Source organism: Rhinatrema bivittatum, chromosome 1, assembly GCF_901001135.1.
Source record: "Rhinatrema bivittatum chromosome 1, aRhiBiv1.1, whole genome shotgun sequence".
In the NCBI taxonomy this organism is placed as follows: domain Eukaryota; kingdom Metazoa; phylum Chordata; class Amphibia; order Gymnophiona; family Rhinatrematidae; genus Rhinatrema; species Rhinatrema bivittatum.
Genome location: NC_042615.1, coordinates 499,992,514 through 500,053,461, shown reverse-complemented (window position 1 = coordinate 500,053,461; position 60,948 = coordinate 499,992,514). Strand labels below are relative to the sequence as shown.

Genomic DNA, 60,948 nt, shown 5'->3' with positions numbered 1-60,948 from the left:
TAAGCACCTTGCTAAGGGATTGAGTTAGAGAATGTTCTGGAAGAAAACGCCTTCCTAAATCAGTCAGGCTCCCTGTTTTTCACATTTCAAGTCACAAAATCTTTTCTCTTCTTTTTTTTTTAATTACTAATCTTCTGACAATTATTTTTCATTACAGTAACTTTGCTTTTGTAATTGTTGGGCAAAATACAAAGAGGTGGAGCCAAACTATTAGTCATTTGGTTCCAAGGACTTCCTACAATTGCCACTTTGGAAACTTTTTTTTTTTTTTTTAATTCTATGAAATGTGGCCCTCGCCCTGGCTGCCTCCATACTTCAGGAGTGGGAACTCTCACAGACAGGGAAAGTTTGAACTTGCTGCCCTACTATGGAGAAAAAAAACCCCTTTGCCTTCAACCAGTTTTATAAGAGATTCAAATGAATGAAATCACCAAAAAAAAACAAACCCCCCCCCCCCCCGCTGCCTTTAAAATATTCTTAAATTTATGCCCCATTTTTTCATTTCTTTTTCAGCCAGAGATAAAACACGTCATCCAAATTCAGTAGAGAAATAATAAACAGTTTTTGCTCATACACCATTTTAACTCCTCCCTACCGCCTCGGTTCCAGATCAGGTGATGCTGGAGATACTAGGAAATCCACAAAGTAGAGAAAAGGTTTTGGGACACCGCTGATTAACAGAGAGAGAGAGAGCGAGAGATTACAGTTCTGTATCCCAAACACTTGTTCGAATGCATTTAGCCGGCAGGAGGGAGCTGGTGCCGGGGTACCCTAAATCCAGAGACACAGAAGGTGAGCAAAGAGTGAAGTGACAGAAAATATTGTATTAAACCATAGACAGAGAAGTCAATCTTCAAAGTCTCTGTGTGCATAACCGTTTGAATTACATGCACAAAATCTGAGCTTTGAGTATTCTCACAATTTTTCTGTGCGCCCAAAATGTACCTGCTCATAAAGGGGCATCAACAGAGATGTTCTGGGGCAGTGTGTGCATTCAGCGCTGTCCGGGCAACGTTACGTGCACAAGTTTGATCAGAAAAATCACAATCCAAACTTTCCCCCGGATAAAGTTATGTGTTTGCCTTTATCCGAGTGCATTTGGTGGGAGACTTGAGTGCACGAGTCTGGCTGCGGGACTTTTCTCGGATACATTTGTCACTTGCTGCGTCAATGAAAATTGACCTCAGAGTTACTTTTTAATTTTAAAATCACATGAAAAATTGCCAGGCCAATAAAGTTATCTGAATCTGAATCTCCTGGCAATGGTCCTGATGTAATCAGGTGCACGGGGCTGGCTGTGGACAGATACATACACATTTTTCTGTGCACAGACTTTACTCCCAAATCAGCAAGGACTTCTGTGCACAAATAATGTGCGTGCAAACTTGTGTAAAATGGTGTGCACCAATTAGCACTCCTCCATTTATATCTCCTGCTAACGAAGGCATTAGCTCTTACTTATTTATGCAGAAAAGCAGGTTTCTTAAACACTGGAAATGTAACCCATGGTCAAAGCTGGAATAAAGCTACTGGGGTAAGTCTACGGGGCTGCACCTGGAGTTTGCAGGGCCTGGGAGGGAGGGCCCTGTACTTGGAAGCTATGTGCATGTAACAGTTTGTGCACAAATCAAGTTTTTGGTGCAGAATGCAGGTTTTGCACAATTTCTTTTTATTATTTCTTTGTGAATTTTTAAAGTTACATGATAGGAACTCATGCACCAGAAATCCATCACCATATGGCAAAAGAATAAACAATGCAATAATCAAAGCAAAAAAAAAAAAAAAAGTTTTTACATATGTGAATCAAAGTACACAAATAAGGGAGATCCATATATATATATATTTAGGAAAAACAATAAAAACAGACCAAGAAATTACATGATCATCATTAAACAACTGGCATACTTTGAATGAGCACAATTACACTAGATCTTATCTTAATTTCAAGGTGTCAAAGTAATCTAAGAAAAGACACAAGATGCTCAGGATCTACAAATATGAATCTCTTCCCCAAATACCCCACAATACATCTGCAAGGGCATTTAAGAAAGAAAGTTGCTCCACCATCCAGTAACTGTTGTCTCAGAGCGGTCGATCTTTTCCTGGAAACTTGTGTGGTCTTAGATCAGGAAAAATCCTGACCAGTTGATCCAAAAGGGCACATTTTTGTATTCTTAAAGAAGGTCTGAAAGATCAAATCTCTCTCTAGGTCAGAGCGAGGCAAAAGACCAGAGTAACCCTGGTTTTCACCTCATCGGCAGACCCTTCGAGAAAATCAGTTAAATCTGAGGCAATCGGGGTCGGAAGGCCAGTGCTCCCCTCACTTTCCCGTGGCAATTTCTTTTTAAACCCAAGTAACATAAAATACTTCAAAAGTTTTCCAGGAAGTATTTCTTCAGCATCTCATACGGAAACACCAACTTGGACTGAGGAAAATTAATTATACGCAAATTCTCATACCTTAGTCACATTTTCTAAAGAGTCCACCTTGCTTCTCAAAGAAGAAATGTCTTTTATCAAACTGATTTTGGCACTTTGCCATGAGGAAATCTGAATCTGTGCATCCTCCATTTCAATTTTAATTCGAACAAGGCACTTTCAAGTGCTGTAAACTTATGTTCCGCATCCAGCTTATGTTGCCTTACATACTGGAGGGACAGTTCCAACTGAACCAGTTTCACTCCTGGCCATCGTACTCCACAAACCTTGGAACAAAACCATCTCAGGAGGCCATTGAGCTGACACTGATGTCACATAGCCCAGCAAGGGCGGGCTTTATAGTCTTCGGGAACTCGCGGGGACAGGAGAGCCCCCGACTTCTCCTTCAGAGGTCTCCCCTCCTCTCTTCCCACTTGCCAGCTGCCCTCTTCCTTCACATTAGGCAGACTTGCCGGCTCTTCTTCAGTCTGGACTCCTTCGGAAAACAGGTACTTCCGTCACAAGTCTTCATCATTAAGTTCCCCTCTGGCTGCCCCCAGAATGGCACGCGCTTCAGATGCCAGGCTGAAGAAGCCGGAGAAAACCTTCTGGGAGTGGTGGCTTGCATCTTAGAGCTGCCAGGATATCAAGGACTTTGACCTTTCTCCTTCACTTGACACTTTCCCCAGCTGATGTGCCAGTCTCAATAGTGGCAGGGGATGACGACAAAGCTATCGATTGTTCCTTTTCTTCACCATCCTACTCTGAAATTAGCAGAAGGCAAAGATATCCAGTGGAAACCTCCCATTTCTCATAGCTGCTGCAACCAGTTATGCCACCATCTTGGAGCCCTCTGAACACATTTTGTATGTACATAAATTGTGTTTTGTGCACATAAATCATGAATTCTATGCATAAAATGTTTTCTGTGCAGAAAACATGTTTTATATTCATAAATCATGTTTTATGCGCATTAAGCATGTCTTCTGCACATATTTTCAGGTTCGTGTGCTTGCTTAAAACTCCCAATGAATTTGCATGCTATTAGTTTACTGCATTCGGAGTTAACTGAATTTTTACCACATCAGTAAAGAAAAAATGAGCTAAAATTTCATTAACATTTTTTACTCATGTTTTATTTCATTGTGCCCAATGTTAGAGGGCTCCTTGTTTTGGGCAGGAGGCTGGGCTCGCACTTTCAGATTTAATTTCAGGCAAGTTTATTGGCGTGAAACACTTTTGGAGACTCATGCACTACGCTGCAGGATTTCTTGTGGCAGGTTGACAATTTCATGGGCAAATGAGCCAGTTAGAAAAAAATGCACACAAAATTTCCTGCGAAAACGTTTGCAAAAAAAAGATAACTGTGCCTCATTCAGGTCTCCTTATTTATTTATCTGCAAAAACTGACCTGCAAAGACAATTTTGCACACTAGCTTTTGCTGAACTCATAATATATGAGCTGCTTTGCATGCTATGGCATCACCGCAGCCCATTCATTTTGAATCTGAATGCAACGTAATGCAGTGTGTGCAAAAGTTTGCTATTTGTGAAAACAAACATGTTTTTTTTTTTGCAAACCACTTCATGCACAAAATCCCCCAACAAGCGTGTGCTATTGCAAACAAGGCACACTATGCAGTAGTTCTGCTGACAAAGCACCATTTGTGAAAAATGTTGCTCATCATTACCACATCAGCGTCTCTGTACCTGGGAGGGTTGATGCTCATTGACCTGCATTGGAGAAGTTCAGGGGGGAAGCAGTGTCAGCTGCCATATGTTGCTACTGCCAATCTTCGCTTCCAAAAAAAACAGCTGCCCCTGTGGATCTTGAAATACTGCAAAGCAAACCATGCTCTGACATCCAGACCCATGGGCAAGACTGGACTTTTTTAATCACCTTAGTGCACTTTTTTTTCCCCCCCAGGGAACCAGGATATCCACTGTAGCTTCTATTACTGGGAGTCTTGGGGGGGGGGGGGGGGGGGGGGGACTCGGAAACTGAAACTTTTTCTTTGCCATAAGGATATATTAAGAAGAATGGTTTGGCACCATCACTGGTGATGCGGAAGTTCCTTGTCATTCCTCCCAGCCCCCTTCCCTGACGACGAGCTTACGTGCCAGCAGAGTGCTTCCATGCGGGGCCCTTCCTCCCCTGCCATCAGTACAGGGCGTCCTTGGGCAGGGTGGAGGAGCCAGTGAAGCACGAGTCCTCCTGGCTGGAGCCCTTGCGGGGCTGGGTGCGGTGCAGGCGGTAGTAGCCACAGCAGAGCAGGAGGCGCAGCTCCCGGGAGACGCTGCTGCTGAATGCCGCGTAGATCCAGGGGTTGGTGCAGCTGTTCAGGCTGGCCAGCAGCAGCAGGATGACAAAGGCACTGGCTGTTTAGGGAACAGAAGAAAAGACACAACAGATTGTTAGCTGGAGACAACAGCGGGTCACTGCTTCCCTTCCCACCCTCCCCAGTTTGCGACCTGCCTCCAGTGGAAGTAAGGGCCATTTAAGACTCCGCTTGCAGAGCGTATTGAGCCACTCCAGGTTTTACGCACAGCTGAATTAGGTCTTATCAGCCGGCTTCATTCCCCTCCTGGCTTCCCTGAACAGCTTGAGCCAGTCAGTTTATTCCCGGTCCCTGTTCCCTGCACAGACTCGTCATCCTCACTTCAAACCAGAAACTGCAAGCCCCAGCATGAAGTCGGAGTAGAATCAGGACCGGATCAGCCTCTCTGCTGGGCGGAAACAACAAGCAGCCGGCTGGCAACCAGTGCACCAGGCTTGAACAGGATAGCAAAGCCCTTTGCAGGGTAAGAAAGCGGGACTGCTGGAAGGGAATTAGGCAAGTCTAGGGCCTAGAACAAACCTTTAGTCTTGTGCCTCCTGCCCCTCCCCCCCTTGATTATTAAACTGAACAATCCCAGAGCAATCCAGTAAAAAAACACAAAACTGGACATAGGGAGGAGAATTTTTCACAAGCCATTTATGTGGGTAAATGCTGATTTACCAGAGTAAAAGGGCTTTTTACAACTGCCAATCCTAAAAGCACCTAAGAGTGCACACGGGGTCAAAGGGAAGGTGAGCTTGTGTTTGACCTGTGCAAAGCCCACAGGTCAAACCCCCCCCCCCCCAGGCTCTGCACCAGAATGTAGAGTCTAGAGGTCTGGCCCTCTAACTTTGAAATGTGAATCTTTGTTTTGCACCTACACAAAACTGTTTCAGAAATCAGGTCACAGTGTCTGATGATTATGCCATCTGTGATTTCTGGAGGTAAATTGCTAAATATTTCTAAAGGAAGTAACACAACACCTTGTAAATAAGTCCATCAGCACCTAGATGCCAAATCTGCCATACCAAAATAGCACTAACCTGCAGAATTCAAACAGCAACAACCCTTGTTATGAAAAGGCAACACGGCAAACGATGCCGCACCGGGCCCCAGATCAGCATTACTGTCCTTCCCAACAGGGAAAAGAACTGGCCGAAGCGTTTAAGGCAATGAGCTGGGAAACCAGGGTTCAGATCCCACTGATATTCCTTGTGACCTTGGGAAAATCATTTTAGCTCCCATTGCCTTAGGTACCCACCTAAAAGAACAAGCTCTCTGGACTGGGTCTTACTGTATCTCAATTCTAAAACACAAAATGCTGTAAGCCACCTTGAGTATAATTTGCAAAGGTGGGCTAAGCATTCTAATATGTTATTAGCAATGTGCCTCCTGCTGGGAAAGCAGAACAAGCCGCAGTACACCTTAGCTCATTGGTCAAACTCGCAAAACGCAGAAAACCTCTCACAAAATACGGAACAGGTGTCCACAAAGTATAAGAAGAAATACAGGAACAAAAGCTGAACACTTGCCCACTCCCATCTTCACCCTCCTCCCTCTCCTGTTCCCTGCAGGACAGGAAGGGAGGGGGTGGATCAGGAAGCAGAATAGCTGTTCTGTTCCGCTCTGTCTACTCTCGCCTCCTCCCCTTCCCTACACTCCGCCTGGGAGGGGAGGGGCTGAAGCAGGAAGCGGAGGAACTGTGCTCCACTCTCTCAGATTCTGGGCTGGAAGTCTCATCCAAGGGTGCCCACTGAAAGTGAGGCCTCTGGTGCTGCCCCCACAACTGTTGGCCCTCCAGGCAATCACCCGGTTTGCCTAACCGAAGAACCTAATGGCCTTTCAAGAGAGGCTGCACCCTGAAATTGGAACACCACACAGGGTGAAACTCAGAGTGGATCTGAACTGTTTGCGACTGGGAGATTTACATTAGCTCAGTGTAACCCTCCATCCCCGGGTTGGACATCTCACTGTCTCTCATACCCCGAGGCTGGATTCTTTGTAGAGGGGGGGATAGATTTACTTTCAGGGCCCCAATGTGACAGGGGTGACTTTATTTGAGTTCCCCGGGAGAGGCACACTTTTCACAACACTGTGGCTACTGAAGGTGCTAGAAAGAATACACAGGAGACGTTGGGTTTAGTGCCCAAAATCAAAACCTTTACTGATGGGTAATCAGATGAAACAATGGCACAATTCGACTTCATTCCTTTGGTGGCCCTTCTTTTTCTCTCTCTCTGTCTGTGCAAGGGTCTGCTTATCAAGGTTAGGGGCAAGGGAAACACTCACCATACAGGGCTTGAATTAATGGATAAGGGGCTTCCTTTTGGGCGGTTGGAAAAAAACAAAAAAAACCAGATCCAGCTGGCCAAAAATCTATTAAACAGTCTCTGCAGGGGTGAAGACTCCAGCTGGGGGAATCCTCAGATGTAATTCAAATTTGGTTTTACTCACAGTTCTCCTCAGTCCCTCTCAATCTCCCGCACTCGAATCCCAAGTTGGAACGGGATTCCCTTGGAGCACGCAGCTCTCCGGGTTCCTCTGACAGGGCAGGAAGCAGGGGCAGAAAATCTCTTCCTCCCGGATCTTCTAATCAAAATATCTCTTTCCCCCAAAACTAATCTGAACACCAGAAGACGCTGCAGCAGGTCATCACCACACCTCTGCTTCCTTGGAAGGTCACAGCGGGATAGGCCTTCCCTATCCTGGGCCTCCCAGGGAGAGGCTTCCCCATGCCCTCACCCCAAGCAACACCCAGGGATCTCGCAGTCTTTCAAACAAAATTCCTCAAAACCCGACAGAACAACCCAGCCAGCCAGACGGTGGACTGAAAGGGATGCTCCCTCGACCTTGCCCAGGAACTGCAGGCATATGGTACCCGAGTCCAAGGGTAGGCCCAAAAGCCAAGAAAGGAGAAAATCTCCAGAGCTTCCTTCCAACTCAGCAACTGAACTGCACAGCCCGCAGAGCTCTGGGAGAGAGCTGCTTTCATTAACTCACCGGGGTGGGGCGGCCATTCCAACAACCTGGAAGGGAGAGGCTGCCTGCGAATGATACCTCCCCTAATTACTTTCTGAATACAGAAATACCCAGGACTTAATGGTAACGGGACCGTAGTGTAAGAAACCGGGCACATCCTTGGCAGAGGGGCTTGCTCTGTTGCTCTCACCACACATCTGTCTTTCCTACTTATTAATCACAGAAGCATCCCTTTTCTTGCCAGGCTTCAGAGAACGGCCGACCTTCTCCTAGGCCTGAATTGAGCCTAACACCCTTCATGCAGAAGCCGTGAAACAGATCTTTGAAGTAATGTTTGTTTGCTGTGGTGGAGGCAGCTACAGATAACAAGGAATTTAAATCCTTTTCTTTATTATTAATGATAATATAATTATTCCACATAACAAGTTTTATAGGCAAAGAGCAAAATTAAAAAAAAAAAAAAAGGCAAGATGGTGGCAGAAAGCATGCAGACCCATCTTTCTAAAGACTGCGACATAATCAAATATGAAGGTCTTCCACCCCCAGGCTAACGGATAAATCAAGCACGCCCCCTCCCAGAATCTTATTCCCCCTACTGCAAATACCAGGTCCAAATAATCAGAAAGTCACAAGCTTGAAAAGAAGAGAAAAAAAATGTCTGGGGACGTTCTTTATTCCCTGCAGTGTGGTACAGTGAGGTGGAAACACCTGGGGATGTCCTTATACCCTGCAGTGTGATACAGTGAGCAGGCCTGGATTGATCAATAGGCACACTAAGCCTGTGCCTTAGAGCAGCAGATATCTAAGGTGGCAGCAGGCAGACAAAAAAAAACATTTCCTCCTCCTAGCAGTATAAAAAAAAAAAAAAAAAAAAGCCTCCGCCATCTTTCAGATTTCGCCAAGGAAGAACTCAACAGATATGGCGCCAAAGAAGATCGCCAGCCAGCCACCACTTGCCCAGTGGGTCTCACCGGGCAAGCTAAGAAGAGCGCCTGCACCCTCCCGCACCCTGCTCTGATCCTGCACTGGGGCCAAACAGAGCCACCAAAGCAATAGTCGCTTCTAACTTTCCGGTCCCCTCCCCCTCATGCCGCCTGATGTGGCACGCAGTGGAGCCGGACAAAACCGCTGGCCCCACCACTGTCCACTCTCCCCGTTACCATCCATGCTGTCCTCCCACCACTGCCAGGGCCATTCTGGGGGAGAAGTAGTATGCCCTGTCCCACCACATTGGCTCCACCCTTTCCTCCCAATGTGGTCCGTCCAGATGAAATTTTACCGTTGCTGCCCCCTTCCCCTTCGAGCCAGCCTGGGCAAGGTGAAATCAATGCTTCTGCTGCTATTCCCATGGCCTGCTGGGGCCTCCAGTGTGAGAAGCAAGAATCACAGAGATAGCAAGGCCGTGGGTCAGGCTTTCTAACCGGCTCCTATTACCATGGACTCCTGTAAACCCCCCCCCCCACACACACACACACACTGCTCAAACAGCTGATCTGATTGGCCTGGAGGGAGGGGGGGCTGGCAAAAGCAGGAATGGCTAGAGGCAATTGTCTGCCAGCCTCACCTTCCTACTGACCAGGCTACAGAAAGAAGAAGGAGGCAGCAGAGGCCCTGGGAGGCTGGGGACTCAGGGATGGAGGGAGCAGAGGAGAGGGGAAGAAGGAACTCAGGGATGAGGGGTTGGTGGGAAAGAGAGAGTGGGGACTGAAGGATGAAGATAGAAGATAGGGCCATCCTTAAAAGTGAGGGGGAGGGGGAGGGGGGGGGGAAACACCACCAATTGCACCTTAGGGGTGACAAAAGCCTAAATCAATCCCCGACAATGAGACAGAAACACCTGGGGATGGTCTTTATTCCCTGAGATAGAAGGCAAATGCCTTGGGATATTCTTTATTCTCTGCAGTGTGATAGTGAGATAGAAGGGACAGAAACACCTAGGGATATTCCTTATACCCTGCAGCATGTGATACAGTGAGCTAGAAGGGATAGAAATGCCTGGGGATGTTCTTCATTCACTACAGTGATACAGTGATAGAAGGTTTAAAACGTCTGGGGATGTTCTTTATACCCTGCAGTGTGATACAGTGAGACAAAAGGGATAGAAATACCCTGGGATGTTCTTTATACCCTGCAGTGTGATACAGTGAGACAAAAGGGATAGAAATACCCTGGGATGTTCTTTATACCCTGCAGTGTGATACAGTGAGACAAAAGGGATAGAAATACCCTGGGATGTTCTTTATACCCCGCAGTGTGATACAGTGAGACAAAAGGGATAGAAATACCCTGGGATGTTCTTTATATTCTGCAGTGTGATACAGTGAGACAAAAGGGATAGAAATACCCTGGGATGTTCTTTATATTCTGCAGTGTGATACAGTGAGACAGAAGGGATAGAAATACCCTGGGATGTTCTTTATACCCCGCAGTGTAATACAGTGAGACAAAAGGGATAGAAATACCCTGGGATGTTCTTTATACTCCGCAGTGTGATACAGTGAGACAAAAGGGATAGAAATACCCTGGGATGTTCTTTATACCCTGCAGTGTGATACAGTGAGACAAAAGGGATAGAAATACCCTGGGATGTTCTTTATATCCTGCAGTGTGATACAGTGAGACAAAAAGGATAGAAATGCCTGGGGATGTTCTTCATTCACTACAGTGAGACAAAAGGGATAGAAATACCCTGGGATGTTCTTTATATCCTGCAGTGTGATACAGTGAGACAAAAGGGATAGAAATACCCTGGGATGTTCTTTATACCCCGCAGTGTGATACAGTGAGACAAAAGGGATAGAAATACCCTAGGATGTTCTTTCTACCCCGCAGTGTGATACAGTGAGACAGAAGGGATAGAAATACCCTGGGATGATCTTTATTCCCTGCAGTGTGATACAGTGAGACACCCAGGCATTTCTATCCCTTCTATCTTCTTCATTCACTACAGTGATATAGTGAGACAAAAGGGATAGAAATACCCTGGGATGTTCTTTATACCTTGCAGTGTGATACAGTGAGACAAAAGGGATAGAAATGCCTGGGGATGTTCTTCATTCACTACAGTGATACAGTGAGACAAAAGGGATAGAAATACCCTGGGATGTTCTTTATACCCTGCAGTGTGATACAGTGAGACAAAAGGGATAGAAATACCCTGGGATGTTCTTTATATCCTGCAGTGTGATACAGTGAGACAAAAAGGATAGAAATGCCTGGGGATGTTCTTTATACCCCGTAGTGTGATACAGTGAGACAGAAGGGATAGAAATACCCTGGGATGTTCTTTATACCCCACTGTGTGATACAGTGAGACAGAAGGGATAGAAATACCCTGGGATGTTCTTTATACCCTGCATTGTGATACAGTGAGACAGAAGGGATAGAAACAGCTGGGAATGTTCTTTATACCCTATGGAGTGATACAGTGAGATAGAAGCGACCGAAATGCCTGGGGATGTTCTTTATATCCTGCGGTGTGATCAGGGCCAGCGCCACCCACTGTGCAAACCATGCACTTGCACAGTGGGTGGCGGCTATGAGGGGGCAGTGGCCTTGGGACACCAGAGCATAGGTCGCAGGGCTGCCTGGCAGAATCCACCCCACTGGCAACCCAAGTAGAGAAAAGGCTCCGGGCCACCCTCGGCATAAGAGACCCTAAGGAGGCTTGCGTGCTCAGATTTAAACCTTCAAATTGGGCGGGGGAAACCCAAATCCCTGCCCGATCCGATGCAGCGACACGTGGATCCCCTCCCCTGCGAGAGTCTGCCGCAGCGGTTCAGTGCAGCCATCTTCTACTGTTGCAGCACTGTTCTCGCGGTAGAAGCTGCAAAATCTCGCTGTTCCTGTCACGAGACTGGCCCCGCAGCAGCAGGAGATAACATCAGTAAAACGCTGCTGCTGCTGCCGGCTTGCGTAGGGGATCCACGCGTTGCTACATCGGATTGGGCAGGGGTAGGGTTACCCTCGCCCAATCCAATGCCAAATCTGAGCAGGCAAGCCTCCCTTAGGCCCTTCTATGTGACGGGTGCCCGGAACCTTTTCTCTACTAAGGCTGCCGGCGGGTTGAATTCTGCCAGGCCAGCCCCCTTGGCCTCAGCCTGGGAAGAAGAAAGAGCCGCACTAACCCGAAATACGGGTTGGTGGCGCTGCCCGTCATTGACGGCGCCACCAGACCACTCTCACAGACAGCCTCATTTTCTGCCTGCTGCTCTGCATGGTATTTTGTGGAAGGTTGACTGAAACGTGGTTTGTTTAAAACGGTTAACCAGAAACATTTCCTGCTAAAAATGATAATCGTTTCCCTGCAAACATTCCTGCAGGGCAACGTGCTATGCATTTGGGTAAGGATTATCAGCTCAGGAGATGGACCCTGTAGGTTACTAAAGCATGTGGGTAATCTTGATAATTGCAGTTGGCTACTGACCCACCACACACCTTCAGGTCCAGCTGCTTTAGTGAATACCCAGTTGTAAGGGAACATCAGAGATATTAATAGCAAAACAGAAAGACAATGTTGCTAATGACAACAGTTAAACCTGACTGTAGTTAATCTAGTTCATGAAACATCCCCAGGCATTTTTATGCCTGTAAAGAATAAAAGAACATCCCCATCATATTTAGGGACCTTTTTTCAGTTTTATTTTATTTTCCCCAGGAATTTATCACTATTTATTTGTAATGACCAAAAATGGGAGAACTTCAGTGGAAAAAAAAAAAGAATCAAGTTTTTTCCCACTGATATTTCTCCCTTTTATGTTAATTAAAATACAAACTGAAAACAAAGGTCCCTAACTGTATCTCATCACACTGCAGGGAGTAAAAATGGCTACAGGCATTTCTGTCTCCTCCGTCTCACTGTATCGCACTGCAGGGAATAAAAGACACGCCCAGGGGTTTCTATCCCTTCCATCTCACTGGATCTCACTCGGGGCCGGTGCTAGCACCTCCTGTTCATTCATCTCCCTTCAGTAATCTAAGCTTTAAAATCTGATATTCCTCCCTACCCACGGCCACCCCCTCTCCTTTGGAACCCATGGCCAGTGCAAGGGTATTAGATGCTCTAGGAGAGCTTTAAAGCCCCCATCAGCCTACCCCAGCCCTCTACACACACATACACACTTAAAAATGATGCATGTATAATAGATTTTGCATTAAAAAGAACATTCAGAGCACAGACTTCTAAGGTAAAATATAACTTACAGCAACTTGCATATTATATTTACATGCACTTCTGTGGCACCAACCAGAAAACCCTGCTAAAATACCCATATGGTATTAGGTCTATTGTATCACATGTTGGATGTGGGCTTGACCCTCAGAAAGCCGTGACTGAACAATTACAATATAGTAAACCTCCTATACCAAATCAGCGCTAACTGCCAGCACTCAAACAAAACCAATCTTACTGATTAAAAAGTAATGCTGCAAATATTGCACCAGGTCCTAAAATACCAATACACCTCCTACTACAAAAACTGAACAAGCCAGGCTGCTATAGATCCCTACACAGAAACGACACGCCAGCAGAATCCCTCGCATGCAGAACCCAGACAGACCCTCACCAAATACAGAATTAAAAAAAAGAGACCAGAAAGTTATAAATAAAAATGTGCAGGGAAAAAGTGAACTGCAAACTGCAACAAGCCAGACTCTGAATACAGTGCAACAATGTAGAAACCATATTAATCACAAAAATAAATATTTCAAGACAGAATAAAAATCCAATAATTAAAAACTCATATAAACTGATTTTTTAATTTCCCAAACACCAGTAAAATATTTCAAAGCAGCAGACACTTCAAATAACACCAAATCATTAAAAATAATGATTTAAAAACAAACAAACAAACAAAAAAAAAAAACCCTTCCACTCTCCATATCTAAGAAATTTCAATTTCCCGTCCTCCTGAGATTGTTGTGGATTAGTGGGTGTGGGAGGGCACATAAACTTTCTCCTCTCTCTCATATATTTGCACACACTTACTTTCTCTCATGCTCACACACTCATACTTCCTCTCTCAGATGCACACAGTCCCTCTCTCCTAGACATGCACGTGTGCACACACACACACATACATGCTCCCTCTCACTCATATGCTCTCACAGCCACACGCTCGCTGTCGCTCACACACTCCCCCCCACACAAACTGCCTCTCTCACATGCTCCTCTATCTCCACACACACACACACTTGCCGTCTGTTATGCACACACACACACACACACATATACACACACACACTCACACACCCATGGGCCTCAACTTCTTTTAGTCCACTTCTTCCCAACTCTTCACTTTGCCCTCCGTCAGATTGGGATTGCAAGGTGGTCTCCACTCCACTTTGGCTGCTGGTGGGATGGGAGCTACCGGGCAGCCCACAGTCTCACTGCCTCAGCTCTTCCTCCCCTTTCCCTCACTATCTTGGCTCTTCCCCCACATTTCCCCCTTCTTCCCTACCTCCCTCTAAATATTCCCCTCTCTTTTCAAACAACCTCAGTTTCCCAATCCCTGTCTCTCTAGAGATTCTCCTCCTTCTTCTCACCCCTTCGTGAGTCATTATCTTAGCTTTTTCCCCCTTCTCACCCTCTCTCCTCATTATCTTAGAATTTCCCCCATTCCCTTCCTCTAGAGGTTCTTCTCACTCTCTCCCTCTTTCCTCCCCTCTTCTCACCCTTTGCTATGCTTTCTCCAATTACTTCCTTCTCCTGCCTTCTTACCCATTCACTAACCCCCCACCCCCCCCAACTATGCCAAATTAGACAACTTCCTTGACATTGTCTAATTCGGCAAAAACGAATGCACATCTCTACCATACAGTCTATTCACATCAAATATTCAGTTTTATGATCCCTACCACTCCCTCTGTGTTTATCCCAAATTTTCTTGAATTCAGATACTGTCCTTGTCTCCACCTTGGGGAAGCTGTGCCATGTGTCCATTACCCTCTTTGTAAATAAATATTTCCTCAGATAACTCCCAAGTCAACCCCCTTTCACCCTCATCCTATGACTCCTCATTCTAGAGCCTCCTTTTGTTTGAAAGAAGCCCGCCTCCTGTGCATTTATTCCATGGAAGTAATTAAATGTCTTTATTATTTCTCTCCTATCTCGCCTTTCCTCTAGGGTATACATGTTTAGATCTTTAAGTCTATCCCCGTGTGCTTTAGAATGAAGATCACTGATCACTTTAGTAGCCACCCTCTGGACCGACTCCATCCTGTTTATATCCTTTTGAAGGTGTGGTCTCCAGAATTGTACACAGTATTCCAAGTGAGGGCTCACCAGGGACCTGTACAGGGGCAATATCACCTCCCTTTTTCTGCTGACCATTCCTCTCTCTATGCATCCAAGCATCTTTCTGGCTTTTACCGTCATTTTATCCACCTGTTTGTCCATTTTAAGATCATCAGATACGATCACCCTCGGATCCCACTCTTTGTGCTTAGAAGAAATTTACCCCCATACCGCACTTCTCCCATGGGTTTTTGCCACGTAAATGATTTACTCTGCATTTTTTAGCATTAAATCATAGCTGACAGAACCTAGACCATCCATCAAGCTTTGCTGGATTCCTCATGTTTTGCACATCTTTCTGCCTGTCTATCCTGCTGCAGATTTTGGTATCATCAACAAAAAAGACAAACTTTTCCCAACAATCCTTCCACAAAGTCACTCATGAAAATGTTGAAAAGAACTGGTCCAAGGACCTATCCCTGCGGCACATTCCTACTAACGCCCCTCTCCTCAGACTGAACTCCATTTACCACTACTCTTCTCCTCCGCCCACTCAACTGTTTTTTAACCCAGTCAATCACTTAGGGCCCAATCCAAGGATGCTCAGTTTATTTCTAAGTTGCCTATGCGGAACCGTGGCAAAGGCCTTACTGAAATCCAAGTGCACTACATCTAGTGCTCTCCCCTGATCCAACTCTCTGGTCACCCAATCAGAGAAATGGATCAGATTTGTCTGACAAGCCCTACTGCTGGTAAAAATTGCCATGAAGGCTGTGGCATTTACCATATTGTCTTTGTCTAAAGCCTTTTCATGCCATAGCAGATTCTATCAGCCAGTGCATACTCTTATCTTGCCTCTCTTTTTTAATCAGATCTTGACCAGAGGGAGAGGGTGCGGAGAGAGAATGGGAGATGCAGGGGGATGACCCACAGTGGCCTCTGGAGAAGCACTAGATGGCTTGCTCATGAGGCAATCGGATATGTTCTTTCTGTTCAATGGTTTCGCACCAGTCCCAGACCCTCTCCTGATAACCTGTCGGCAAACAGCCCCCATGTCATCAGGCTCGGGCTCAGCTAGTTCCGGCTTTGTCTCCATTGCCATGTAGGGATTTGAAGTTCCTGATTTTCTTAGAGAAATTGGAACTACCAGTCCATAGATACAAAAAGGGAGGTAGGGGGGCAGAGGAGGGAGGCTAAATCCAGGGCTGGCTCAGCTTGGCCCTGATGGCTTATAGGCAGATGGCAATCCTAGTGCTTGCTCTCATGTGACATCTTTTCCTCATGCTCAGATGGTAAGCTTTTTGGGATGGAGAGTTCCTGGTCATATGGAGGTCCATATTCAGATAGTCCGGATAGCAAAGTTAACTAGATAAGTTTAGTGCTGCCAGCTAACTTTAGGACTGCTCTTAACTAACGCCGTCATCTGGCTATCTCTGAATATCGGCATTAGTCAGTTAACGTAGCTGTTATGCCCCCAGAATGCCCCTAACTTATCCGGCTAAATTCTAACCACCTAACTTATTAGCTGGCTAGAATTTAGCTGGATATGTGCACAAATATTCATTTAGCTGGCTAATTTCTGAGTTAGCAGGCTAAATTCTTTTGAATATCGACCTCATGTTGTCCACGGGTCTTCACTAGTGCAGTGCAACGGGTGCTGGTACTGCTGTAAGGATATGACAATTTACTTCACACAAAGCTAACCACTGGCAACAAACAAAGTGTGTTGTGATGTAATCAAGCACTGTCAACCCTGCCACTGGATAGATCCCTGATATCAAGTAAGAAGAGCAACAAACGAGTCATACAATTATAGAAAACAAAACAAGGACTGGAAAGGACCTCGTGAAGTCATTCAGAATCATAAAGAGGTCTACAAGGGACCCTGAGAGGCCAGCTAGTCCACTCCCCTCTATTCAGGCAGTAACCACTATACCTAAATCATGTCAGAGAAATGTTTGTCTACTCTGGTTTGAAAACCTCCAGTACTGGAGATTCTACCATCTCCCCTATATAACTTATTATTAACATTAGTGAAGAAACAGAATATCACATTTCACTGAAGTATGTATGTATGTGTGTGTGAAAAGAGTTTGACCTACTGTCTTTTGGCGGATTGGGGTCCCAAGCAAACCACAATTGGACGAAGAAGAATGGTGCCCAGCAGACCACATACACTAGGACAATGACCAAGGTCATCTTCACTGTCTTGGCCAAGGCAGTGCTGACACCCAAATGGGTCCTTTCCTTGCTGTGCATTGGCTGGGCCTTCTTGATCACATTGGCTGCAATCCTTTCTGACTTCAGGTAGATGCTGTGGTAGATCTCCTTAAAGATAAGGACCTGGCAGGTGGCAATGAAAAAAGTAGGCAGAACGAAGACCATCATGGTCACCCAGGTAACATAGGCTTTGAGGCCCCATGGTTGAATGAACTCTGCCCAACATTCATAGACATCAGATTCAATTTTCCTTTTGGAAAAAATGAAGATTTGGGGGAGGCTAAAGATCAAGGAGGTGAGCCAAGCCACAAACACTGGAATGTTCCAGCGGGTCACACCCTTCTTGTAAGTCATCATTGGCTGGCAGATGGCCTGGTGGCGATCAAAGGTCATAGCCACAATCATGTAAGATGAGGCAAACATGCCGACAATCTGTAGGTATTTCACCATCCGGCATACCAGGTCTGGCCCCATGAATCGGTCGGTGATGTCCCACACCAGCTGTGGCAGCACTTGGAAGAAGGCTACCACCAGGTCAGCAAAACAGAGGTTTGTCATGAAGGTGTGCATCAAGGTGTTGTGTTTTCGCCGCCTCAGCAGGATGAAGAGCACCAGCAGGTTGCCAACAGTTGCAAACACAAAGATGGTGGCCAAGATGGCAATCTCCACCTTGGCAAGTTGGTGATTGCGGTCATCAACCAAATGTTCACTGGCATTCCAGGAGGTGTTCTGGAGGGAGGAAAGCAGAGTGGACCTAGCAGTGGTCCTGGAATGATTGTCCATGGTCAACTGCAATAGAAGGATGTCAGAGTCAAAATTCAGATATCATTAAGGAAATCTGTGATGGGAAAAAGACTGAGCAAGGGGGCTCAACTCAGTACAAAGTTTGTTGACAGTGAGCATGGGACCCATAAGGTTATAATACTGGGGTGGGCTCAGCTTTGTGGCAGTGAATATGGGATTCATGAGTGTTTAGTCCCAGGAAGGGCTTGGCTGGGAGGCAGTGAGTATGGGATCCATGAGGTTTTAGCACTGGGCAGGGCTCAAGTTGATGGCAGTGAGTGTAGGGCCTAGGAGGGTATAGTCCTGAGGAGAAAGATCAGCTTTCCGGAAGTGAATGCAGAATCCTCATATGCAGAACAGAAAATTTGGACATGCTAAGGGTAACAATAGCTTGAATCAGGGTTACTAATAGGATGGAGGGTAAGGATGAGGAACAGTGGAAGGACAATTGATGAGATAAGGGAGGGGGCTGTGGCACAGAGCGAAAGAGAGAGACAGAGAGTGAAAGAAAATCTCAGGCAAAGGTGCAGTACGACAAGAAACACACAATAATTCCTATCCTGCAGCAGCAGCTTTTACCTTTTTGTGAAGAAAAAACTTTAAGACGATTATCCAAGGAGATTTTTTCCTTTGGATGTGTAACAAGGTGCAAAGATGTTATATGTTACAGTGGAGCAAATACATCAATGAGAATTTTCAAAGCAGTATCAGTGGGAGACCCCATGAACACTGTCCTGCGAGAGCCCAAATTTGTCAGATCTCAGAAGCTAAACAGAGGCCAGTGGGTGGCACCATTGAGCAATAGCTGAGATTTTATCCCTCTATATCCTAGGGATGAGAATGATTCCTCTGTATCAACGCCAGCATTAGCTGGGCTTGTGGATCGAACCCAGGACCTCTGCAACTCTTGCCACTGAGCCACTGGGCTGGCCCGGCTCGCATATCTAATCCTGATGTAGTGTATCTCCCCCACACAGAGCATGCATAATATTAAAGTATTGCTAAAATGTAACAAGATTCTATTAAATTGAAACAGGCATAAAGATGGCATAATAGATCACGTCTTGTCCTTTTGGCTCTGATCCAGCTGCAGGGTCTGAGTCTTGAGCTGAGGACTGTACTAGCCTGGCCTTCGTCTGCTACTGACAACCTGCATAATGCCCTACCACTTCAACTCCTTTTGGGAAAAGGATGATATAATGAGTATTCACAAAACGGGAGGGCTAAATATCCCGCTATTAAAACAAAGTCCTTGCCGAACTATCAGTGCACTGCTGCGATATCACAAAGCCCTAGCAATTGGCTAATGGCAAGAGAAAGTGCTCCTGTTATGGTAGCCACCAAGGAGAACTGCCTTATGCTCAGGATGTGGTTGCTGTGTGTGAGGTGGGAAGCAGAACGGTCCACTGCACTGGGGAACACAGGGGACAATAAACAGAGATATGCAGGGCAATTTCTGAAAGAGTTTGGCCTGGGTGACTAAATGGTTCTGTGAGTGCAGTCCCATGGTTCAAAGCTGCCCTTCTCTCAGCCATAAACAGTGCCGTGCCTTGTTTCTGAGCGTGTGTGTTTGTTGCTGCAGTGAAAAAATGGGCATTCATGGGATCAGGGTTAGGGTGGGTAAAGCAAAACCTTTGCGGGGATTTCATTTTGAAAGCAATGCATGTGCTTCTCCGCACAGACCTTGCACCTGCTGTGAATCGGGGGCAAAGTCCACAGATACATTTTGTTCCTGTGATCCTTGTTGGTCCTGTATTCTCAAAGAGAAACTCCACCGAGAGTTTCCCATTGAAAATTAGCTGGTAGCTCCTACCTGAGGACCTGCAGGCTGCCCCAGGGGTATGAAAATTGTCCCCATACGAACAGCAGAAAAGAGAGAGGCAAGCTTAGGCAATAAACAGAGATACAGGAACTGCTGAGGAGAGAGAGGGGCAGGAGAGGAAAAATAGGGACAATAAAGAGAAATTCAGGAACTGCTGAGGAGAGAGAGGGGCAGGAGAGGAAGAGTGGGGGCAATAAAGAGAAATTCAGGAACTGCTGAGGAGAGAGAAGGGCAGGAGAGGAAGAGTGGGGGCAATAAAAAGAGATACAGGAACTGCTGAGGAGAGAGAGGGGCAGGAGAGGAAGAGTGGGGGCAATAAACAGAGATACAGGAACTGCTGAGGAGGGAGAAGGGCAGGAGAGGAAGAACAGGGACAATAAACAAAAATTCAGGAACTGCTGAGGAGAGAGAAGGGCAGGAGAGGAAGAACAGGGACAATAAACAGAAATTCAGGAACTGCTGAGAAGAGTGAGAGGCAAGAGGAGAAGAGCAGGAGCAATAAACACTATAGGTAAAAATGAAAGCAGAAAAGGAAAAGGCAGGGGCACTATAGAGAATTACAGGAACTTCTGAGGAAAGATGGAGGGGCAATAAAAAGAGAGAAAAGAAGGGGCACTATACAGAGATACAGGAACTGCTGCAGAGAGCGAGCGAGAGAGAGAGAGAGAGGCAGGCAGACCAAGACCTTACCTACAAACCATCGAGGAAGTCTGAACCTGAAGTTCATCCGAATCCCAAGAGCAGAGAAGCCGGGAGGAGAGTCTGTTGATACTCACGACTGAAATACTAGGGAGACAAATCAAAAGGCACCACTTAAAAAGCCACCCAGCAGGACTAGGAGCGTGCCCCATTTAGACACGGGCTAATTAAACTCAGGGTGCAGCAACCCAGAGCAATACTATGACCGTTCGCCCCCTCCCACCACTCTTACAAACGAATGAATGTTCATCCACTCTCCAGCCACCTCCTGCCCACTTAATTCCTGATGTTCACTCTTTGAGCACCTCCTGCTGCTGGGGCTGGGTCCAACAATCTGTGCTATGATGTCCCCGTGGAAGGACAGCAAGGCCACCCTGCTACTGGCAGAGGCCTGCGCGGTTATGCAGTTCTCAGCGGCCCAGTCAGAAGCCAAGGAATTTCTTTTCCTTTCCCAAACTATATAATAATTATTACATATCATAGGCATTCATGAAATTGTTTTCTATAAATATATTCACAACGCTCGGGCATTGCGTGAGGTGACTGCATCACTCCTTTTCCTAATAAATCATTCGCCACACCTTTCCAAGCTGAAATATAGTTATGTGAGTGATTATATAGATGTACAAGTTATCGGTCTCTATGTAATAATGGCAGGGCCAGGCACCCAGTGTTCCACGTTTGGTCTGAGGCCACTCGTTAATTCCAGTTTGATGAGGATACTTGGAATGTGCATTTCTCTACGGCACATTTTATCCAAGTGCAATCATGCAGCCATCTCCAGGATAGATGCCACTGGGGCAGCTTTGGCAGTGGAGAGGAATAAGTTGTTCAGCAGCACTACAAGGAAAGCAAGGCAGAGCTGAGGAGGAGAAATGAGGCACAGGGAGATAAAGCAACTCCCCTCCCCCACCCACCCGAGATCACACAGAGTCAAAGACAGAGCAAGGGGTTAGAACTGAGGCACAGGGAAACAAAACTGCTTGCTTTGATGGGTACAGGAAGGGCAACTGTAATGTGCTTTCAGATACCAGTTTTTCTTAGGCAAATGCAATAGTTGACTTCAATATTTGCTATCTTTCATTTTTTCACAGGGTACACAGCTTCTTTATATGAATCTGTACATTGGAACTGTATGTGGTTACCTGTCCAGATAGGGGTTAGGGGGGGACGCTGAGCCAGAGTCAGGTATCGTCAGATATTAAGTTCGGGAGCTGGAGGAACTCCCAGCCATGACAGCCAGGGATCAAGTTACAAACAACCATGGGTTTACCAGGGTTGAGTTGATATCTCACACAGACCTAGGCACAGGATCCTCAGTGCTTTGTCCGTCTCTGCTGGTGAGAGAGGAGAAAGGGTCATGCCAGGTTGGGGGTGCGAAGGGGTTTGGCACTCTGCTCTCTAGATAGGTGCCTAACTGTCCATAATGGGAAATCTAGCCCTGATGCTTATATAGAAGTTTACAAGATTTTGTTTTATTCTACAGGATTTGAAAATCCTCGGGTTTATGGTGGAGACCGAGGAAAGCATCTAAATCTCCCCATCTCAGGTAAAAGACAGGGTTCTTCTGTACAGCACATTTTTTTTTTTGGTAAAGGGTCCCACTTTATAATGCGGCATTGTAAAATATCGCCATAAGCCTAGGACGGACCCTTCCTGCTCTTTCGGCTGAGTCTGACAACTTGTGGGGTGGAAGCAGGAGTCAAGCAAATCCCTGCCACCTGCCCCCACTGAGGACGCGACGAAGTAACACTCGTGGGAAAAGGAGGAGGGGTTAAAAAGTCACTGCGGTGTTTCTCCATAGCTATCACTCTCTGAAGTGTCCCACTAAAAACGTCCTTCACTTCAGTGCATCACTGTAAAGAGTCCCTCTGGTGTCCCTCTAAGGGAGAATGTTTTCAGCTAATGATGGCAGAGGAGAGGAAGTGTGTGAATGTGTGTGTGTGAGGAGAGGGGGAGCCGAGTGATTGGCAGGACAGGTGGCAGCTAGTTCTTCTACAAAAACAAAATTAAAATAAATAGAAAATATCAAATCGGGTCCTTTGTTGCTTTTGCCAGGGTCATCTAAGCAGCCTGAAGAAGAAAGGCATGCAGCGTCTGCTGACAGGACACCGTCGTGTGTACCTTGACCTCCAGCAGAGGGAACTGGGTCTCTGTGGAAACCAAAAGTGCATCCAGCAGCCGAAGTCTAGAGGGAGCTGAGGTCAGCATATTCTGCTGCGATTTGCGCCCCTAGAATAGAATACCCACCTCCCTCCCAAAATCATGTTCTCTTAATCCTAACCTCCAGCTCTGTCGCCAGGCCCGGATTTAGGAATAGGGGCAGGAAGCAACTGCCCCAGGTACCAAATTCTGATAGGCGCCGTCGGCGCAGCGTTGCTAACGCTGCCACCGTGAGGAGCTGCCGACCCTTTCGTTTTCCTTCCGGTCCGGTCTGCATTGCGGACAGAACTTCGACAAATGTGCGCTCAGTTGTGTCGAAGTTCTGTCCGCAATGCAGACCGGACCGGAAGGAAAATGAAAGGGTCGGAAGCGAGGGGAGGTGTGCCACAGGACATCAAGGGGAGAAGGGGGAGATCTCCCTCCTCCCCCGCCTCGGCAGCAGCGCGAGCAGCCTGAAAGTCACCCCCAGAGTGTTCCCCCCACCACTCCCTGCTCCTGGTTTCCTGCACCTTCTTTCAAACCTGACTCTCAAAGAGCAGGCAACTGTCCTCGTTTTGTGTTCCGGAAAGACCGAGGACGTCCAGAAAGCAATCGTGCAGGTTACAGGCCTGGAGCAGGCGCTAATAGCTGAGCGCATGTAAAAGAAGTACAGAAAAGCAGAAAGAACTGCGTTTCTGTACTTCGTTTACAAGCAGAAAAAAAACAGCTTTTCTTTTTTTTTTACTTAAAAATAAAAATACCTCGGCAGAACGCTGAGTTATGAAGACCGATGCCGAGTTTACCGGCACCGGTTTTCGTAACCGGCAGCCGCGGCAGGGTCGGGTTAGCAAGGAGGCACTAAGGTCACGCAAGCGCCTCCTTGCTAGCGCGACCCCCTAATTTGGGTATAGCATGTGCGACCCCCCCCTTGTGGGCACCACGTGCGCCTTAAGAAAGCAAGCGCGGACTTTTCAGCGCCTTCTTTCCGCGCTTTTTATTGCATTGGCCCCCAAATTAGTGAAGAGGTGGCTGCCAGTGGGTCCCGACAATCAATGCTCTATTTTACAGGCGTCAGTTTCCGAATCCGCTGACAGCCACGGGTTAGGAAAATGGACGCTGGTAAAATTGAGCGTCCGTTTTCCTAACCTGCTGACCGGCGGGCAGATTTAAAACAATATTTTTTTTTCAATTTTTGGTTCCTCCGACTTAATATTAAGTCAGAGGGTATACGGAAAAGCAGTATTTTCTGCTTTTCTGTACACTTTTCCTGGTTGCTTAGAATTTAATTTCCGAGAGTAAAATTTGCGGCTTGGCCGCACATTTTACTTTCACTATTCCGGGTGACTAACTAATGGGCTCATCAACATGCATTTGCATATGATGCGCGCTATTCGTTTTCAGGGGGTTGGCCGCGCGTTTTCGATGCGCTATTACCCCTTACAGTATAAGGGGTAATAGACGCGGGTCGGAAACGCGCAGCAAATCGTGTGGTAAATGGTGCACTCGGCCGAGCACACCATTCAGTATTGGCCTGTTTGCTTGGAGACTGCCCGTAGATTCCCAAAAGGTATTTCAACCGCTGTTTCACTGGGTGCCATGCAGTGCCAAGAAATACATCATCTTTTATTTTTTTTATTTAGGAATCTTATATGCTGCTATTTCCTGAACAAGGTCCTGGTTCATCGATAAAACATTCATAAAATACAGTCAAAAACAAAATATAAACAAAATAAATTCACAAATTACAATCAAACATGGTCACTAAAGTAAAGCAAACTTAGGGCCTGATTTACTAAGCATTTTTCCCATAGACACAGAATGGGAGAAAAGCCATAATAAATCAGTTCCTTAATAACACAAATTTTAAAAACGGCAGGAGATACCTCTAGCATAGGAAACGGAACCAGAATGGCACAGGAAATGGATGCAGGTTTTGAGGCTCTTAGTTGTTTTGGGTTTTTTTTTTGCTTTTCAGGACTGTGTGTTTCGCTGGCCTCGTAGCACTATGCACATCTGCCACTGGAATTTAGCTTGGGAAATGGGCTCTGCATTCAAATGCCTTTGTGAACCCTGGTACAACCCCTGCCGCAGTTTGCTGGTTATAAAATCGACTTGTTATATGCTGGGTTACTGCAAAGCAGAATTAGACACTGAAGCTCAGGTTGTGTTTATTTTCTGTAACTGTCTCCAGCTACGGCATTGGAGAGGACTGACTAAGGACATTAGCCATATAAAGAACACATTCTGAGCTTTGCATTCTTCGGTACACCATGTAAAAGACAGAACTTTTTCTAACCAGTAAACTGAGAAGGGAAGAGTCTTCTGTAGGGATGAGAAAAAAGTAGTGTAAATCTAATAGATTAGTTCTTTCAGCCTCTGAGCTTGAAAATTTGTTCCACTTCCCCTCGGGAACTTCTCTGACCCTCCAACAGGTGACAGCACCTGACAAGGAGACACCAACAAAGTGACGTAGGATCTGGCCCATTATAGGGCCCAGCTGCTGGCTGCTCCTTTGAAGCGTCGTGTCATTAAATTTCTTTTAATAGCTATTAAAATAGGCTATAAAGAAGGAGGAAGGAATGTGGAAGCAGGTTGTGCACGATAAGGATCTGAGAATTGAAAAATCACATTATCTGATTTTCCCCCAAAAATTTTTATGTGCTGGTTGCGACAGCCGAGATGGTTCCAGTGCTGACGTCTGTGCCAGCTGCTGCTATCTGATGGGGATGTGAGGAAGTGAGGAATATCTGCCAGGACAAAAGGTGAAGGACAAGTCTTTGTGTCTCAGTTCTAATCCCCAGTTTAGTCACTAACTCTCTGTGACTTTGGGCAAATGAATTTAGTTTCCTGTGCATCAGTTCTAATCCCCAGCTCTGTCACTGACTCTCTGTGTGTGACCTTTCGGAGTCACTTTATCTCCCTGTGCATCAGTTCTAATCCCCAGCTCTGTCCCTGACTCTCTGTGTGTGACCTCAGTTGAATTGTTTTATTTCCCTGTGCTTCTGTTTCTTGAACTCCAACTAGGTATTCGTACTAAATTTACTCTTTCTCTTTTGTAAGTTGCCTTAAAATTTTGGTTCCAGAAATGTGCTTCTGTTGCATCCACCTCAGGGGGTGGCTGCGTCTTTCTCTCTGCTGAACTAAACTGTAGAGGGCTTGAGTTAGCCCCATGGCTCAGAATGTAGCGCTGCATGCTGCAGTTCTGAGGACCCAGGACTGTATCTCTCATCCAACAGGGTTGGTCAGACCTGGGCACCCTGTGGAGGTGGTGTGCGCTCACTTCTAGGGGGAGGGGGGAAGGTAAAACTCCTGCCACTAGCGTGGCCAACATGTGAGGGCGTATCTGGGAGGAGGTTTCCCCTTCAGCCCTTGGGCAGATGAGGGTCTCCTCCCCAGCTGCCAGGACATGCCCCGTGCCGAATGGGGAAGCGGGGAGTGAAGGTGGGGAAAGACAAAACACACAAACCAGCAACACAGAAACCTTGCAAAGCTCGTAGTCAACCCGCGTGCATGAAACCTGAATTATATTATGATATCTTCTTCTTGTTATTATTAAAAACTACCTGTGCCCCACTCCCAGCCTAAGGGACACAGGTAGTTTACAGGATGCAGCGTGCACACTAATCCTATTAGCAGTAATAATCAGATGAATTTGATGCAGAACGCTTGGGCCTTGTCCTGTCTGATTCTTTCTGGAAACCTTTCTCCACACTTTCCAACACTCCTTGGTGCTAGCGATCTGAAAAAGAGGAAGTTTACCACCCTCTCACCCCCCCCCCCCCCCCCAGATACAGGGCAGTGAGAAAAGAGAGTAGGGAGATCCTTCCCTCCATAGTGTAAATCCATAAGGAAAAAGCACTAAAAGCTTTCCCCGGGACTCAGCAAATCCAACTCTGTTTTCATAAGGGTTTTAGCTCTGTAAAATTAAAACGTTACCCTTCTTAAATTATAAAAAAAAAAAAAAAAAAAGCTTCTGAAAACCAGAGGATGGAAGGAACAGACTCAAAACCTTCTCTTTTAAATTATTTCATTAAAATTTGCAAGTCTCCCATTTCCCCTGTTTGAAACCACACCAATAATTTCCAAATTGGGGAAGGGAATTTTTCAGCTTTTTTTTTTTTTTTTGGACTGCTTTCTTGATACCATCCTGGGGACCTGGCACAGGGCGTCTTCGAGGCCAGTACAAAGCTTGCGGCTGCACCGTGCCCCATGGTGGTCACTCACTGCCCAGGCCCACAGAAGGCCCCTGAGGTGATGAGGCGGCCCAAGATGAATGAGCCGGTACTGGTGACGGATTTAGATTTTTGTTGCTGTCAGGCGCTAATTGTGCCTTTGCCTCTGCCCTCCAATCCCCCCCCCCCTTCCTAGCAAGATCACAGCGCAGAAAGCAGCAGGTCCGAGGCCCTGCTCCCCTCCCCTCCCCATCTGAAGCACCTCAGATGATGATTCTGATTCCAATTCAGTAGATGATTCTGCAGCAAGAGTTAGAAAATTCTGTGGCATGTGGACCTCTGCATAATTACATAATATTACTTTTACATTACGTTACATAAATAAAGTCATTTTGCAACCTTGCTTATGGTTCTGTTGAATTTATTTTGCTTTTTTGGGATGGAAAATAGGCTTTCGAGTATCAGTACAGGGAGGGGAATTCAGCGATGGGAAGAGAACAAGGAGTGAGGAAGTGGCACAGGGTTGGGAAAAGGAGAGAGAGAGAGGAGGCCCGCAAATGGGGAGAGGTGGGGAAGGTTTAGCAGATGGGGAACTGGGAGTGAAGAGGGTGAGAGAAATGGGGATAGGGGGGGTGAGAAGACAGAGGATGGAGGCCGGAGACGGGGAACAAGGGAGACGGAGGGGATCAGGAAAGAGGAGGGAGGGAGGGGGGGGGATTGGGAATTTAGGATGGGAGAAGAGGAGGAAGAGGGAGGTATAATCTGGAATCAAGGGAGATGTGGAGGGAGAAGGTGTGAGGATCTAGGAAGAGGATGGAGGGAAGGAATTTGGGAGGGAGTGTCCAGGATCTGGGGAGGGGGGAGAGAGAGAGAGGAAGGGAGGAAAGATCCAGGAAGAGCAGGGACAGAGAAGAGGAAGGTGAGGGATGGAAGAGAAAAGGATAGGGAAGAGGAGAGGAGGAGGGGGGACAGGAAGGAGGGTGTGACAGAGGGGAGAAGGAGGAGGGAGAGGAAGGAAGAGAAAAGAGATGGGAGAGGGCAAGGGATAAAAAAGAGAAGAGGGTGAGGAAGTAGAGGAGGAAGGGAGTGGAGGGCTAGCAAGGGAAGGGGATAGAAAGGAGGAAAGAAAAATGGAGGAAAGGGAGAGAGATACTAAAATGGTGGAAGGGAAGGGAGGGAATAATAAAGGGAAAAGAACGGAGGTAAGGTGTTCAATTTTTTGCTGATTTTTAAAAAGAGCTCAGGGATGATCCCGGATACTATAGACTGGTGAGCCTGAGTTCAGTGTTGGGCAAAATGGTAGAAGCCATGCTTACAGACAAAATCACTGCCCGTATAGATAGACATGGCTTAATGGGGAAGAGTCAGCATGGCTAGTAAGGGGAAGTCTTGACTTACCAATCTTTTAGACCAGTGGTTCCCAAACCTGTCCTGGAGGATCTCCCAGCCAGTCGGGTTTTCACAATGAATATGCATAAAATCAAATTTGCATATTATGGAGGCAGTGCACGCAGATTTATCTCATGCATATTCATTGTGAAAACCCGACTGGCTGCGGGGGTCCCCCAGGACAAGTTTGTTTTAGAATTTATTGAAAGGGTAAATAATCATGTTTGCTCATAACCTTGGCCTCATGGGGGTCAAGTCCAGTAGATAAAGGTGAACCGAATGATCTAGTGTATTTGTATTTTCAGAAAGCATTTGACAAAGTCCTCCATGTGAGATTCCTCAGGAAATCACAAAGTCACAGGACAGGAGGCAGTGTCCTGTTGTGGACTGCTGACTGGTTAAAAGCTGGAAACAGAGGGTAGGATTAAATGGTCAGTTTTTCAAATGGAGAAAGGTCATTAGCGGAATACCAGAGGGGCCGGTACCAGGACCTGTGCTGTTTAATATATTCATAAATGATCAGGAAAAAGGAATGATGAATAAGGTGATCAAATTTGCAGATGGCACAAAAATTATTAGCAATTGTTAAAATAGCAGTTTGCAAGGAACTGCAGAAAGACCTTGTGAGATTAGGAGACTGGGCAACTGAATGGCAGATGAAATTTAATGTGGAAAAGTGCCGCGTGATGTGCAAAGGGAAAAATAATTCCAGCTCCAGATACACGATGCTATGCTCTGTATTGAAAGTTGCTACAAGGACCTTGGAGTCCTCGTGGACAATACAATGAAATCCTCTGCTCAGTACGCAGTGGCTAAAAAAAAAAAAAGCAAATAAAATGTTTGGAATGATCCGAAATGGAATGGTGAATAAAATGGAAATTATCATATTGCCTCTGTAATGATCCATGGCGTGACCACACCTTGAGTACCGTGTATAGTTCTGATCTCCCCATCTCGAGAAAGACAAAGTGGAACTAAAATAGGTGCAGGGGAGACTGGCAATAATGATAAAAAGGGAATGGAGCAGCTCCTTTGTGATGAGAGGCTGCACAGGATAGGACTCTTCAGCTTGGAAAAGAGAGGGCTGAGAGGGGACATGGTAGAAATGTATGAAATCATGAGTGGGGCGGAACAGGTAATTAAAGGACCTTTGTTTAACCTTTCAAATAATACTAAAACAAGGGGGCTATTGCCAGAGGACATGATCAAGGCGATTGGCATAGCAGAATTTAAAATTGGGCCAGTGCAAGAATATTCAGCGAGCTAGGCAAAACGTTGGCCACGCACCCCTCCCCCAACTTTTTATTGCTCTGGCACAACACCCCTCTGGGCTTCACACTGGCTGCATTTTGCCACCCCCAAAATGTTGGCGCTGTAGGCATATGCCAATTTTCCCCAATGGAAGCACCAGCCCTGGTTTAAAAGAGGCTTGGGCAAATTCCTGGAGGAAAAGTCTATAACACATTATTAGCCAGGTAGACTAAAGAAAGCCATTGCCGTCCCTGGGACTGAGTAAGAGGAAACAGGTCTGCTTTATGGGATCTGCCAGGCACGTGTGACCTGGATTGGCCACTGTCGAAGACAGGATACTGGACTCAGTGGACCTTGGTGTGATCCAGTCTGGCACTTTTTATGTTCTTAAGGTGAGGAAGGAGACAAAAAAGGGGATGGGGGTAGAGATGGAAAGAAAGGACAGAAAATGAGACACTGGTAAAACCCAATGAGATATGAAAAAGAGGAAAGGAACAAAAAAAACCAAAGACATAAAATAAAAAGATGGAAAAAGGGAAGAGACAGAACAAGCAAAGATGGGGAAAAGAGGCACAAAATAGAGGGAAAAGGGAAATAAGGTCCTTGTTTAATGTAACTTTTGTTTCTCTCCGATTATAAAAGTTGTGCCTTCTGTTATAGTTCTCTATCCCCGTTCGATGTAAACCGATTTGATACGGTATTTAACCATGAAGGTCGGTATAGAAAAATGCTAAATAAATAACAAATAAATAAACAGAAGGGTGAAAACAGAGTCCCGAAACAAAGGGGAGATGAAATAAAGAAAACAAAAAGAAATAAAGAGAAAAATAAAATGAAAGCGAAAGAAAAAAAATAAAGAAAAACAAAAAAAGTTGAGGAAAATCCAGAAAAAAGAAGGAACGAAACAAAAGAAAAGAGGCATTGGAGAAGAGAGGAGGAAGAAAAAGAGAAAAGAAACACAAAGGCCGGAAAGGATTCTATTGACAATTGTGTTCCATTCAGTATCCGGGGCGCAGGGGATGAGGGGAAGAGGACCTGGGGGAGCGATGTGCAGCAGGACCAGGAGAGGAGGGGGTTTCAGTTCGTGGGCCCCAGGGTTGAGAGGGCGGGGAGGTCAGAAATGGGAAAGAGAAGAATCTAGCACCATCTCTACATACAATATTTAGATAGAAGAGCGAACAATTCCACATGTCATTCTTACACCAGCCTTTAAAGCTGGCTCTGGGCATGGGATCCATGCTAGCCGGGAGGGCACAGTGGCCCCTGACACCCTACTGGGTGAGTGTTCATCCAGGACACCGGACTGTATCCAGAAGGCAAGTCTCATTTTTTTTTTTTTAAATCGCTGTAGAACTCAAGGTGTTCGTTCCCCTCCCCCCTCCCCCTCTCTTTGCTCTCTGTGAAGAGAAAGCCTCTTCTCCTCCCCTCCCCCCCCCAGTCACCGGGGCGCGAGCCGGGTGAGGGTGCCCCCTGCCTCGCCTCCTCGTGCGGGATCCGCTTACCTTCTCGCCCGCTCCTGCCGGCGCGGGGGCTGAGCTGCCGGCCGCTCTGCAGTGCCACGGAAGCCGGGCTCGGGCAGCCAGAGAGAGACTTTGGCACGAAGTTTGCGCTTCTCCCGTCCCCCTCCCGATTGCTTTTTGAATGGAAGACGCAGGCTGGTGGGGGGAGAAAAAATATCAGAAGCCAGGCAATGCACCCCCCACCTCCCCCTTTTCACTTTGGCTTCTGAGCCATGCAGAGGGGGGGGGGGGGGGGGGGGTGGCTGAGTTAGCCGAGGAAGCAGAGTGGGTGTGCAGGTCTGTCTGACAGAAGTGACTGTGTGTGTGTGTGTGTGTGTGTGTATCAGAGCGAGAGGGGAGGGAAGGAGGGGGAGGGGATCATTATCTTTACATTTCAAAACTGTCTGCATTTACCCTCTAGCCAAAAAAAAAAAAAAAAAAGTTGCAAACTGGCAGATCAGGAAAGCCGATAGGTTTGGGGTTTTGACTGCATTTTTAGCTCCTGCTCTTGGGTGAGTTGCAGCTTTCCCAGCCATGAGTTCAGTCACCGGTGACAGACTGCAGTAGATCCCTGTTATAAGAACCCGCCCCCCCCCCCCCCCCCCCCGTTACAAGCTCACCTTTTCGGAGCTCCTGGCATGTCCTTTACGGGAGAGCGATTCCTGCCATAAAAGACCATTTTAAACCTGTTCCCGGTCTGTTCTTACAAGAGAAGTGAAGGTCAGGTTTTCTTGTTAGAAGGTGTCCTGCCTACGAAGGACAGAGCCAGGCTGAGATGACAATAGTTAAACTGTAGGAAAGCAGTGTATAAAGGAGAATTTTAATTTGGTGATTTCCTAGGGCAGACTCTTCACCTTGCCCTGGAAGAAGATGTCAGTGTTACATAAACAGGTGTGACTGGATGATCGACTTCAGGGGTGTGAGCATCCTTCTGTTCATTTATAATATTTAATGTATTTCTGGGTGCATTTATATAAAATCTGGGTCATACCTGTGAAAAATGTGTGTGTGTGTGTGTGTATCTATATACATACATACAGCTGAGTCTGTGTGTTATACAGAACGGGGTACCTGTATGTGTTTATGTGTTTTCCTGTGGGGTGGGGGGTGTGAATCTGTATAGAAATGTATGTCTGAGTATATGTGTTGACCTGTGTGTGTGCATCTGTGTGCACAGGAGCATTGTGGGTTTAAATGGTGCCCCAGGCAGTTGTGGGGGCATCAATTTAAATCTGAGAATTGTAGCAGGCCAGGGGTGGAGAAAGGGGGGTCTCCCCTCTTTCTCTGATGATGGGGTTAGGGATGGGTGGGTGTCTTTCCTGTGATGACACAGCCACACAGAAGTGGTTGCACTGGGGTTTATAGGCCAATTGGAATGGAGATCTGGGGCCACATGTGGTTGCCTATTTCATCCACCCCTTTTGACAGCCCTTTCTGTGGATTTACACAACTATGTGCAGGGCTGGCTCTAAGGCAAAGATACCTTGGGTAAAGCACCCTTTCCCCAACTATTCCCCCATGCATTAGTCCCTGGTGCGGAGGCAGAGGTGCACACAAGCTTTCTCTCCAAGTGAGCAGCGGGGGCAGAGTACCTCCTCCTGAGCAACTGCACCACCCATCTCCTTCCTCCCCTCATAAGTACATGCCATACTGGGTCAGACCAAGGGCCCATCAAGCCCAGCATCCTGTTTCCAACAGTGGCCAATCCAGGCTACAAGTGCCTGGCAAGTACCCAAAAACTAAGTAGATCCCATGCTTCTGATGCCAGTAATAGCAGTGGCTGTTCCCTAAGTCAACTTGATTAATAGCAGGTAATGGACTTCTCCTCCAAGAACTTATCCAAACCTTTTTTTAAACCCAGTTACACTAACTGCACTAACCACATCCACTGGTAACAAATTCCAGAGCTTAATTGTGCATCGAGTGAAAAAGAACTTTCTCCAATTAGTTTTAAATGTGCCACATGCTAACTTCATGGAGTGCCCCCTAGTCTTTCTATTATCCGAAAGAGTAAATAACCTATTCACATCTACCTGTTCTAGACCTCTCATGATTTTAAACACCTCTATCATATCCCCCCTCAGCCATCTCTTCTCCAAGCTGAAAAGCCCTAACCTCTTTAGTCTTTCCTCATATGGGAGCTGTTCCATCCCCTTTATCATTTTGGTTGCCCTTCTCTGTACCTCCCCTGGCATCCTCTCTTCCCTGTCTCTTACCTCCCTAGCAACTTGTCTTACCCCCTCCCCTAGCATCTGCCCCTGCCTCCTTCCCACAGTATCATCTCCTCTTACCCCCAACTCCAGCATCTATTTCCATGTCTCTTGAAACCACATCACCAGTATTCTCTGCCCTGCTATTAACCTGTTCCCAGTATCTGCTTCCTGCCTTTCCCTTTCTCTCTGCCAGCTCCTCTCCCTTACCTCCCCCACCTCCCTGTGCTGCTCCCTCTGCCTCCTCCCTGGGCAAAATTACTGCTAAGCAGGTGAGCTTCTACCAGCCTGTGCCGGTCCTGTGAGCATGTTCAAAACTGGCAGGCTGGCACTTCCTGCATGCTGATCTCGCAAATGCAGCAGATCAGTGAACAGGAAGTGGCAGCCCGTGAGTTTCGAGCATGCTCACAGGGTCATCACTGGCAGGAAGGAGCACTGATCATGGTGGCATGAGCTCCCGCTGCATCTCCTGTTCTCCCACCAGCGCCAGGTCTGGCTCTGCATAGCCTAAAGGATGGCAGGTGTGGCTGCTTAAGGAACATTGCTCGACCACACTTGCATTCACCACAGGGAACAGGGTTGGTAGTAACCCTGGGTCACTGGCATCCCTTGTTGCACAAGGCCCCAGGCGTCCACCCTCATCACCTTACCCAAAAGCCGGCCCTACATGTGTGTGTGTATGAATAGCACTTTGTGCATATCTGTGTACATTTATAGAACTGAGAATTAGGGGTGTGCATTGAGAACATTTTGGTTCAGTTTGCTCTTTTGGTTCAGTTGCCATTTTTTATTCATTTTGGTTCCCAATTTCATTTGATATAACTTTTAATTTGTTTGCATCGCATTAAAGTCAATGAGAGAGGCAATGCATCCTATTTGGGACTCTACCATTGGGTTTTCTATCTAAGTTCAATGAAACTTGTGGGCAAGCATCAGCAGCAGAGAGATACCAGGAGTGGGGAAAAGTGGCTATAAACAGCCCAACATAATGTGAGAGGAGCAAAGCAGCACAAACAATGGCATGAAGATGCCAAAGCAGCAAAAGAGGAGCAAAGAGCTCCAAAAGCAGTGGCATTCATACCCCAAGGCACCATGAGAGAGAAAAAGCATCAAAACTAGTGCCATGAAAAGCCCAAGGCACCGAAGGAGGGGCAAGGGCATCCACACCAGTAGCACGAAGATCCCAAGGCATTGTGAGGGGGCAAAGTAGCACAAACTGACATGAATATGACAGCAAACACAGTGACTTCAACCCTCCAAGGCACAGAGTAAGGGGTAAGGCAGCAAGAAGAGTGGTATCAACACCCCCAAGGCATAGAGTGGCATCAATACCCTCAGACATTCAGGGGTAAACAGCAAGAGGAGTGGAATCAACAAAGCAAGGCATTGAACCAAGAGAGAGGCAGGACACTTACTATCCTTAATAGAAGGCACAGGAGGTAACCTGCATGGAGCTTGCTAGGCAGACTGGATTGAACACTTGGGCCTTTTTCTTATGTTACTATGGCAGGAGGAGCAGCAGAGCAGCAAGGATTTTTTTTTTTATGGGGGGGGGGGGGGCAAGGCATCTCAGTATAAACAGCAAACCTGGCAGTGGCAACTGGTAACAACACAAGAAGGCGCGGAGGCCAAAGAGTGTGGGCATTGGTTTGGTGTAGCTGTGCACACAGTGCTGCCACTCTCATGGAACTTGAGGAAAGCCCAGCAGATGGAGGTTTATCTTACGGCAGAAATATCAAGGGAAAGACCACAGATAAGACAGGGGTTCTCTTGCACGCCTCCATCATAAATATGTCAAAGCTATCTTTTATCATTCTATCAGATGTTGGTACTTGACAAAAGTATTATCCTTTGTACCTTCACCAAATGCTGATTAATTTAAAATACAAATGGTTTTGGCTAGATTTTATCATTCATTAAGGCTTAAATTGTATTTTTCATCAGTGGCATTGAGTGACTCATCAGATTTTTCAGTTGTACCAAATATCTCGAAATGGATTTCTCCGGGCCCAGTAGATCCTTCCATTGATGCTTTTCAAAACATGGTTACGATGCGTTTATCAACCATTCCGTTAGTCAAATCATATTCTAATTTGTCAGGGGCTGAATGGGCTGCAGTTTAAGAGCTACAGTATAATCTTGGTATAGTTATTTAACCTGATGATAAAGGGGGTGCAAGGGTTGTTATGGTCAAGGATGAATATTTACAAGATATTACCAAACCATTATCTTCAGTTATAGGCTGAAGATCCAACATATGCTATTCAGCAAGAGATCAGGGATGGCAGTGAAAGAAGCTTGGGAGAGTCAGTTTATTCCTGCAAAAGAGAAGGGTTTTCTGAGAGTTGTACTATGCAATCACTCTATTTACCTAAAATCCACAAAACGTTTAATTGTGCCACCAGGTCGTCCGATAATATCAGCCAAAAATTCATTACTGGAACTGCTTTCCATTATGGTAGATAAATTTTTAAGACCATTTGTTCCTTTATCTCCTTCCTATATTCGTGACACAGCACACATTATGCAAGACCTACAAGCTTTTCTACAATTACCTGCTGAGTTGCTTCTTGATACAGCCAGCATTATGGCGCTCTATATTAACATTCCGCAGCAAGAAGTGATACAGGTGATTTATGACCCACTTAAATTAAAAACTGATCAACATGTCCCTACTGAGTATTTGTGTGATTTAGCTCATATTGTTCTCACCAAAAACCTTTTCTGTTTCAAGATAAGTTTTATTTATAAATAAAGGATACAGTGTTGGGAGCTTCCATGGCTCCTAATAGAGCGAACTTAAATGTGAATACTTTTGAACAGAAATTTCTAGTGAATTGCAGGCATAAGGATTACATTTTTTTTCACAGATGCTATATAGATGATATGCTTCTTTTATGGATGGATGATCATCAGTCTTTAGAGGATTTTTTCAGGTGGCTCAACCAATGTAATTCTGATACTAAGATCTGCAATAGAGTGGACACGCCTGAAGGAGTAGAGAGAATGAAAAGTGATTTAAGAAAGCTTGAAGAGTGGTCGAAGATTTGGCAGCTGGGATTCAATGTCAAGAAGTTCAAAGTTGTGCATCTGAGTTACAGTAATCGAAAAGAACTGTATATGATAGGGAGTGAAAGACTGATGTGCCCAGACTAAGAGAGGGTGGTTATGTCTGGCGATCTGAAGACGGTGAAGCAATGTAACAAGGTGATAGCTAAAGCCAGAAGAATGCTGGACTGCATAGAGAGAGGAATAACCAGTAAGAAAAAGGAGGTGATAATCCCCTTGTACAGGTCCTTGGTGAGGCCCCACTCTGGAGACCGTATCTCAAAAGGGACAGAGAAAGGATGGAGGCGGTCCAGAGAAGGGAGGCCAAAATAGTGTGGGGCTCTTCATGGGAAGGCTTATGAGGAGAGGCTGAAGGATCTAAATATGTATACCCTGAAGAGAGGAGGTGCAGGGGAGATATGATACAGGCCTTCAGACACCTGAAAGGTTTTAATGATGCACGATCAACAACAAACCTTTTCCATTGGAAAGAAACCAGTAGAACTAGGGGGTCATATAATGAAACTCCATGACTCAGAACCAATACCAGAAAATATTTCTTCATGGAGAGGGTAGTGGATGCATGGAATGCCCTTCCAGAGATGGTGGTGAAAATGAAAACAGTCAAAGAATTCAAAGTGGTATGGGATAAACATTGTGGATCCCTAAAGGCAAGAGGATGGAAATGAAGAAAACGGTGCATGGGGTAACTTGCTGGTGCGGCGGTTACTGTTGCGTCCATCGGTCTCAGATGGCTTCGACCTCTGTGCCTCTCCTTTCTTCATTCTCTCTCCTCAAGCTTTGGGAAATTGGCTGCTGCCGCGTCTTCATGCTACTCTCTCTGGTGTCCCCGGAACGGCAACGGCGACAGTGTTCGCCATGGATTTCCTGAGGGCCTCCTAGGGTGTGCGCATGCCACCCACGTCTTTATCCACGTCATGGCAGGAACCTCAGGGGCGTCCCCTCTGAGTGATGTCACGTCATCTGGGTATTTAGCTTTCCCTTCGTTTGCTAACAAATTGAGTTAGCAAGGACTTGTCTTGTACCGGTCTAAGCTGCTCTGCCGCTCCCAGCTGCCGCTGGGTACCCGCTCCTCGGGGGCCCTTGTGCTTTCTTTCAGGTACCTATCTGGGATACCGGGTACTCGCTCCTCGAGGGCCTGCTCTCCCTATCTTGGTGCCTACAGCTCTACTACTTCTGCCTGCCAGGATTATCATCAATACAGCTATCTACTTCAGTGAGTAACTTAACTTCTCAGCTTGTGTCATCTACAGCTTCAGCGCTGGGAGTCTACATCCGGGCTCTATCTTCCACTCTGCGCTGCTTACCATCTACACGAACGTGGGACTGGTCTCCTCTCCCGAGGACCCCTGGACTACCTACTGGGTTACCTCACTGCTGCCACCCCTGGGCAGTTCCACCAAGCTGTATAATAAATACGAATTCACTGGGGTAGTTTTTTAAAAACTATGCCCGCGCGTACTTTTGTTTTACGCACTAGGCGCAAACAAAAGTACGCCGGATTTTAATAGATATGCGTGAGACCGCACGTATCCTTTAAAATCCGGGGTCGGCGTGCGCAAGGCTGCCCAAAATCGGCAGTCTGCGCGCGCGGAGCCGCACAGCCTGCCTCCGTTCCCTCCAAGGCCGCTCTGAAATCGGAGAGGCCTCGGAGGGAACTTTCCTTCCACCCCCTCACCCCGCACCTTCCCCTCCCTTCCCCTACCTAACCCATCCCCCAGCCCTATGTAAACACCCCCCCCACCTTTGTTAGAAAAGTTACGCCTGCCTGAGGCAGGCATAATTCGCACTGGCCAACACGCGATTCCCTGGGCCGGGAGCAGTTTCGGAGGCCTTGGCCACGCCCCCGAAACGCCCTTGGGACGGAACCACGCCCACGGCCCTGCCCCCAGATGACGCACCGCGACACGCCCCGACACGCCCCCCAGGAAAGCCCGGGGACTTATGCGCGCCGCCGAACCTATTCAACGTAGGCTCGTCGCTCGCAGGGGGAACTTGGGGCAGGTTTTCGGGGAGTACGCGCGTATCTTACGCGCATACCCCTTTGAAAATCTGCCCCACTGTGTTTCCGTGTATTGAGTCTAGCCTAGTACTGTGGTTCCTCATGTGGCTCCTCCCCATGGGAGTGGCCATCACCGCAGTACCCAAGAATCCACTCCAATATCTCAAAACCCTAACAGTTACTACTCATAGGGGTAGATTTTCAAAGGGATACGCGCGTACCCCCCGAAAACCTACCCCAAACCCCCCCTGCGCGCACCGAGCCTATTTTCGATAGGCTCAGCGGCGCGCGCAAGCCCTGGGACGCGCATAAGTCTCGGGGCTTGCATGGAGAGGCGTGCTGGGGGGCGTGGAGGTCGTGATGCGGCGTTTCGGGGGCGTGGCGCGGGTGATGCAGCGTTTCGGGGGTGTGGTGCGGGTGACGCGACGTTCGGGGGCGGCGCCGCAGGCGTGGTTTCGGCCCGGGGGCATTCCGGGGGCGTAGCCGCGCCTCTGGAACAGCCCCCGGGTCGGGTGATGGCGCGCCAGCAGCCTGCTGGCGCGCGCAGATTTACGTCTGCCTCTGGCAGGCGTAAATCCGGCGATAAAGGTAGGGGGGGGTGTGGGTTAGGTAGGGGAAGGGAGGGGAATGTGAGGGAAGGGCGAAAGAAAGTTCCCTCCGAGGCCGCTCCGATTTCGGAGCGGCCTCGGAGGGAATGGAGGCAGGCTGCGTGGTTCGGCGCGCGCAGGCTGCCCAAAATTGGCAGCCTTGCATGTGCCGATCCCGGATTTTAATGGCTATGCGCGTATCTATTGAAATCCCGCGTACTCTTGTTCGCTCCTGGTGCGCAAACAAAAGTACGTGTTCGCGCTAAATTATAAAACCTACCCCTTAACCAATAAGTCTTGATACTTTTGATGCAACTGTAATATTGAGCTCTGCTTCAACGGTGGGGGGAAAAAGGGAATTGGATTCAGATGACAACCAGTGAGGGCCCTGGCTTTTACGGTCTGGGGAACTGATAAGCATGGGGGTAACCTGCACGGAACAGCAATTTCTACCCTTAACAATACTACTCTTAACCAATAAGCCTTGATACTTTTGAAGCAACTACAATATCACTCTCCACTTTGATGGCGGAAGGGTTGGGGAGGGTGGAAGAGGAACTGGATTCAAATGACCACCAACACAGGCCCTGACTTTTATGGTCTGGGTTACTGATGTGCAGACATAAGTGAAAAAGTACAGGACTGCTTCTGAGGCCAAGTCGATAAACAAAACACATCAGCGCTGTCTGAATTTTCAAGAAGACTTTACCGAATAACTGCATTGAGGGGCAGTTGCTACCCATAAGGGAAACATGGGGGTAACCTGTACAGCGCATCAGTTACTACCATAAGAAGTTTGCTGGGCAGACAGGATAGACGATTTGGTCCTTTTCTGCCGTCATTATTATGTTACTATGAGTCTATTCCATTTTTTGGACATCATGATTTATAAGAGACAGAATCATTATAAATTTTCTATTTATAAAAAACCCATGCATAGAAATATGATTTTGCATTTTATGAATAGTCATCCTTGTCATTTAAAGATAAATCTACTGGTTGGTCAGTTTTTTCAACTATGGCAGTTTTGTTCTACTCTGGACAAATTAAAGCTACAAGCTACAGAGGTGGTTTCACGTTTTATTGAACGGGGCTATCCATTGAGTTGCATTAAGAAAGCATATAAATGGGTCCTTTACAGTATTAGGCATCCTCTGCTATCAGTAAAACATAAAGAAGTTGAGGATTGTTTAACATGTCTACTTCCTTTTTCATTACAAGCCCACTCTATTCAGCAAATTATTGAACAGTGTTGGCTGGTGTTGACCGTTCATTCTGTCTTTAAATCTCCTCCTGTTTTTGCTACGCGCGTATCTATTAAAATACAGCGTACGTTTGTTTGCGCCTGGTGCGCGAACACGTAGGAGGGGCCCGTGCTGAGGCAGCAGTCGGCGGCGTCCTGGCCGCTGAAGAAGGAGGGGAGACTCTGGCGGTCCTGGGAAGAAGCGGCCTGTGTCGGCAGCGGCTCTTCACCGCCACCAGAGAGCAGGGGCCCACTGCCAATGCTGTAGGGTGGAGGGAAGTAAGCGGGGCCGGCTGCCAAGCCTTGCGGCTGGCAAACGTAACAGTGCCCCCCCTTCTAGGTCCCCCTCCAGGGGGTTTTGGCTTCCTAGGGTGGGAGGCGTGGAACTGCTTAATCAGGTCCTTATCTATTATGTTGGAGGCGGGTTCCCAGGAATTTTCTTCTTGGCCAAAATCCTCCCAGGCGAACTGGTATTCCCACTTTCGACCTCTTTTCCTTATGTCCAGTACATCACGCACCTGATAGGTGTTGTTGGTCTCAGAGGCTAGTGGTTGCGGTTCGGGTAACCTCCTCAAAGGCCAGGACAGTGCCAGGGGTTTTAGGAACGTGGTGTGGAAGGAGTTATGAGTCCTTGAGGATGGAGGCTGGCAGAGCTGATAGGTTATGGAACTCAGTTGATGGAGCACCAGGAAGAGGCCGAAGTATCGTGGCGCCAATCACATGGACGGGAGCTTGAGCTGAATGTAGCGTGTGCTGAGCCAGACCTTCTCACCAGGTTTGAATTGCGGGGTCAGTCTATGGTGAGCTTCAGCAGCCTTCTTGGCTCTAAGTCCTGCTTCGTGCAGCAGCTGTTGTGTATGGTTCCAAAGGAGGTGTAACTCCTGTGCCATCAACTGAGTCACGGGAGAGGGGACAGTCAGTGGTAGAGGCAGGGGAGGAAGCGGCTGCCTTCTGTAGATAATCTGGAAAGGCAAGGATCTGGTGGCAGAGGAAGGGTGAGAGTTGAGTGCGAACTCCGCCCAGGGGAGCAGTGCTGCCCAGTCATTTTGACATGTGTTGATGTAGGTGCTGAGAAATTGTTTTAAATTGCAGTTCGTCCTTTCCGCTTGCCCATTCGCCTGTGGGTGGTAGGTGGTCCTGAAGTCCAACATGATGTCGAATTTTTTACAAAGGGCTCTCTAGTACTTGGCTGTGAATTGGGTTCCGCGGTCAGATAGCACATGCTTGGGGAGACTGTGGAGACGGAAGACATGTTGGACTAAGAGTTGTGCCAGTTGAGGAGCAGAGGGGAGACTGGGCAGGGTGATGAAATGTGATATCTTGGAGAAGCGGTCAACTACCACCCAGATGTCATATTGCTGTCAGAGGGCAGAAGGTGCATGATGCAGTCTGTTGAAATGTGCGTCCAAGACTCCTTGGTGGCCGGCAACGGCTGTAATAGCCCCCAAGGTCGGCCCACCAGGGGTTTTTGCTGGGCGCAGACGTGACACGAGTCCACATAGGTCCAGACATCCTTTCTCATACTGGGCCACCAATAGAATCATTGGAGAGAGGACAGGGTTCGAGCTTGTCTGGGGTTGCCCGTGACACGAGAATTCTGAGCCCAAAACAGCACCTTGTTGCAGAGTCTTTGTGGTACGACTGTTTTCCCAGGTGGAACGGTCACGGTGGCGGAGAGTAGGACTCGTGCAGGGTCTATAATATGCTGCGTTGGTTCGGTGGTATCTTCGAAAGTGAAGGACCGGGAGAGGGCGTCCGCTCGGAGGTTCTTGGCTGTGGGTCAATAACGGAGCTCAAAATCGAAGCGAGCGAAGAAGAGGGCCCATTGGGCTTGATGTGGGTTCAGACGCTGGGCCTGGTGTAAATATTTCAAGTTTTTATGTTCCGTGTAGACGGTGATGTGGTATTGGTCTCCCTCCAGCCATGGACGCCATTCTTCGAAGGTGAGTTTGATCGCCAAGAGTTCTTTGTCGCCAATCCCATAATTCTGCTCTGCTGAGGAAAACTGCTTAGAGAAGAAGGAGCACAGGTGGAGAGAGTCTGTGGAGGATTGCTGGCTCAAGATAGCCCCTACCCCTTCGGAAGAGGCGCCGACCTCCATGATGAAAGGGTGTTGAGTGTCGGGGTGCCGGAGACACGGCTCCGGGAGGAAGGTGGCTTTTAAGTTCTGGAAAGCTGCTTCAGCCTCGGAAGGCCACCGCTTAAGGTTTGCCCCTTTTCATGTCAGGGCCATGAGTGGGGCCACCAGCTTCGTGTAGCTGTGGATGAAGTTGTGATAATAATTGGCAAAGCCTAGGAAACTTTGCAAGGCCGACAGGCCAGTCGGTTGTGGCCAATTTTGAATGCTTTTGAGTTTTTCTGGGTCATTTGGAATCCTTGTCTGGAAACTATGTAACCCAGAAATGGCAGACTCTCCTTCTCGATTGAACATTTCTCAAGTTTGGCAAATAACTGGTTGTCCTGGAGGCATTGGAGTACATGGGAGACATCTCGGCGGTGGGTCTTGAAGTCTTTGGAAAACACCAGAATGTTGTCGAGGTACACGACCACACATTCATAGAGCATATCACGGAACACCTCGTTCATCATATTTTGGAAGACAGCCGGCACATTGCAGAGTCCAAATGGCATTACCAAGTACTCGTAATGGCCATCTCTGATATTGAAGGCCGTCTTCCACTCATCGCCTTCCCGGATGCGGATCAGGTTGTAGGCCCCTGAAGGTCTAACTTGGAAAACACTCTGGCCTCTTGCAGGCAGTCAAAAAGTTCCGTGATGAACGGCAGGGGATAGCAGTCCTTTTGGGTGATGGCATTCAATCCCCGTAGTCAATACACAGGTGAAGCATCCCGTCCTTCTTCATCACAAGAAGAAGAAGCCTGCCCCTGTGGAGGAGGCGGATCACCATTTGAAGCCTTTGACCAGGTTTTCTTGAACATATTCCGACATTGCCTGGGTCTCGGTAAAAGATAGTGGGTAGACCCTGCCTTGGGGAAGCTCAGTGTTGGGCAGGAGGTTGATGGCACAATCATACTGGCGATGAGGTGGCAAAGTGTCCACTCCCTGTTGCGACTGTCGCTGCCCAACGTCTTCACTCCACTCTCTTTACCTTTGTGGCGACTCCCTCCGGGGTTGAAGGATGGCTGGCTGCCGCGGCGTCTCCCTGCCAAAGTTCTCGGCGTCCCCGGACCGGCTTGACACTGCAGATCCACCATATTGCCTGAAGCCTTGGGTGTGCGTGCGTGCGTGCTCTGATTGAAGTACCAGCAAGGGCGCGAACCTCAGGGGCGTCCCCATGAGATGACGTCATCCGCTTCCGATATTTAAAGGTCTCTGTTATCGCTAACAAACTGACGGGCCGATACATTTGGACGCGCAAGCTTTACCCCTTATTCAGTAAGGGGTAATAGCACGTCCAAAACGCGCGTCCAACCCCCACGAACCTAATAGCGCCCGCAATATGTAAATGCATGTTGATGGCCCTATTAGGTATTTCCGCGCGATACAGTAAGTAAAATGTGCAGCCAAGCCGCACATTTTACTTTAAGAAATTAGCGCCTACCCAAAGGTAGGCGTTAATTTCTGCCGGCGCCGGGGAAGTGCACAGAAAAGCAGTAAAAACTGCTTTCCTGTGCACCCTCCGACTTAATATCATGGTGATATTAAGTCGGAGGTCCCGAAAGTTAAAAAAAAGTAAAAAAAAAAAAAAAATTTAAAATGGGCCCGCGGCTCGCAGGTTGAAAACCGGACGCTCAGTTTTGCCGGCGTCCAGTTTCCGAACCCATGCCTGTCAGCGGGCTCGAGAACCGACACTGGCAAAATTAAGCGTCGGCTGTCAAACCCGCTGACAGCTGCCGCTCCTGTCAAAAAGGAGGCGCTAGGGACGCGCTAGGGTCCCTAGCGCCTCTTTTTACCGCTGGCCCTAATTTTAATAAATTAAAAAACTGTATTGCACGTACAGGAGAGTAGCCTGTGCGCGCGCCGGGAGAGTGTGCGCTCACCCGCTCTCCCGCGATTTTACTGTATCGGCCCATGAGTTAGCAAGGATTCGTCCAAGCTACTCTGCCTCCTCGGACTTACCAGAGATACCCGCTCCTCGGGGGGCCTCGCTCTCTCTTTGCCTTTCAGGTACAGACAGGAACCAGTACTTGCTCCTCAAGGGCCCACGTTCCTGACTCTTTGCTGGAAGTTATAGCTGCTTACATCACTGTGAGTTGCCATTGCTCTCTCAGAGCTTTCCCTGGAACCAGGTACTCGCTCCTCGAGGGCCTACCCTTTCCAGCTGCTGAGCTTTTCCAAGACCATTATTGTGAGTGTTGTCATCTAGTTCTGTTCATGAACTCTGCATACCCTGCCTACTCACTATCTACAGTTTCTCAACAGCTCAAGCCATCCTGGGATCGCTGTTCCAGTATCTGAGGGACTTCAGCCCTGCCGGGCACTTCAGCTCACTACTGCCACGTCTGGTGGTTTCAAAAATCTGTTTAATAAAAGAACTAGTGTGTGTCTGTCTCCATATACTAAGCCTAGCCCGTGGTCCCTCTCGGGATCTTTCCCCGAGGGCATGGTCATCTGCCACCGGCCCAAGGATCCACCCATAACTAACACCAGAATAACTCCCCTATCTGATTGCTCCTCCCATCAGCATAGTGGATTATTACACTCCCTTCTTCGAGAAGACATCTGCATAGGACACATATTGGGGTGGAAGACCATTAGGGAGGAGTGAGGTCACGAGGAAGTGCTGGGGGGTGAACATCTCCAGACAGGAGGCGTGGCAAGACGGGCCCCACTGGGACAGCTGCAGAGAAGCCCAATCAAATTGGAGGGAGTACTGCTGGATCCAAGGTAGACCAAGAACCACGGGGTGAATTGCTTTATTGATGATGTGGAACTCCAAGCACTCCACGTGGAGGGAACCTGTGCGGAACTTAACAGGAAAGGTGGTGTTTATTTTATTTATTTATTTAAAACTTTTTCTATACCATCGTTAAGTTAAATACCATCACAACGGTTTACAGAAGGGCACGATAAAGAGAAATATGGGTGGTATAGATTACAAATTACTCGTGCGCCATCATAGTACGGTAACAATGTAAAATAATAAACTAGGTGTGTAAATTAAACCCGATTGTTAGGAACAAATTAGGCAGTTTGATTTTAACATTAATATGCTTATGTAGGTTACTAAAAACTTCTAGCTTGGTGCATCCTTATCGCTCAACTATTTTTCTCCTTTTCTTTATCTTTATCTTTATAAAATGCTTGTTTAAAAAGCCAGGTTTTCAGATTAGTTTTGAATAATTTCAGATTTGTCTGTAGTCTTATTTCGAGTGGCATGATGTGAGTAATCCTGTCTGGTAGGCGTTCGCCATGGATGGATGAGAGCACGAGCGGCACTGGGGAGAGACAGGTAGGAATCTAGAGGTATTTCACCAGCTGCTTCAGGATGAATTTGCCTCCCGCTCTGGTGAAGTCAGGCCTAGGGACAGTCCCCCATCATGACCTAGGCCAAAGAGTTGACCAGACTTACTGGACAATGGGCTATTACATGCCCAGCCTCTCCTCTATATAGGCAGAGCCTGGATCGCTGGCGTCATCGGTGTTCTGGGGCTAGCTTGCTGCGACCCAGCTTCATGGGTTCCTCTGCTGTGGTCCCAGTCAGAGTGGGATTCTGCTTGGGAGAGGGAGAACACCGGGACCTCTGGGAAACAGGTAGATGCCTCTTCGAAGGTTGCAATTCATGGGTCCGCTCCTGGAGTCGGCGGTCTATGCGGCCGGCTAGATCTATGAAGGAGTCTAGGGGGTAGGTAGCTCATGGGCCACCAGCTCGTCCTTTATCCGGGTAGCCAGTCCATCTAGGAAGATGGAGCGCAAGCAGTCTTCGCCCCAGTGGAGTTCTGAGGCCAGGGTCCGGAACTCGATGACGTAATCCTTTAAGGAAGAGGAGCCCTGGCGTAGGTGGAGGAGAGATGACCCAGAGGCAGTTTGCCAGCCAGGATCTTCGAAGACAGTGAGGAAGAGGGCCAAGAAACCTTGCAGGTCCCGCAGGACTGGATCTGAGTGCTCCCACAAGGGAGAGGCCCAGGCCAAGGCCTTGCCATCCAGGAGAGAGAAGATGCATGTGGTCTTCATAGCATCATCAGGGAAGAGCACAGACTGGAAGCAGAAATGCATATTGCATTGATTCAGGAAGCCTCAACAGTGTTGAGGATCTCCGGAAAAACGTGGAGGAGCAGGAAGCAGTATGATGGGACGTTCGGTTGGTATAGGGGCCGCGTAGCCCGGAGCAGGAGATACCGACATGCCTGACGAGACAGCAGAATCCAGACGAGCACCAAGATGCTCCACTGGGTTTCTAAGACCTTCTGTTGTTTCTAAGATCTTCTGAGCCAGGCCCGGAATGGCCTACAAGGCGGATGCCTCCACTGGGTCCATGGGCTTGGCAGTCTGTTACAAAATGTAGACCCTTGGCCCAAGGTGGTGTTGTGCTACCTGTGAGGGAGACCCCCACAGGTCCCCTACCGGGGCCAGCTGGTCTTAGGTGGGCCTCTGCATAGACGATCCCGAAGGCATGGCCAGACGAGGTGGAGTATCACGAGGGACCGAAGATCCGAGGCAAACAGAAGGTTCTGTCAGGTCTGGTCCAGGGCTCGGAGGTAGGCGGCAGAAGACGTGGTTGGGTCCAGTCCAGAGGTCAGAGGCAGATGGCAGAAGACGTGGTCAGGTCCGGTCCAGAGTTCAGAGGCAGGCGGCAGAAGACGAGGTCAAGAAGCAAGCCAGGTCAAGAGCCAAGGTCCGTCCAAGGGAAGAGGAGTCCGGAACAGGAACTGGAAGACAGGAGCTGGAAGGCAGGATCAGGAACACCAAACGAGCATGCTGGAGAAGACAGCGAGGAGACCTGTTGCCAAGCTGCCTGCTGGGAGCCCGATGCAGCCTTAAATAGCTGGAATTGATGACGTCATCCGGAGAAGCCGGCATCAATTTTCCACCTGGAGGAGGCGCGTGCGTGCATGTAGGAAGGGTCCTGCTGAGGCGGCAATCAGTGGCATCCCGGCCACAGAAGACGGAGGGGAGACTCCGGCAGTCCCAGGAAGGAGTGGCTTGCGTTGGCAGCAGCTCCCCACCACTGCCAGAGAGTTGGGGCCCACTGCCGACGCTATAGGGCAGCAGGAGGTAAGTGGGGCTAGCTAAGAAGCCCCGTGGCTGGCGAAAGTAACATTTAGGTAATTGAAAAAAATGGATAACTAAATATTTTCAGGTCAGTTTTTGCTTGCCACCTGTTTGTTTGATCTTAAAGAAGACAAACCTTTTCACCAACTCTGGTGACAGCTGCGAACGATTTAGATTCATGATGTTCCCTGCCATTGAGAATACCCATTCACTAGGCACACTGGTTGATGGGCGAAAGGAAATGCTGTGTATTGAGGTCTGGCCAGACTGTGACCTTGTGTACTCAGTATGGCAACGAGTCTGTGTCCATGACCTCAATGAGTTCTCCAAGATACTGCATGACTGCATTTTCTGCTGGTGTGTGGGAAGGATACTGGTCTTTGTTGATCTGACCCAGTATGGCATGTTCTTATGTTCTTATGTTCTTAAAGGTGGTAGCTAATGTGTCGAGAGACCTCTGTTGCTTGGTGATCCATTGGGCCAGGCAAGGAATAGTCCAAGAAAACACAGAGGTAGGCGATCTATGATAGCCGTCAGGAAAAACACAAGAATAGATGCCTGGAACTTTTTCAATGTTTATTAGAACAGAGACGTATATTAAAAGACTTGCCCGACTCTGGCCGAGTTTCGCGGCTTACAAAGCCACTGCTTCAGGGACTACAAGCAAATCAAACAAAAAATCAATATCAATAGTAACAAATCAAAAAATTGACAATTAACAACATCATTAAGATCTCATAAATATTAAAAAGTCTTTAACAAAAATTAAAAACCTTTTTAAATTTTCATTAAGTTCTAAGATATTGATTAAAGCTAAAAATTATAAAAAATGGTGACAAAATTAATATGATACCAAACATACCTAAACATAAGCTTTCTTAATATATTGCCTCATATCAACTTCTTGAACAAAAGTGGGCCCTTGGGTCATGGCGAGTGAGGACTCCGCCCACAGGGAGGAGCCCTGTGGGCCCTCACCGCAACAGGCAAGGTCTCAGCAGTGATGGACAATAGAGGAAACAACTTTATTATACAACCAATAGTGATCCGAGGAGTGGATCCATGGAGTAAGTCCCGAGAGAGTGACCTGCAGCTGGTCGGTCCGAGTAGTAATCCTCAGCGTGGAGTAGTCCGGTGAATACCTTCTCTAGGCGTAGCTTGTGCTGTCAACTCCGGTAGTGGTCTGCAGCGCGGGGTAGGCCGGAAGCCGATGAGAAGTTGCACAAGACAGGAGGGATCCGGTAGTGGCCCGCAAGCAGGGTAACGCGAGGATCCATGCCACAAAGGTAGAAGAGCAGGTTCTGTATTCACGCCGGTACAGTAGAAGTAGATGGAGGATCAGGCACAGAGGAGGTCCGAACAAGAACAGCAAGCTTCGTCCGGGGACGATACAGGAACTCACTGGAACAAACAGAAGGTAATGGCTCTCCGAGGAGCAGATAGCCCTGAGTGCGGCAAGGCCCCCGAGGAGCGGGTACCTAGGTCACCCAGTAGGATAGCAAGTCGGAGTCCCAGTGTAGCGGAAATAGCAGGACAGGAATCCTTGCTAACTCGATGCATGGAAAGTCAGCTGAGCTTAAGTATGGTAGGCGGATGACGTCATGTGGTGGTGACGCCCCCGAGATTCCCGCCACGACGTGTTTAAGAAAGGGGCAGGCACGCGCGTGCCTTAGGTAACCCCGGATGTAAGATGGCTGCTGGGAGTGCCCACGTTGTCCCGGGCACGCCATGAGGGTCGGCGTTTGAAAGCGGAGGCCGCCATTCTCCCCAGACTTGGAGCTGCATAGAGAAAGGAAGTGAGCAGCAAAGGTCGCAGCCGCCTGCGACCGACGGGTGCAACAGCACTCTATTTATTTAATTTATTTATTTAACATTTCTTTTATACCGATATCCGTTCGCACATCGTATCGGTTCACAGTGAACAAAAAACCATTGGGCAGTGCCCGTACATATAACAGATAACATAATATAATATGATGAACTAGGCAACATATAAATAATTTTTGGGAGGAGCCCTTACATATAACAGGCATCAATGGGTAGATGCTATGGAATATAACTATAACTATAACTATATACATGATAGTGCAAAGTACAAAATCAGCAGACATAAGGGCGTTCATACCAAGATATCAGTATAACATTCATAGGGGGGTTTTATGTAATAGGAGGTGAGATGGAGTAGGCTTGCTGAAAGAGCCAAGTTTTAAGTTTCTTTTTGAAAATGGGGGTATAGGTCTCTATGCGAATATCATGGGGCAGTGAGTTCCATATGGTGGGGCTGGCAAGAGAAAAGGCTCTGTTAATAGTGGAGGAGAGTTTAAAAGATTTAATAGATTGGGCATGGAGTGTTCCTTGGAGGGCTGGGCGTGTAGGTCTCTCCTTACGGGAAGTTAGATTGTTGGACAATACTCACCGTCATCTGTGGGTTGCACAGAAAGACCTGCATGTAAGGATCCAACTGGGTGAAGGGGTTGAAGTGATTTTGCTGTTGCAGCTACAGGGAATCCATAACATCAGCACCACTGGGGCCATTCATTGTTCCTGCTGGAAACCCTATAACTTCTCCTCCAGGAGATTGGTTATGGGGATGACCTCACCCAGTGTGGTACTGTTGAACTCAGTCCTCTGTGTCATCCTTGAAGGGCTTCAGGCTTGTATATCCTCCATCATGTTTAATCAATCCTGACACCCTAGGGCAGAGCTTTCCAAACTGTGTGTCGGGACACTTTAGTGTGTCGCCTGCAGTGTGCAGGTGTGTCGCGCAAGCCCGGTCAACTCTGATGCGAGTTTGGGCTTTTTTTTTTCTAGAGATTCACTTTTTTTTTTCAGTTTATGGGTTGCTTATTATTGGGTGATTTTTGCTGTCAATCGCGTTTTTTTGGGGGGCTTGGTGGGTGGAACGAGCCCAGCCATCCTTGCATTGGCTGCTGCTGCTGCCGATGAGGCCTGGCCATGAGGAGTACTGACTGCAAGCAGCAGTGTCTGGTGATCATGGAAGGGAGTGAAGCACTTAACTGGCAACAAATCAAAAGACGAGGTACATGAGTGTGGGGGGCCAGACATGTGCTGGGGGGAGAGAGATGAGTGAGTGGGGGGCAAACGTGCTGGGGGGACAGACATGTGCTTGAGGGGGGGAGATATGAGTGTGTGGGGGCCAGACATGTGCTGGGGGGAGGAGAGAGATGAGTGTGTGGGGGACAGACAATTTGTTTTATTATTGTTTCTCATAAATTATAACAATAACATGAATCTTGGAATATATATTTTTAATATAAATTTAAGGTTTTCATGAGATAGGTTGTGTCGTGAAACATTTTATTTATGTATATATTTAAGGAAACATACATAAATTGTCGAAATATGTTTCGTTCGTTTAACCTTTAACCTCTGGTTTACTAGTAGACTGAATTACCGTGTCGTGAAATTATGTTTGTCTAAAAAGTGTGTCACCAACATGAAAAGTTTGGAAAGCTCTGCCCTAGGGGGTGATCCTCACTAATCTCAGCATCCACAGGCAACATGTGAAGGAGATTTTGTTGGCTTCACTAAACCCTGCCTCATCAGATAGATGAAATTCTACCTGCTGCCTATGTCCTGAATAAGCTGGTACACAGGTGCCCAGACTGTTTTCTGCTTCCCATGGAGTTGCTACCTGTCCTTCATACTCCAGTTAAAATGTTCCACTATTTTCCTGCAACTCTCTATCAATTCCAGCAGGAGAATGCTGCTACCTTCTTTGTCCCGCTGTCCCAGAGTATCCCTTACTACCAGATACAGCAAGTACAGATCTCCTGGTGGCTCCTATTACTTATTGCCCTGATCATGTTCCTGCCATCGTCATTAGTAAAAAATAAAAGCAACAGAAATGGCCATGTGTTTTCGGCCTAGCTGCCAGCCCTCCATCATCTCTCTTATCACCACTATGTTATGGGCTGAGTTAAGGCGCTGGTCCATCACTTGGGTGTGTGGCACAACCCACATGTACCCTTCTGTGTGCCTCAGCTAGAGTTGCTGTCTGACTCTGCCTCATTCAGCTGCCACCAATATGCCATAAGGGAGAGGTGGATGTTGTAGCATTCGAGCTGGCGCAGATATTGCTGGTGAAATGGGTGCTGCTATTACTCTCTGCTTCAGCCAGCTGCGTCTGCATTTGGGCATGGCACTGACTGGGCAGGGTAGGAATCACCCACCTACTAAATGTTGTCCTGGAGGGAACTTTGTCATTTGGGGCTAAGATGTGCAGCAGCCACTTAAATTCAGTGGGGCCAATATTCAGCCACAGAGCGGCTAGTTAAGTTGGACCGATACACCTAACTGACTAACTTAACTGGGATATTCAGCGGCGCAGCTGCACTGCTAAATGTATCCGGCTATCTTAAAGTTAGCCAGATAAGTATATCCGACTAATTTTCGGATAGCCCTACGGTGCGACCAGAGTTAGCCGCATAAGTTACATTCTAGCTGCATATTGCATGACGCGTTTTGCAGCTAGAATGTAGCCGCATACAGCAACGAATATCACCATTTTGCCATTTAGATGGATATCTTTTCAGTTATCCGTCTAAATGGATTTTTAATATCAACCTCTAGGTTTTCAACCATCTGCAGGGCCTTGTCATCAAGGGCAATCATTCCCCCGATGGTCTGTGTCACCACCTTCGATGCTGCCTGCCTTCTGCCCCAGGGCAGTGACCCCAGGTAGACCATCACCCCATTTGCTCCATGGTGGCATGACACCGATGCAGGATGGGGTCCCTGCTGCCTCACAGGGGGAAGGATCCGGGTGGGGGGCAGCTTGCGAGGTAGCTTTTGTGCTCTTGTTGTTGCTTTGAGTGGAAGATGGGGTCCTCAACTAGTATCTGCCTCCCCTGAAATCAACATTAGCCGGGGTCGTTTTTGCAAATGTAGGCTTATATTAGGGCAGTGCAGCGAAAAAAATTTGGTTTTATTTTTCATTTTGCGTTTTAGTTTTTATGTGTTTCATTGTGGGGGGGTTTTCCAGTTTGTTTTGGTTTAGTACACACTAAATCCCATTCAGTGCAAACTAACTTGATTAGTGTACACTAAATCAAAGCAAAATGAAAAAAAAAAAGAAAACAAATGCACATCTCCTGCGCATAACACTATTTGAAAGATAGCCCAGTATCTTCCCTCTACTTACAGCCTTTCAGCAACAAATGTATTCAGCACATTGCTGATCCTCCAGTACAGTAGAGTGTCTTGCGGGGTCCCCTCTTTGGATCTTTGGGTGTTGCTGCTGGGACTGGGATTGAAGGCAGAGTAAGAGGTAAATGCCAGAGGCATCTGTCATGCTCTCGACTGTCTGTTGTTCCTAGGGGGCGATCCTAGTGCTGGCATGATTGCTTACCGCTCATCAGATATCAATCTAGCAACAAGGCTCTTCAAACCCTCCTTAACTGCTAGACTTTCAGTTTCCGCTTCCTCTAATTCTTCGAATCCCTCACATGACTCATCTGCAAAAATCTGCTGCAGACATCTGGTCAGAATGGAACGGAGAATGCTGTGCTAGTTTTGGCTGATGCCCTTCCATCTTTATCTTTTATCTTATCTTTATTCAAACTTCTTAATCGCCTACGAAATAAGTACTAGGCGATATACAAAGAATAAAATATTCATAATTAAAATACAAAACAGCATAAAACCAAACCTTGGAATAATTCTACTCCTAGCACAGGCCTGCTGTTGGCATAGCCTTCCACCAAGTCTGCCTTTTTCTGCCCCAGCACCCTACCGACAGTGGAGATGAGAGCAGGAGGGCTGCTATTCCACCTTCTCAGTCAACCGTACCTCTCCAGCTGGGGTTCCCCTCTTAAAAAATCTCTCTCTCAATCTTTGGGGGGGGGGGCTGTGCCTCTCATCATCAACACTGCCACTTGTATCCTCACTTGCCTCTCTCTGGAGAAAAAGCCTTCCCTCTTCCCCTCCCATTGCCACATTTGCCTCTTGCTGCCAGTGACATGATGGAATTTATTTCAAAAAGATCCCACCAGCTCCTAGTCCAAAAAATGCATTGCTTGCCCCATAGACTTTAATGGGACCAAACTAAATGAGCCAAAAAGGATTCTGATTTTTGGGGGGACTGTGCTCATTCAGTTTGATTGAGCCAAATTAAACTGAAAATTGACTCATTTGTTGCTATTTTTTTTTTCTCATTTTTGGATCATCCGAATGTACATTCCTACTATGTATGTAACATAGGGCTGGATTTTCTAACGTCGCACAGCTTTGTGAATCCCGCGGTAATGGGGGGGGGCGGGCCTGCGAAAGCTGGCAGCGATCGCACCACTGCGGTGTTGACTCTGCCGGCTTTCGCACCCAATAGCGCCAGCGTGAAAGCTGGTGCTATTGGGCGCGCTACTGGCAGCGATAACGGGTCTTACCTTATCGCCGCCAGCGAAGTTACTGCTGCGTCCGCCCCGACACCACCCCGACTCCTCCTCTTCCGGTCCCGACTCCACCCCTATCAAGGGATCGCACGCGAAAAGTCCCTTTTCGCGTGCGATACGGATAGAAAATGATCCCCATAGTAACATAATAGATAATAGTAGATAAAGGCCAATTCGTTTTTGGCCCATCCAATCTACCCAGTTATTCTGGTCTGCACTGCTAAATATATATCCCAGCTGCCACCCATAGAAGCTTGACCACATGTCGATTTATCATTCCTTATCTAAGCCATTTTTTGTTGTCTACTTCTTTGGTTCTCTACCAAATATGAGTATACAAGTTCCATATTTAATCCAACACCCAGGCCCTCCCACACCCTATGTCGTAGGGTGTCTAAGTTTTGTAATAATCTAAACAGCTACCAAAACTAGTGAGGCTGCTCTCCAAAACATCCCCATGGCCTACCTGAATTGTATATCTGTATGTATATACTGCTGTACCTGCATGTATAGAACTCTGTGTGCTTCTTTATCTGTGTATGTGCATATCTATCAGTCTACCTATCTATCTATCTATCTATCTATCTATCTATCTATCTATCTGAGACTGCCAGACACAGTGGACGATGGGAACTCTCCTCAGTTCTGCTAGCCCCTCCCCAAAGGGCAGCAGAGAATTAACAGCTGTGGCTGAGGAGCTACTGTGCAGATCTGTGGGGATGTGACCCTGCTCAGCTTCCCATGCTTGGAAGGGGGAGATGGGGTTATCTGTGATTTATAGGTCTCTGCTGGGATCAACCCATTCCAGGCCAAGGGCCGAGAGTCCAGGGACTGAACAGAAGGAGCAGTGCTTGCCTCCCCACACTAGCCCCATGCAATCACTGACATGGCTACAGCATGGCAATGGATTCCAATAACATCCATGGAGTAAAATAAATCCAAGCACAGCAATCCATCATTCCTCTGCTGTATCAGAGAGAGAGAGAGAGAGAGAAGAGAGTAGTGGGAGATTCATACAAGACAGTGGTATACCTGTAGACTAGAAGCTGCAGAGGCTGAGAACACTCTTACCATGCTACGAAGGTCTCCGAGAAATGACAGTGTGAGACAGGCACTGTTGCTATCCTAGACTTTCAGTTTGGGAAGGTGGATATATTTTTGGGGTGGTATGAGCTGTCAATTGCTTTATTCTCCTCTCTTATTTTTCTCCTCTTGGTATTTCTGGAACTTCCATTTCTGGCTCTCATCCTATAAGTCCTACGCTCTATGTAATAGAAATGTGTATGATTATGAAGGCATATGTTTTGCAGATTTGAGACTGAGACCTGAATATATATATATATATATATCCTCCTCTGTCGTCCTCCCTGGTATATGACTCAGAGGGGAGTTTGTTCAGTTTGCTTTTTCCTCTGACTAGGTAGGTTGTGCATTCAACAGCCTTGTGCTGCTATACATGAACTATTAAAAATGGAGTTTTACTCCCGTCTCTGTACTTTTAGTTTTTTCTGAATCTACTTGGTTACATTTGATTCTGTAGAATTAACCAGGGAGCACATGGTTTCAGCAGAGTTGCAGGGCAGAGCACATGGCTGCAAGCTACTGATCTGGGACAGCAATAACACAGTGAGATCTTAGATTACCAGATTTCTGGTGGGCGAACCTGGCTCACTTGTTCCCTATAGTGCCACTAAAGAGCAAGCAGTTCATTTTATCTGGTGGACTGTCCACATGGAAGATTCTCAAAATGTAACTAATTCTTAAAGTTGTTTGTTACCACAAACTATTTCAGACCCAGTACAAACGCTTTTGCATTGGCAGGAATGTCCTGCATAGAACAGAATTAATTATGCACCGGAAAAATTCAAATCAGTTCATAAAATTCAGGTTCCATCCCAACATATAAATTCCATATGGAAGACACAGTCAGGCCCTGAGACTCAGAACTGGGTCCCGGGATATTATTTTACACTGATGAGTTATGAATATTCTCTATCACAAAGTGAACGATTCCAACCTTTGGAAATCAATAAGTAACCTCCAGCATAAAAAGAAAAAACAGGAACAAAAAGATCTTCTCCTTCCTTAGCACTGGTGAGTGGATTCAAAGTGTTGGTCAAATAGTTATTAAAATAAATCAGGCTAGAGGGATTTGTAAGGACTGGACTGGGAAAAATTCAAAAATCCCCTCTGCGACTCTATCTGGTGTTTCCACTGCCCACTGGACCTTAATTGAACCCAAACCCTCTATTCCCTTGGGTAGAAACTTAGTGGCCTATGTACTAAGCCGCAGTAGGCATGAAAGGGATATCATGTAACAGGGTTAAAAGCATGCTATTGGCCAGCTGGCACCATTTTGGAAAATGGCCCTGCCAGGTCCGGAGCCTAGATGGCACTCCGGGCACCCACTAGACTACTCGGGCAACTTTGGCCTAAGGGGTTGAGAGGGTGGGCTAGGATGAGGTGGGTGTGTGTGTGTGTGGGGGGGGGGGGGGGTATTTTTTGAAAAAAGGGAGGTGTTTAAGGGCAAGGCCTGCACCATGTTCGTTTTATTTTTTGAACTTTGGCTGTCTCAAGGGGAAGCAGAGTGTGGGACGAGGATCTCCAGAGATCTTCAGGGTTTTGGTCACATTTGAGGGGATGGGGGGGGGGGGGGAAGGTTACTTAGGTCCGAGAGGACCTCTTAAAGCATGGCCCTGGGAGTATCGGGATGCACATTAGCATCCTAATGCTCCCAGGGAAATTTAGCTACAACTCAGGAGCTGTAGCTAATTTTGAATCAAATAACACACCTTGTAATTTTTGAGATAAGCCATGTTGATTTACATGTTTTAGGCTAATAATGAGCTGATTAGCATTGATTTGGGGGGGAGCAGAATTTATTTTATTTATTTACTTGGGGATTTATAGAGCACTTATCATACATCCTAAGCGGTTTACATGAGTACATACATAATTTAATTTTAAAACACAGAACGTAAAACATTGGCTCAAAAAACATAGAAAGATAAGAAAAAATAAAATCATAAAATGAAAAACATGAAACAAAAGATAAAACATATCCTTCTTGATTCTATGCATGGTATTTGAAATACCATGCGTTATCACTGCGGTAGGCCATTTAGTGGACAGTAAACTCTGTATACTGCGTGGTAAATACCCAACATAGCCAAGTAAATGTCCCCCTTAGAATGTAAGCCTCTGAGGACAGGGGAATACCTTCAGTACTTAAATGTAATTTGCACTGAGCTACTAATGAAAAGGCATAAGCAAAATACAAAAATAAATAAATAGAAATCTCACCTGGCATGTCAGACTAGTATAGGATATTGTGTGCCTGCCTGTAACATGATGTTAGCATCTCTGATCACAGCCATTTGAGCATAACGACCCTTGGTCCAATGGACCAGCATTCTCTTATGGTAGCTGCTACTTCCTTCTTCTCTGGCCAACCATTCAGGACTACAGACTTCAGTACCTGATAGGTCTCATCTCCTGCAGTGCGCTGTTTGATCTGCAGTTTCTGGTCAGTGACATTGAGCTAATCTGGTTGGCAGATGTATTTATTTTTTTATTTATTTATTTAGGCGTTTTATATATCGTCATTCCAAAATAAGATCACAACAGTTTACAAAATCAGCTTTCAATTACTGGGTCAAGCATCCCATTCTGTTTCAATGTTCATATTCTAGGTCAATATAACAGCAAATACATTTTCTAGGTCATATTTATATATAATCTAATTCATCTCAACAGCAAATGGGTATTCTGAGTCAATACATCAAGATTAAGTACAAGATAATTAAGATGCTTTGATGTAGAATTATAACCTATAATTTCCATTTCATTATCCTTCATATTGTACTCAGTATACATTTAACATCGCTCAATACTTATTGCTCAGTCTGTTAGCATAGTCTGCTGCTATCGGCATATTGGAGTTTTATGTTAGTTCATATGCATTTCTAAAGAGCCATGTTTTCAGTTCTCTTTTGAAACTCTTTCTTTCTGTTATGTGGTGGAGAAATTCTGGAAGAGAGTTCCATAGTTTAGATCCCGCTATGGAAAACATTCTGTCTCTTATTTGTGTTAGGTGTGTGCTCCGTATTGTGGGCAGCTTTTGAAGTCCTTTGTTGTGCAATTTTAGTTCTCTCTGATTTGTGCAATGTCCATTTTTTCCTGTTGCACCCAGCAGAATCTGAGATGTTCAGGCCCTGCACTGGACTGTGTGTGTGAGAGCATAGGCATGTATATGAGAGATGGAGTGTGTTAGAGAATTAATATGTGTGCATATATGTTTGTGAAGATAAATTTTGTGTGGCATTACCTCCCCCAATGTACAACAATGTCAGAGTGACTGGAAATCAAAAGATCACAGGTATGGGGAGCAGGAGATTTTTTAATCCTTATTAGTTTTAATTATTTGGTGTAATTTGATGTTTCTGTTGTTTTGAATATGTTATTGTTATTTTGGGAAATATTAGAACATATTTTAGTTATTGGATTTTTTTTATTCATCAGATGTTTTGAAATATTTTATTGGTGTTTGGGAAATTTTGGATATTCTATTTGTTAACTGATTTTAAATATTTATTCTTTTTATGATTATGATTTTAATATTATAATTGTTGTTTTATATTTCTTGATTTTATTTTTTAATGTTTTTTGACGAATGGTAAAGTTTCTGTTTTTCCATTGTTGCTCTCTTATTGAGGTTGGCTTGTTGTGGATTCCAGTTCATTTCTTCTCAGCACGTTTCTATTTATACTTTCTGGTCTCTTTAGTCTGTAGGAACATAAGAACATAAGAACAAAAGAAATTGCCATGCTGGGTCAGACCAAGGGTCCATCAAGCCCAGCATCCTGTTTCCAACAGAGGCCAAAACCAGGCCACAAGAACCTGGCAATTACCCAAACACTAAGAAGATCCCATGCTACTGATGCAATTAAAAGCAGTGGCTATTCCCTAAGTAAAATTGATTAATAGCCATTAATGGACTTCTCCTCCAAGAACTTATCCAAACCTTTTTTGAACCCAGCTACACTAACTGTACTAATCACATCCTCTGGCAACAAATTCCAGAGCTTTATTGTGCATTGAGTGAAAAAGAATTTTCTCCGATTAGTCTTAAATGTGTTACTTGCTAACTTCATGGAATAACCCCTAGTCCTTCTATTATTCAAAAGTGAAAATAACCAAGTCACATCTACTCGTTCAAGACCTCTCATGATCTTAAAGACCTCTATCATATCCCCCCTCAGCCATCTCTTCTCCAAGCTGAACAGCCCTAACCTCTTCAGCCTTTCCTCAAAGGGAAGCTGTTCCATCCCCTTTATCATTTTGGTTGCCCGTCTCTGTACCTTCTCCATCGCAACTATATCTTTTTTGAGATGCGGCGACCAGAATTGTACACAGTATTCAAGGTGTGGTCTCACCACCACCATTTTCCGTTCTATTAACCATTCCCTTCCTAATAATTCCTAACATTCTATTTGCTTTTTTGACTGCTGCAGCACACTGAGCCAACAATTTTAAAGTATTATCCACTATGATGCCTAGATCTTTTTCCTGGGTGGTAGCTCCTAATATGGAACCCAACATTGTGTAACTACAGCAATGGTTATTTTTCCCTATATGCAACACCTTGCACTTGTCCACATTAAATTTCATCTGCCATTTGGATGCCCAATCTTCTAGTCTTGCAAGGTCCTCCTGTAATGTGTCACAGTCTGCTTGTGATTTAACTACTCTGAATAATTTTGTATCATCCGCAAATTTGATAACCTCACTAGTCGTATTCCTTTCCAGATCATTTATATATTTATTGAAAAGCACCAGTCCAAGTACAGATCCCTGAGGCACTCCACTGTTTACCCTTTTCCACTGAGAAAATTGACCATTTAATCCTACTCTCTGTTTCCTGTCTTTTAACCAGCTTGTAATCCACGAAAGGACATCGCCTCCTATCCCATGACTTTTTAGTTTTCGCAGAAGCCTCTCATGAGGGACTTTGTCAAACGCCTTCTGAAAATCCAAATACACTACATCTACTGGTTCACCTTTATCCACATGTTTATTAACCCCTTCAAAAAAATGAAGCAGATTTGTTAGGCAAGACTTCCCTTGGGTAAATCCATGTTGACTATGTTCCATTAAATCATGTCTTTCTATATGCTCTTCGATTTTGATCTTGAGAATAGTTTCCACTATTTTTCCCGGCACTGAAGTCAGGCTCACTGGTCTATAGTTACCTGGATCGCCCCTGGAGCCTTTTTTAAATATTGGGGTTACATTGGCCACCCTCCAGTCTTCAGGTACAACGGATGATTTTAATGATAGGTTACAAATTTTAACTAATCGATCAGAAATTTCATTTTTGAGTTCCTTCAGAACCCTAGGATGCATACCATCTGGTCCAGGTGATTTGCTACTCTTTAGTTTGTCAATCTGGCCTACTACATCTTCCAGGTTCACAGTGATTTCGTTCAGTTCGTCTGACTCATCACCCCTGAAAACCATCTCCGGAACTGGTATCTCCCAAACATCCTCATTAGTAAACACGGAGGCAAAGAATTCATTTAGTCTTTCTGCAATGGCCTTATCTTCCCTAAGAGCCCCTTTAACCCCTCTGTCATCTAATGGTCCAACCAACTCCCTCACAGGTTTCTTGCTTTGGATATATTTAAAAAAGTTTTTATTATGAGTTTTTGCCTCTATGGCCAATTTCATTTGTCACGGTTTGTCTGAGTTCTCCATGTGTGACAGAAGTGAGGTATTCTGCTACCATATAATTTATGTGTAGGGATCTCTAGCAGTCTGATTTGTTCTGTTTTCCTAATAGGAAGTATATTGGTGATCTAGGGCCTGGTTTAATATGTGCAGTGTTGTCTTTTTATAGATAAGTTTGTTACTGTTTGAGTGCTGGCAGTTAGGGTTGTTTTGGTATGGAAGGTTTACTATATTGTAATGGTAATTCTGTTTATTCATGGCTTTCTGTGGGCCAAGCCCACACCTAGTGCACATTACAAAAAGTCTAATTCCATAAGAGTTCCAAGTGACTTTTTTGGCAGTGTTTTCTGGTAGGCAACACAACAGTGCATGTAAATATGCTTGTTATAAGTGATGATTTTGCCTCAGAAAACACACGCCCACCCCCGGTGAGAGCATTGATGCGTGCCGAGGCCCAATTGAAAAGGCCTGAATGCAGGCGCCCGTCCTCTCTCTCACACGCCGCCCGTCTGACCTACTTGCTCCGCGCGGCCGGTGCCAATCCGCCAGGATCAGAAGCCACCACGAGCCTCCGACCGACGCCAGTCCGACGCACGAAG

The 60,948-nt window shown here is 46.6% G+C and overlaps 1 protein-coding gene across 3 annotated transcripts; it reads right to left on the bottom strand.

Annotated features, from left to right (window-relative positions):
• Window positions 1-1,475: 1,475 nt before the first annotated feature.
• AVPR2 (arginine vasopressin receptor 2) lies at window positions 1,476-31,727 on the bottom strand. Of its 3 annotated transcripts, none has more exons than XM_029609532.1 (5): window positions 31,547-31,727; window positions 30,930-31,082; window positions 20,465-20,560; window positions 17,052-17,958; window positions 1,476-4,797 (listed from the first exon to the last, which is right to left on the bottom strand). In XM_029609532.1, exons 4-5 carry the CDS (start codon window positions 17,950-17,952, stop codon window positions 4,580-4,582), a joined length of 1,119 nt encoding a protein of 372 aa, XP_029465392.1. In that variant the 5' UTR covers window positions 17,953-17,958; window positions 20,465-20,560; window positions 30,930-31,082; window positions 31,547-31,727; the 3' UTR covers window positions 1,476-4,579. The 3 variants fall into 3 exon arrangements, with proteins under 3 accessions (XP_029465392.1, XP_029465413.1, XP_029465403.1); XM_029609543.1 differs by lacking the exon at window positions 31,547-31,727 and having other exon boundaries at window positions 1,485-3,182; window positions 4,536-4,797; window positions 30,930-31,183; XM_029609553.1 differs by lacking the exons at window positions 30,930-31,082; window positions 31,547-31,727 and adding an exon at window positions 22,758-22,869.
• Window positions 31,728-60,948: the final 29,221 nt, after the last annotated feature.

What these genes read in the sequence shown, in the direction of transcription:
- AVPR2 (XM_029609532.1), bottom strand. Translation starts at nt 17,952, where the DNA reads ATGGACAATCATTCCAGGACCACTGCTAGGTCCACTCTGCTTTCCTCC. An exon ending in CCCCAATCCGCCAAAAGACA is followed by an intron (nt 4,798 to 17,051) that starts GTAGGTCAAACT and finishes TTCCCTAAACAG; the next exon opens with CCAGTGCCTTTGTCATCCTG.